At 38.8% G+C, this 66,681-nt stretch overlaps 2 protein-coding genes across 2 annotated transcripts; one reads left to right on the top strand and one right to left on the bottom strand.

Moving 5' to 3' along the window:
- The first annotated feature begins 3,446 nt into the window (after window positions 1-3,446).
- On the top strand, window positions 3,447-6,130 carry LOC124131445. The gene is made up of 2 exons (XM_046494729.1): window positions 3,447-3,530; window positions 5,055-6,130. Exons 1-2 carry the CDS (start codon window positions 3,465-3,467, stop codon window positions 5,622-5,624), a joined length of 636 nt encoding a protein of 211 aa, XP_046350685.1. The 5' UTR covers window positions 3,447-3,464; the 3' UTR covers window positions 5,625-6,130.
- Window positions 6,131-32,350: 26,220 nt separating this feature from the next.
- LOC124131375 (putative ammonium transporter 2) lies at window positions 32,351-66,005 on the bottom strand. Its single transcript, XM_046494614.2, has 9 exons — window positions 65,507-66,005; window positions 47,620-47,886; window positions 45,883-46,165; window positions 45,514-45,585; window positions 43,371-43,430; window positions 40,312-40,388; window positions 36,056-36,169; window positions 35,411-35,532; window positions 32,351-34,655 (listed from the first exon to the last, which is right to left on the bottom strand). The coding sequence occupies exons 1-9, from the start codon at window positions 65,667-65,669 to the stop codon at window positions 33,966-33,968; spliced, it is 1,848 nt and encodes a 615-aa protein (XP_046350570.2). The 5' UTR covers window positions 65,670-66,005; the 3' UTR covers window positions 32,351-33,965.
- Window positions 66,006-66,681: the final 676 nt, after the last annotated feature.

Below are 66,681 nucleotides of genomic sequence, written 5' to 3'. Positions count from 1 at the left end.
CAACTGGATTCGAACAACACACCTACGAAATCGATTCCAGCCAGCAACAGTGACTGCAAGACGCATCCCTGGCCTTCGTCGAATATCTTCACAAACCGTACGTCATCGCCTCAGATGTGCAGGGATTGTCGCCAGAAGACCCGCCAGACATCCCATTTTGACAGGAAACCACCGTCAAGCACGTCTACAGTGGTGCAGACAGCGCCTCTATTCACTGGCGGGTCTCGTTTTCACCTCAGCCACAGCGATGGACGGATTCGACTGTACCGACGTCGAGATGAACGTTACGTCAATAATAGTGTCATGGAAGAAGATCGGTTCAGGGGCGGCAGCGTTATCGGTGGGATTACAGCAAGACAGAGGACCCGTTTGATAGTGGTAGAGGGAAATCTCAATGGACAACGCTACCGCGACGAGATCATCGGCCCTGTTGTTCTACCGTTTTTGCGTCGTCATGGCCCAGGCATTACCTTTCAACATGACAACGTCCGGACTCATATTGCTCGACTTGTTCAGGATTCTCTTCAACAAAACAACGTGAATGTCATCCCCTGGCCGGTTCGCTCCCCTGATCTCTCACCAATCGAGCACATGTGGGATGAGATTGATCGGCGCCTTCGACGTCAACCACGTGTTCCACAGACACTCCAGGAACTTCGAAACATGCTCCAGCAGATATGGACAGGTATCGAACAGGACTTTGTGCGATGCCTGGTCCATTCCATGAGACGAAGATGTGTTGCTTGCATCGCAACCAGATTGAGTGAGTGAGTGAGTTGGGTTTAACGCCGCTTTTAACAGTATTCCAGTTATATCACGGCGTGTCAGCTTAATGTGGGAGGAAAGCCCGAAGTGGTGCAGGTCTCAGACGTTTACCACTTCAGTGAAACCCAAGAGCACGGGCATGGTGCTGACAAACCTAGAAACATAATCGGGGCGAACCGGAATTCGACCCCACAATCATAGGTTTCTGGCGTGCCCAAGGGACGCAACTCTGCACAGCGAATCGCGGCGCCTTAAACGACTGGGCCGTGCCCCCGCATCGCAACCAGAGGTGGACACACACGCTATTGATTTGTAAATTGACATTTTGGCATGTTCATGTTTTTTATGAAATCAAGCATTTTCTGAAGTCAGTATGGCAAATAAACCATTTGAACACTTACAGGAGTCTTTTATCTGTTGCAAACTGAAATTGTTTCAGATTTGGTAAAAAACATTACTTTGCAATAAATCTTATTCAATGTAAACAGGAACTTTTGTTGTTCGGTATATTACGTTGCTACTGTAAAGCGACATTCGAGAGGGGGGAAGATACACTATGTCAATATGAATGATCGACACCTCACCATACGTCGCTTTTACAGTAGGTACAAACACTGCGTTCTTGCCGAGTGGTGGTTATCTCCACTAAGTCCGCACCATCTAAATAATGATGGACGGTGACTCGGCTCATACTATGATATATACGACGTCATTTGTAATTTTGAGCCTATAACTCCTTTACGTGTGAGTCGTGTACTATCTTACCATATAAAGAAACAACAAGAAAGTCGTGTTTATTCTATGTCGACAAGCAGTGTTATTGTCCGCGTATTCACAAATATTGTGTTAGCGTCCTGTTTCGAAACATCGAAAACTAAGTAAAGGAATGTCTGCTCATTTTATGGTGTGTTGATAAACAAGCGACGATCGTTTGATTCGGACGAGTTTGTTTATGGAATGGGCATCCTCTAAATCTATAGCTAGCCTGAAGTAGACATGCTGATTATCAAATTAAAGAGGAACTTGGCTCGAGCTAATTGGCAGTCCTATCTAGCAACTTTGGCTTTTTTTATCAGTCAACCTAGGATGTAGATTAATCAATTAATTAATAATAACAACATCTGAGTCTAGGATGGAAATTGGCACTAAGGCAAGGAGAATAGTCTTCCGTCTTCCCTAAAGGTGAATCTTTCAAATGCATCCGTGAACACATTATTGGTAGTTGTGCTAACAGTTACCACAATCACCACATGGAACAAGACAACCTGCCTTATTTAGTGAACAACGCGTATGTTGGGAGACAGAAGCCCGGTAGTTCTATTCCCTTGCCGCGTCATACCAAAAGACGTTAATAGATGGTACTTGTTGCTACTCTGCCTGGCGTTCGGCATTATATTAAGAGGCAAAAACAAGGACTCGCCGGTTCGGAGTGGGTATCCATGTTAACCCTCGGCATGGTATCTCAGTGGGCTAGCACTATAAGTTCGGCATAGATCGGGACTAGTACAAGCAGCCACTGACACACACACACACACACACACACACACACATACACACATGAACGACGCTATATGAGTGAAATATTATGGACGTGACGTTAAACCCCATTTTACTCACCTTACCATATGGAACAAGCGGTTTATACATCTCATGATAGATAAACACGTCAGAAAGGTATCTGACATATGCTTTATGAAGACCAATGCAAGACCATGTTTCTATAGATCTGCATGACGCTATTCGCGATACAGAATGTGATGTTTACCTTGATGTGAGTAGTGAAGTATTAGTGTACCGATGATAGTGAGCTGTCAGCTGTGTTGGCGTGATGTATCGTTGACATAGGTGCTAATGCTTGAAAATGCAATTTAAAACACTTTTTGTATTGGTTTATTTTGCGAAGATATTTTTTGTGTACCTTTAACAATTTCCCCTATATATTTAGCTCTCTGTATCAAATTGTCAGTGAGTTTACCTAGCTTTAAGATCTTTAATATCTTCAAAATAAATATCAAATATATGGTGAGATTTGAAATGTCTGTACAGAGACATATATCAAACAATATGACGGTAATGTTATGATGATGCTAGGATTATCGTATAGATAACAACATCATATCGACTTCATTGTGCGAATCCATTTTATTTGCATAACATATCTCATAATGTGCATATTCCATTGAATGTACAGTTACTACAATCTTGTTTTATCGGTTTATAAATCGGAGTGCTGGTGCGACGTCATTTCAAATGCAGATGTTATAGTATTTGTAAGAATAGTTTCAAATGCGAATGAGACAATAGCTGTGGGATACTGAAACAAATCCATTCCTGATCATGAACCGTGGAAAGCCATCGCGTGTTTGGCAAATTAACACAACAGTGTATCTCTGTCATTGTTACACGATATTTTATTTAAATATTCATTGAAATGCGAACATGCATATATATCTATTTGAAAGCTATGATATCTAGTCAGTTAAATCAATGTACTATTTTGCATTTTGTATGAACGTAATTTGACTCTTCGCTGAATCCTTTTACAGGTCCGATACGGTTATTAAAAGACAGAGCTTGAACTCCAGTGCTACAAACAATAAGAATGGTATTACTTTTGTTTGTAACAGCATAAACTATTCGACTGTCTGCAATGTATTTTCACGATGCCACTGAACAAGTTGTTTCATTGTATATGGTGCATGAGGTTGACAGGGAAAAGGTCTATTTCGAAGTGCTGTGCTGTGAACGTTATGACCGAGGTTTTGGTATGTACACATATGCTTTATTTTCTAAATCTATTGAGTGTAATAAGTGTAATACCATTTTCCTCCTCATCAATATTCTTGCATAAACTTTAAAACTAGGGGCATATTCAACGTTACTGATCTGGATTATGGTAAATATGAAGCGATTCCCAAATTAAAAGCAATTAGTTAACCAAGTAATATGTACGTAAAATAATTTAGTGTGAAACCAACAAATGATACACAATCAACACTTGTATCACAAAATTAACTAGGTTCACAAATCAATTCAAACCGCTACACAGCAATTCCATTGGCAGTACACAATAGAGTGGTAGTACAATATTCAATGGCAGTATAAAACTTGTTAGCAGTGAAAATGGCAATGACAAGAATAATAATCACCTCGCCGCAACGGTGGTCAAGCTCCCGAAATAGGCCTAGGCTACAAATCAAGGGTGTAATGTGATCCGGCACAGCTTCCGTCACTCTCTACACAGTGCCAGACCAGTCCAGTGTAGCTTGAACAGCACAGAATATTCCACATGTTTTTATAACGCTTGACATCAATCAATGCTATTCCGGAAGCATCTAACTTCCTCACCACTGCTTACATTAAATAGTACTACATTCCAGACAACTTATCATTGTACAAATACAATGCAATGAACTTCTACTGAATCTTAACAGAAACAATGTGATACAGTTACAATCATTGTTTAACCATAAATTACACTGCCATATAACTCGATGTTAACATGGCTATCGCGTTGCAACTGTGGCATGCTATCTGATCATGAGTGGGATAGCACTATAAATCCGGCGTAAGTCCAGGCTAGTAGCCGCCACACACTCGAGGTCGCGAGGTTAAACCCATGTTCACCAGTTCATTGGTGTGTAAACTGTTGTAGAGTTAGAGATCGTACGTTCATGTTATTTTGCCATGATGACTCTAAATTGGTTCATAACTAACATAAAGTGAAAATAAATTCTTAAAGTGAGTTATATCCCTGTTGTACCTCGAAAGTTATGTAAACAATTTCATGTAGTACGTTTGATGAGTTTAACCTACAGCCATACAACAAGCAGTAGATAGACCTATTTCCTCACTAATAATGACATGAACGTTGTTTTCTCAAATTGTTCTTCATTAAAATTTTGTGTCTAACTTTTTGCAACAAATGGATTAAAATAATATCATCAATAGATGAGAAATGTCTGTTAAGAACTACCACAATGATAGTGCATCGCAATTCATTTAGGACAGGACATAAAAAAGCCCGACGTTACCGTGAGATTTATTGAAAATGTATGATTTGTACAAAACATGTTTTGTGCCATCGTTAATATTCATAATACCCGATTGAAATCGTGTTTATTTCTGTAAAGGGACAAGCGGCCCATTATACAGTAAACTGTTAGCAGCATAATTCACAAAGAAAGATACTTCTAAAAGAACTTGACACGTTTTTCTTCAAAGCAAGGAGAGCCTATTTCGCAGAAATGGATGTTAAGTACTTCTATTGTTTTCTAATATATTTGCAGGTGAAAGATGAAAGTCAACTTAGTTTCAAAGTGCGTTGTGTTGGAGACACAGATGCAATGGATGTATGGGTTAAGAAGGATGAAGTCTTGACGAAAGTTGTCAAATCAACAGGGGAAGACAGGATTTCGTCGTTCGTATCAAAGTGTGCTGTACAGATAAAGAAAACACTCTGTCTTCAAAACAGAAACAAGAGTGTAGTCCGCATCACCGTTGATGTTGATCAGGACATATATAAATCAGTATTTGGGCATATCGGAAGTGACGTTACGGCAAGCGGGAATAAGTATACCATAGTCCCAGATAATTCTGAATTGGAACCCTACTTTGGTTCAGGATGGAACTTACGAATATTAAACAGAAGGGGAGACTTTATGTATGTCGTTCCTGGTACGTTTAAAGCCTGCTTGAAGAGTCATGCTCCAGTGAAAGAGTTCGTTCCAAGTTCACTAGGTCTCATTGAAAAATGGCTGTGGCAGGGCTTGTTTTGTGAGCTTGACTTCGTGCCAGGATTTGGCACAGGGCCCGACTATTTTCACCTCATGTGGTACTCTTTTGGCACGTTGGTGTGATGCACACAGACCCATAAATTGTACTGATAATTCATGTTATGTCTTTGTGGTCCTCTGGCACCGGATTGCTACGTATCATGAAATGAATGACGTTGTGCTACATATACCGATGTGTCATCAAATCCACACACTATAAGTTCCTGGTTTACATAACTATATCCCATTACTCTGGACACCGAAACCAGAAAACTGTGAGGGAACCGTCGGATAAAGATCTAATTCCTCAATTCGATTTTTTGCTGTTGCGCGACAACTGTTGTTAATCCGAAAATACGATAATCCGCAACATTTCAATAGAACGGCGCTGCCTATGGACACACTCACCGAGCCTCATGAGATATCTTACAATGACTTAGTATATAGGGAATCAAAGACCATTCACAGCCCACTCTGCGACAGTGACACATTCGCCTTGAATAATTGTTCAGTTTTAGGAAACATATAACATTGGATTTAAAGATGGGTTGGATTGTGGGGTTCCTTTTGAGTGATATGTGTATTCTTGTAAGCTGATGATTCATTCAAGTACATAAATTGAATTTTTAAAATCGGCATCCTTTATATTGTATTTTTGTTTTCCGCTTTTTAAAGTGGATGGATGATCTACAGAAATAGAAAACTCATCTCCCTTTAATACTGTTTTTCACTTCTTTCATTTCAATTAATCTTGAATTACCATAATAATAACGAATAAGAACATGCAAGATTCATTTCTTTCCAGTGGTCTCAAATATGTGTAGGTACTTAGCTTCGTACAAGATTTGTTTAGTTTGTTTGTTGTTTAACGCCGCACTCAGCAATATTCTAGGTACGTATGTACGTAGGTAGAAAGGCATATATAGGTAGGTACATGTAGGTAGGTAGGTACACGTAGATAGTCGGCACGTGTTAGCTGTTAGATAGGTGGTACATGTAGGGTTGTAGATAGGTGACGCATGTAGCTTGTTAGAAAGGTGGTGCGTGTAGGCTGGTAGATAGGTGGCACCTGTGGTCTGGTAGATAGGCGGCACATGTAGGCTGATAGATAGGTGGTACATGTAGCTTAAAAGATAGGTGGTGTATGTAGGTTAGTAGATAGGTGGTGTATGTAGGTTGGTAGATAGCCGGCACGTGTATCCTGGTAGATATGTGGTACATGTAGCCTGGTAGATAGGTTGGTAGTTTTCAACGCTACCTTGCCAGATCAACACAGAACTTTCCCAAAAGATCCCTCCCCAACTTTCGTAACTACTTAAACACTTGGTCTCTAGACAGTGGAACCAGTGATTGACAAGACTAAATTTGCTTATTTCGGTAGACTCTGTAGATGTAAAGCAGATTATTTTGTTAAAACACTATTTTACATCAGACTAGGATAGTATCTCAACAACTGTGTCTCAGATACATCTGTTGTACATGATTTGCTAGGCATTACTGAGAAGGACACGATCCCCCATTTCATAGAAACGTATCTCACTGTAGGGCATTTTCCACCAAATACAACATAGAAAGGAAACGGTAATAACACGGGAGCTCGTCTTGGAAGACAGAAATGGATAGAAATGGTGTCTACTCGCCTAGATCTGAAACGTTTTCATATGATACCAGCTCCACACAGATTGTGGAATATGTTTACAACATGTATAGCAGGCCAATATATGATCTAGTTAAACTAGGTATTTTACCCATAACAACTGGTATATGTATGATGTGTAGCAGGCCAATATATGCTCTAGTTAAACTAGGTATTTTACCTATAACAACTGATATCTGTATGACGTGTGAAGAAGAATGTAACGATGTTGTACTGCTCCAGTTAGTAAACTGTTACAGTCTGGTGCAAGAAAGAAATAACCTCTATCAGAAACTGTTTGATTTACTCGGCCTTCACCAATATCTTAAAATAGAAGATTGCACAGACAACGAAGTGAGAGTTTTGACACTACTTGGTGGCATTACGCATCTTGTAGAGGAGATGACACTCGATACATGGGCTCAATTGATAAGCATAGTCAGCAAAGAAATATGCTCATAGCAGCTGACGTCTATTCTCTATCTGTAACCTGACTATTTATATATCTGTTATCATGCATGTACATACTGATTAATTAACTTCCATGTTTGTACTCTCCGATATATACAAATGAAGGAAATAAAGATTATTCATTCATTCATTGTAGGTTTGTAGACAGGTGGTGCATGCAGGTTGGTAGATGGGTGGTATATGTAGGTAGGTGAGTAGATGTATGTAGGAAGGACGTAAAATACATGTAGTTAAGTAGGTAGGTACATGTTGGTGTGTACATGTAGGAAGGTACATACAGGTAGATAGGTAGGTACACACACACACACACACATACACACACACACACACACACACACACACACACACACACACACACACACACACACACACACGTCATGGTTCCAATGGTATTGACCTCGATAACGGTTTTCTATACCCAAATGTCGCTACAAACACCTTCGCAATCTATACTTTCTTGCCATCAGCTTTAAACTTCTCTGTTATACTTCGTCTGAAGGATCATGCATGCGATACATTGATCTTAGTGTAGGATATGCGTCATCTGAACCAGTCAACCCAAACGTCCTGTCAGACGCTGACAACTATTGTTATATTCAGTGTGTTGTGGAACAAAACAAACAAACATCTAATATGACAGTGGGTTGTCAAGTTCAGTATTTAGTATCTAATATATAACATAGGGTTGCGGGGACGATTGCGGTGTTATTGCCGTGTACTAACAGTTAACTGTTATCGTTTAGTAAGACAAATCTACAACTAATGATTCTAAGCAATGCTGACGTATAGACAGTATCCTCAATGACGTAAGGTATTTATAGCGACATTATAATTCGAAGGGAATGTGTTTATATGTAGGTAGTTAAACTGAACAGTTAAATGAAGAGCACAGAAAAGTAAGTCAAAACAATTTCCCTTGCCAATTACGTACGTACCCTGCTGATAAATGACGTCAATAATCCGATCACTGTTAATTCAGATAACTTAATTGCTGCATCGTGAGCCAATTTGGTGGAGCTGATATACATTAGTGGCATTATGACCCACATAAAAACCCAGAAACCCACGTGCTGTTGTGATAACTTAAGTGCAAATATATGAATAGATAACTGTGCATGTCAAACTATGTCAATTAAAGCTTCATCTACCATGACAAGCCAATGTCACAAGACCTAACAGTCGTCATTATAGTAATCAGTGTTGGGGAGTTGATGTCAATTATATTATCATGTTATCTGAACTAATCCTTATATCGATTCAGAAGTACAGAAACCACATGTGCAATCAACTAACATATGTCAATAAGAGATATACATATGTTTCCTTGTGAATTAGTGCGTAATTATTTTGCCGCTTTGATTTGTAACTTATTCGTCACTGCGAGCCACCTTGATGTGGGAGGAAAGTCCTGGTGATGCAGCCTGTTCCCATTTATTACTTCAGTGTAACACATAGGTATGGTGCTGGCAGACCGAAGTTCATAATCGGACCGACTCTGAGATTCAACATTAGCGGAGTTTGGCTCAACCCTTCACGACTAGGCTCGGTGTATTAGGCACTGTCCTGGGCCACCTGAGTTACGAGTTATTTCAATATATACGCTTGTTCGTAATTCATCGGAATGCCCAATGATTTTTATGTTGTCGACTATGGTTCATGAGATATCAGTAGGTATTGTCTTTCACTTGTTCCTGTCATTGTATAACGAATGCCTAAACCGAGTATATAACAAGTGTCACATCGCTAGCCCAATAGAGCCCAACAGCGATCAATTATAAATGAAGCACTTGATATCCGCCTTTCTCTGCGGAGACTCCAGCATCGCATTGCACGGAGACACTGCAGTATCTCTGTAGAAACTGAACAATTATATGAACAAGTGATTGTGAGTCGTTGTTACACGATTCATGGTAACAGACACTATTGACACTGAAGTGACTACTGGTTTATTGAACCATGCCCTTTTTCCAAAACCATTGAAACCCGCTGATGTGTGTATCTAAGTTCATTATTTGTTCTTGCAAATCGCAGAGGATTGTAGTCTTACATGGCTGAAGTTTTACAAAGGAAATTGAACGCTCACCGTTACTGTCTACTGGAGACGCTCTTATATCCCGAGTACAAGTGTGAAATGGTGGAATCACACTGCCACACGTGTAGGGGAATATACGTTAACGTTTTGTCTTGATCATGATCATTTCTTGTCAAATGTAATTATAAGATCGTCATTTTATTTTGTGGTGGACACTAAAATTCCAATAATATATTGCAAACAGGATATCTCATAGGACTATGTGATACCTGTATTGTTTGTCTTATATTTCACTAAGGTTTAAGTAACAAAATACGTAACGGGATATTTCTAATTTTTGTAGTAAATAACCCTTACCTCCCCGGAAATAGGTTTCTTCGTTGGTAAGCCCTTTAAAACCTAACAACTTCTGCCACTCACACTCCAGTAACCTGTCATACCTGAATTAAAATCGTTCCCTTTCCTGCGATTCTAGCCGCATAATCTCTCTCATGAATATAAACTCTCAACCAAGACTGTTAGAAAGTTGCTTTGGAAAGATTAAATATTATTATCATGTATGATTTCTTTCTTCTGTGTCAAGAAACAGCTGCGAGCTTATTGTGAAGGGACATTATTCCAATTATTCCAGAATCGGGATAACTTCTATGCAATGTTTTTGGCCGATATTTGACATCTTTCTCATCAATTATCTTGACCTTTATAGCGCTGTTCCGTTTTCGATTTTTAAGCTAGATAACAAGGTAGACACCATTTTATGGATAACAACCACAGCAAAAAAAATGCAGTTTCCGGTATCCGGATACCTGCCGGATACCTCCGGACACTTACCCAAAACGCGTCCGGGTATCCGGTGGCAGATACCTTGCCGGATACCAGATCCGTGGTATCCGGCATGGAAACCTCACCTGAAAGTATGCCACCTGGAATCCGGGTATCCGGCACGGATACCTCACCGGATACCTCAATCTGGGTGTCCAAGGATCCGGCACAGATACCAAGAATCCGGCACCGGATTCCTCATTCTGAGTTTCCAAAAACATGTTACAATTTGGGGGGTGCATTTTGTTCAATTAAGTGTGAAACGCCTAAATATATATTGGAAACTAACCATGAAAATTGAACATTGCTGAAGGTATCCGGCAGGTATCCGGCAGGTATCCGGATGCAATTTTTCGAGATGTCTTATTTCTGGTAAATAATGTTAGCCTTGGCATATCAGATAGCTGTAGTAATATTCTGTGTCATTTTAGTTGTAAATATCCCCTTAAAGTTGAGATCTATGGGCATGTACTTTTGGAGAAGACATTTTTATCAATTTCATCTATAATTCTTTTTTGATGTTAAGCTGTTTAATGAACAAACATCAGTTCTAATATATGTATGATGATATCCTTAAATTTCATGTTCAGACTTCCAGATTGTTCTGAGTGAACGTATAAACTCATCGACTGTGTGCTCACTTGGGCCTTTGGTCCTAGTGAGATGATAATATGATTATTTGTAAAGGTACAAGTACTTGTTATGAGCATACCAGCTTCATTTAAGTTTGAAACACAATATGCCTCACTCTGAGGGTGACATGTACCAGATTTCATCACACTACCGAGAGCTGTTCCTCAGTTACTGTGAACATTTTTACTGAAAGACATTGAAAACTAATTTGACCTTCAATATCAGTTGCGACTATTTCAAAAACAATTGTTAAGTGCATATTCAGTGTAATATTGACAAACATATGACAATGATATACAACTATATGTATAAGAGTTATTTAGACTTCTGCAGGAAAAGGCACATTAGAGAACAAGAGTCATCAGAAAGATGACATATCCCCCCGGCAGCTGTCTGTAAATTAACCACTAGTAAATGTGCAGTTCTGTATGTAATGAGTCAACAGTTTCAAGTTCTTTAAGAATCATACATTGTTTACCCACAAAAGATCCACCATGGCCGCATCCATATGAATGCCAAGTTTCAATCAAATACATTGAATGTTTTTTTAATTCTGTCCCAGAAACGAACCTCATCCCCAATTGAGTCTATGTCCAACTTCATTCCATAAAAAAATAAAAAATAAAAAATTAGAAAAATCCCAAAATATCAAAAGGCACCACTTCAGTATGTGCCGGATAGATTTGCCAAGTTTCGATCAAATACACTGAATGGTTTGGGAATCCTGCCCTGGAAAAGGAAATGATTTCGGACGGACAGACAGGCTGATGATCGCTATATTCCCCCCGTATTATATGCCGGGGGGGGGGGGGGGGGGGGGGGGAGATAAAATGTAAGTGTATGACCTGTTGCCAACTTCTATCCCTGCCCTAAGGAAGAGTTTGGCCATTAACAATTTGTTTGTCTGGCTATGACATTGACCTTTGACATAGCGGATCAATGTGTTATTCCAAAGATGTCCAAGCAATGCATGGTTTCATACGATAACTGTGGCTATCAAACTGAGGCAAAATATTGGAAAATCCCCATTTACACAGCTGGCTAAAGAAACATAAACAACAAACAAATTATCAATTTCTTTTATTTATATGCCTATATCACACATTGAACAGTGTTCACATAATGGTTCCTGATGCTCCTATTCTTCAATACTCATAACAGAGCGGGATAACTGTTCGCTTGAAAGCATCAGCAGACCATGCTCACCAGTTCAGAGTTACTTGCCCTCAAACATCCTTTTCCTTCTATATTGCCATGGAAAAACTGGAACCAGGATGAGGGGAGGCCAGATGGGCTCTATCCCTGTTGCATTGGGTTAGTAGAATTGTGAACATTCTATTTGGTGTTTGGGTCCACATTTATAGACAAGTAGTCGCAAACATCATTCCTTTCAAGTGATTACCACATGGCCAAAGACAATAATTTCTTCAACGTCCTTGAAGGGTCCCACTCCGACTTGGCATTGGTTGGTCTTCTCACATTAGCCAGACCAGCCTTTGTGAGTGTGTCCCAGTGTCAATTGGCATATAACTTCTCGGTAGGCTCCCATTGAAATAACAGGACTCTCCTCATCGCTGTCTGCCAATCCCTTCGGATATCTGGAAGGGTCCTTCCAGACTGTCAACCTGTCATCCGGGTATCTCAAGCTGGACTTCAGTTTCTGCAAAATTATGTATAAAGATTGTAGCAATAGAAAAGAATTGTTGCAACATGTACTTACAGATAAAAGGCAGCAAATTCACTTAATTTATCATCTTTGAGTTTTGTTATATACCAAACATTTGAGATATATATTGTTCCATGCTGATGAGTTGAAACAATCATTAACTGACATCTCTTAAAAATGTTCCTAGCAACCTATACTTGCCATACAAGCCAAAGTAATAGATGAGGTAGCAAGTGGGCTCATTGATTGCTCGTAATCGTACCCAATAACGTGGGATGTTGTCCATAACAGTCATCATCGGTGCGTCTGGATCGAGCTCATAACACTAATCACTGGTTTGTCTAGTTGAGATTTGATTATTTATAATCTTTGTCATTTAGCCGAACTATTGCTGGATGTGGTGTTAAATGAGTGAATTGGGTTAAACACCTCTTTGAACAGTATTCCAGTTATATCACGGCATGTAAGCTTGATGTGGGAAGAAAGCCTGAAGTGATGCAGGTCTTACATGTTTACCACTTTGATGAAACCCACAAGCAAGTGTATGATGCTACCCTCGATTCAAACCCACGACCATCGGTTTCTGTCAAGCCCAAGAGATGCAACTATGCACTGCAAGTTGTGGTGCCTTTGATAATTACGCCATCCATGCCAACAGGTGATAAAGAACAAGCAAACTGAAGAAATATTTGCAGAATAGCTACATGAACATGATGAACCAAACAGAATAATTTCAAATATTTACCACTCACTGCTACTCTTCTCTTGTTCCTCATTGCTTCCCTTTTTCCATTGATGCTGTGCAGATGACTGACTCATTCATTCATCCAGACATTCTGCAAACATAAGTAGCATTCACATTACAGAAATGTCCAAACTGTACATTGAATTCAATTGAAAAGGCCCCAGTTGAGTTTCCAACATAGAACTGTCCTTATTAAAATATTTCACCCCAAGCATTCAAAGATAAAACATAACCCCATATGTAACAACTGTCAAACAAATATTTGGCAACAAAGCCAGGGTCATTCAACATACACTTTACATAGGGAATCACTTGTTGCAAAAAAGATCCTCGCCAAGGTCAGAGTCATTCCATGAAATATTGAATTATTAAGTTATGAAGCTTATACAAAACAAGGGCACAACAGTGTATATTATAAAAATATCTTAAGTGTAAAAAAAATAAAGTCTTTGGTGGCCATTATTGTAAATTATAGTCTGTATTAGCATCCCACGAAAGTTTAGAGTTAATAATCGTTCCTAGATCTTTGTACTTTTCTTCATTATCTATAAAAAGCGGATCTAATTTGGATCATCCTATTTTGACCACAAATCCATTACGCCCCTTGTGCTAACAAATAGTTGACCATAATACCATAATACTAAAAAAGGACCCTTGGCGTGTACGGTAAAGTATGTAGAGCAGGAAAATATCTAAATCAATCCGTTCCATAAGGTCTCTGCACAGAAATCATAAGGTCTCGAAGCCCTGCTACGTACCTGGCAATGACAATCGCCCTTCCAAATACTGTTGACTTCCGCGTTGTGGATGGCTGAGAGGAACTTCGGCCGGCATTTCCGTGGTGGAGGTGAATGAGAACACTGTATCGATACACGAGGTAAGCTTATCGTAATCAAGCATGACAGTGTATATCGATACACGAGGTTTGTTTACATCCATGTTCTAAAATGGCGCCCTGGACCGTAGGGGAATATGGGTAAAATGGCTTGTTCCGGGTTAACACTAAGCTGGGCCCCCGTCTCTAATATCACAATATTGTTATGCGCATAGGGAGCCGGGAACCAGGTTAACACGACATAAGCTGGTTCCCGGCTCTCTATGCGCGTCGTCAACTTGCGCCAAGTTATAGTAGAGACGAGGCCCAGCTTATACACTGAACACGATCGGTCATTTCGTCACAATTGGCCAAATATTGAGATTGCAGCTGAGGTCATGCTGGCAGCTGAAGTGACACATTAAGGTAAGGAATATATGAATATTACAATGATCACGTATTAAAGTAATTTACCACATGTAAGTTGTCACATGTGACACATTAACTTTTATAGCCAACATGTAAGTAAATGTATAATTATATTTTAATATGACAAGTATAGCCTGTCTATCATATGTTAGTATTTGCTTATGTATATAATGTAGAAATATGTTTACTTTAACTGGATAATTTGTATGCTAATGTGACTCACTGTCTTATTTCATATACTCCCTTTACTCTGTGAGAATGATTAATAGCCTCAACATATTTTTCCAGATGTGAAGAATCAAGAACAGCTTTAATAACAGGGAAGTTTTGCATCAGAGATCATCGTGAAGTGGAAGATAAGACATTTTAAGGGTATGAACATTTTCACTTGAACTAGTTGAACAATAACCATGATGACAACTTTATCATGGGGGAATGTTTGGTGGTGGGGTAGCCTAGTGGTTGAAGCGTTCACTCTTCGTGCTGAAGACCCAGGTTTGATTCCTGCCACATCAAACAAAGCTAACAGCCGCATACTTAGTCACGTGGGGATTCCAGGTTGAAGTTGGTCCCCATCAACATGATCAACCTATGCTAGTTGTAAGAGATAACTTAATGGATCGGGTGATCAGGCTCGCTGACTTCGTGATGTCAATCACTGGATAGACTGGTCCAGACTTGATTATTTACAGACCGCCGTCATATAGCTGGAATATGGCTGAGTGCAGAGTTAAACAACAAACACCAACATGATTCTGCAACCTGCTCTTGTGGATACCATTTTGAGGATCCTACACATAACTTCTTTTCGGGTCTTAACTATTGCAATATGTTCTACTACATGTGTTTTAAACATATATTTTTTTCATAGTGAACTGGATTTGCAAACAAGCCGATGGCTTATCTAAATGATGCTCAAATACAAAATAAGTATTAATAAAATACTAATTCTATACTATTGCAAACTATCAGTTGAGCAATAATGTGATCATCTGATTATAAGTAGATAATGAAGGAGAAGTCCATATTGATTAAATCTACCAGATTCTGAGATAAATGCACGTATTGATTGATTTATTTCAATGTTTTCCTGTACATAATTTTCAACAATTCCATATAAAGCTTTCTTATATCATATCCATGCTGTATTATGATACCTATCATTTCTAATAATAGCATAATGTGGACACACAAATAAGTAATGAATGGTATTTTTATAACAGGTCCCACACATGCGGGATAGGTCATTTGACATTAATCAGTTTTGAGTGAATCTAAATCACTACAAGCTGATCTGAGTCATGAAAGGATATGCCTTCGATTCTGTGAAAATGGAAATGCTAAAACATCTCCCAATATTAACCATGCTATTACAGAATATGTCCACTTGTTTTTGTATGTAAAATATTTTTGAACGATTACATCCATCTAATGATTGTTTGTATGTGTGATATGCCAGTAGAGGTATATGTGTACAAGCATTTGAATACGAGGAACAAAATTATGTATGTTTGGCTAGGTACCAGTATATGAATGAGTTGTTTTGTGCGACTTGTATATTAGCATCATCATAGTTTCAACAGACAGTTTATGTATATCAAATGTTAAATGTCTTTGTAGGGAGAATTGCATATCAAAACTGTCATTATTTTATTACTTATGAGTAGAACTTTTTAAGTATCTGGCATGATACATTTCCTTGGTCCACAGAAACATGTTACCAGTAAACTGACTTGATAAGTAGCATAGCAGTCAGTGTGGTTGGAAACTAACTAAGCCGTCACTACTCAATTAAGTAATTAACAGACAATTGATAATACCCACCTGACACTAAATGCCCTGTTAATCCCTAATCCACCATGAGTTGACATTGAGTTCATCTTGCTAATGAGCTGTTGTGAGCGTAACGAGATGATAAACATCAAAGGTGGGGCAGGCTTTGATCAAGTGTTCTGTAGAAGAGATTATGTCACTTGTTTAATGTTTATTTAGGATTAGCTACATCCCCGTTGATGCTACCCAGACCATACTCGAGATTATCAGACAGTTTGTCTGGATACAACCTGAAACTAGCAAACTATGTGAGTGACAAGGACTTTGACCACTCTGTGCAGATGCATAACAATGCATAATGAACTTGGGGTATGATTCAATTATGTCACACAAGTCAAAGATGGGTTCCACTGTATTTAGAAACAGACGATAGATGCAATACTGTGTAACTTTATAACAATCAAATGAGTATTCAAATAGGAATACACATATATTTACAATTACCCATGAAAAGTTCCAAAACCAAATAGAACTACTTAAATTATGATTACACTTGACCAATATATTTGGCAGTTTTTCCCGTTATTGTTAATCTTAATTAAATATAGGATAAATGATAAAAATATGATAATGCATATCACACACGAGTGTGTATTATACGCAAATAAATAAGTCTTGTATACATTGATCAATTGGAAAGGGTGCTAATTGGGATTGTTCACTAGCCAATATATTAGCAAATATTCCCATGGGCGCTTATTAGAGTGAGGCGCTTATTACGTCAAATATGGTAGTTCTGTTTTTATGTATAAGAACCTATTTTATGCAATTTGCATGCCTTGTTTACCCTTTCTTATGTTTTGATGTAATTCAGGTGAGCCTGCCTTATGGCACGTACTACAGGAATTGTTTTCAGAAGATCAATTACAATTTTGAATTTTCTGTAAAATTTACTGTTTGCTATGGCTTTTTTACATTGGTTAACATGGTTTGGTTAACAGTTGCTTGATAAATTGTCATTACCTTACTCATTGAGAAACCAACTTTTTACCCTTTGTCAATAAATGTGTGTTTCTTATATTTTTAATAACAAGCTTTTAAAGATGTTATAAATTGTTTTAGGCACCTGGATTTCACAGTGACACCAGATCAGACAAGTCATACAAAGGACTCTCCGGATGCAGAATAATCCTCCCCAGAACAACTAACAGGTTCACCTCAGAAAGTGATGATTCTGAATGAATAATGCCACATCAGTGTGATTCAGTGTGATTCCGTAGGTTGTTTAATTACGACATTAATCAAGTCTAAAGGAATTAATACCACAGCAGTGAGACTATGTTTATGTGGTGTACACTGACGCTGACTATACAAATCTGAATGACTTTTGTGGTTTACTGCACCAACATAATTGACTTTAGATATTCTTCTACCTTGAAATTCTTCTGAGATTTGACTAATTTGTTTATTTAGAAAATGGCATTGAAGCATCTGTTTCTGTTTTTGAATGTTCTTGCAAACACCTCTGGTTACTGAACCAATGAAATGTCATAAAATCAATAAATACGATTTTTTATCTTAACAATTTTTTTGTTTTTCTTCTTTAAAGAAATATGATATTGATCATTCATAACATAGGTGCTAACATAAATCAAATATACTAATGCCCTGAATGTTTTCCTACAATTAATACAGCTCACTGAACAAAGTTTTTAGTTCCATGTCAGTAGAAAAATTACATTGATATTTTTATGTATCAGTGCTTTATTAGGTGTTTTCTGTGGGTGCCATTAGTCTTATGCACCCATTTGGGTTAATGATATGCTGTTTCAACCATCAATGAAACTCGTCTGTCAAGATGTAACAAGTATTGAAACAGTTCCAAAATAATCTTTTAATCTCACCAGGAACAAAGGCCCAAGTGAGCACATAGCCAATGACTTTCATTTTTTTTTTGTCAGAGTGAGTATGGTGTTATGCCACTTTATGAGCAAAATTCCAACAATATCATGATGGGTGACACCAAGCAATGTACCGATGTGGTGAATCGAACGCTTCAACCACTAGGCGGGGCGGTCGGGTAGCCTAGTGGTTAAAGTGTTCGCTCATCACGCCGAAGACCCGGGTTCGATTCCCGACATGGGTACATTGTGTGAAGCCCATTTCTGGTGTCCCCCGCCGTGATATTGCTGGAATATTGCTAAAAGCGGCGTAAAACCATACTCACTCACTCACTCACTCACTCACTCAACCACTAGGCTAGAACAAACTGGGAATATGAAGATGAAATGTAAGGATACCATCATACCAGGACTGAATGCTTTTCATTTAATACGCTGAACATCTAAAATGAAATATATATGAACTTGAAAAATGTTTTCACCAAAAGTACATGCCCATAGATCTCAACTTCAAGAGGATATTTACAACTAAAATAACACAGAATATTACTACAGCTATCTGCTATGCCCAGGCTAACATTATTTACTAGGAGAAAGACATCTTGACAAATTGCATCCGGATACCTTCAGCAATGTTCAATTTTCATGGTTAGTTTCCAATATATTTTTAGGTGTTTCACACTTAATTGAACAAAATGCACCCCCCCCAAATTGTGACATGTTTTTGGAAACTCAGAATGAGGTATCCGGTGCCGGATCCCTGGACACCCAGATTGAGGTATCCGGTGAGGTATCCGGTGCCGGATTCCAGGTGACATACTTTCAGGTGAGGTGTCCATGCCGGATACCACGGATCTGGTATCCGGCAAGGTATCTGCCACCGGATACCCGTACGCGTTTTGGGTAAGTGTCCGGAGGTATCCGGCAGGTATCCGGATACCGGAAACTGCATTTTTTTTGCTGTGAACTTCTTTAATACTTCTTAAAGAAGTTGTTATCCATAAAATGGTGTCTACCTTGTCATCTGTCAACTTCTAAGTAATGCCTATCAAACAATTTAAGCCAGATAAACACTCTATCACGGTTATTCGTGTATTCGTAGGAGTGTAATCTCTTCAGTTCAGGACCTTCTGTCCAAGAACTCGGGGATGGACTTATCTACCTTCGCCTCTCGTTGTTCGTGTTCTATCACCCTGTGCTTTATCCATTACATAAGGGTATTGCCATACATACGTAGTGACAGTGAGTTAGTGCGTGAGTGTGGTTTCACGTCGCTTATAGCAATATTACAGCAATATCACGGCGGGGGACACCAGCAATGGGCCCATGTGGGAAAACGAACCGGGCGTGACGAGCGAACGTTTTACCCGGAAGGCTACCCCACTGCCCCACGTAGTGACAGTATCTTAATACAGTGTCGTTAATAAACTGTTATCCTTCCTCTGTATATCAATTGAGTACAATGTGCAAATGTGTTTATGATCGATATCAAATCGCGATCCCCCACCGTATCTTTAAAAGGAATCTTACAAGTTGTAGTACCAATTAGGAAATATTTGCCATGGATTTTAAAATTCTGTATTAGTTCAATGCAAAGGTTCGATACAGATGCTAGCACTGCTTGATAGAGCTATCAGCATCTGTAGCGAAACGTGGAATTGCACAGCAAAGAATTCAATGAAACTCATGTCAACTGTCTTATTCTCTCACCGGACAGCAGTCGCCAACAGCGCATTAACAATACATTACAAACCATATAAACGCCCCAAATGTCATTTAACTTTTAGCATAACATATGTAATTCCCTCCCATTAGTTACAGGTGTCACACACTCAGATTTACCATTTGTCGCACAGAGGACACACTGATCAATTAAGACAAAACCCATTGTTGTAATGGAATAATCCAATATTTCAATTCAGTTCGATTTATTAATGGAAAATCAACCAACAGTTGTACATGAGCATACATATTCATATATACATTCCATAAATAATACAAGCATGATTACAGGACTGGAAATTATGTTTATTATCACAGTACATTAATAAATAAAGAAAGATTCTACGAAGGTTTCTCTTTCTGTAATGAGAACATTTTTTCAAATTCGAACATATTTGGCCATTTATAGATTGCTTTCAATCTGAACATGTAGTGAAATTCATACCCGACAGAAGGTGGTTACTAAACTCGTTCCACTCTCAGAATGGTGTTCCAGCGTCCGGTTTCAATGGGCACATTATGGTTATTAGTTCTAAATTTGAGAATATGGTAAATGTAGGACAAAGCCTTTGAACTGTCTATAATAGAGCTGAGTCAGTTTTGCAGATATTGATCTTTAAAGATTTCTTCTACATTTGAAGCCATTGGGTAAAACATATAATGGGTTTGCAAACTATTCAGAGGTCAACATTCACTGAGTGTTTGTTTCACAAAACAAATCCATAGGAATTTATCAGCAATATGGGTTTGATAACTGGTATTAAGTGTTTGTTAATTTAAGGATATCCTTATCTGTCGCGCAATTATATGCCAAAATATGTTTATTATAACGTGTTTATACATTTTACTATACAGTGGTTATCTGTACAATTTCACCATAGACCATGACATTTGGTGTTGAGTAACGAAACCCAGCTGCAGATTTCAGAAATTTTACACGTCGAATTAGGCCGGTCTGCAGGAGATAAGATGCTGAGCGAGTTTGAGTCACAGTTTACACTGTAATTTAATGAAAAAAAGTAAAGATATAAGTAAATTAATCAATTAAATTCACAAAAAAGTTAATATTTTTTTATCGATATGCGCGGCAAGCCATATTTAAAGATTTACTGTAGACTAAACAGAGTGATCAGTGTTTTTTATAAGAAATCAACTAAAACTCACTATAAAATATCACTCCGGCTTTTAGCTTAGTACATGTGCTGTCTATGTGCTGTCATTTTAACAAGGTTAAGACAAGTGCAGATGGTGAGCCCTATTCTCTCTTCACTGCCCTGGTGTTCACTGTGACGAGGTGGTTATATTGTAATGAATTGAGTCGGTCTAAAGTCAGGCAAAAGCCTTGAAGGATTCCACAACAGACGGAACCAACTTTTACCGTCATGCCAACACCTACATGTCTACCGAGGCCATCAAGAAGATCGAGCCTGTAGACAAGGCGAAACTGACAACTCGACTTGGGTGTACCACCTTGCCAGAAGATTTCTACAGAGAGCTGGAAAATCGCATCAAATGACCAAAAGACCATCTCCAACAGGGAACAAAGACACCAATGCAGTGCCTGGATGTCATTGATCATGTGCTTAAACTTGGTTGTCAGAAGAACGATCAGCCTTGAAAATCGACTGCCAGTGATAGAAACGGTTTGGGTACCAAAACCTAACTAACGCCCCAACACACCCGAAACATGGAACGTTGACCATGCAGTTCCCCCTTAAGTAGGGGTGTTATTCTTGATTTTGATACTTCAGTGAAAGGTCGTCAAGTCGCTCTAAGCCAGTAATATTGTTGATTTGTATTATCTGCAGTAACACGTAATATATCTACTCTTCCTTTAATACTGTATTTGTGATCAGATTGGGAATGCGTCGTCTTCAGCGTGATGAACGCCTAAGTGCAAAGGGCATGCTTCAAACTGGTAGAACTGAGCGAGAGGTAGCCAATATGTTCAGAGTATCTCAGTCTGTGATTTGCAGACTTTGTGACAGTTTTCTGCAGACACAACATGTTAATGATGGGCCCCGTAAAATGCAAGATCACATGTCCAGGATCGATGAATCAGAAACCGGGCTTTAGAAACCGAGCCCAAAGAACCAATCAAATCGTTGTTCACTTGCGCCAGGGTACTGTAGTTCAAGTTACGGACCAGACGCTTAGAAGTTGTCGGCGATCGCGTGTTTACCTCCGTTAATAAAACATCACATTCTGCACAGACGCCAATAGTGTTTAGAGCGTAGCAACTGGGGGAATTACTGATGGTGAAATGTTTTCAGATGAGTCCAGATTCACTCTGGACATTCTTGATAGACGTGGACAGATTTGTGGATGGGTCTGTAATAGGCGGGATCACCGACGTGAAAGGTCACCATTCCGTCAGCCGAATTAGGGCAGATCCTATAAGAAGAGTGGACAAGACTCTTTCTAGGTGTCATGATTTGGACCATACCATGCCGTATAAACGAATGTTTCACCAATTGTGGGGGCATGACTCATTATAGATCAAGTTATCTCAAACGTTAATTTCTTTCACTACACACTCCTGTCGTCTTTCTTGGTTGTTTGCACCCTTACAATACACCGTCAACATGTTCTGTCGATTGTCTTGTTACGTTTGCGTAGTTACTATTAACTGCCACAGCTATATAGCATTGTGCAACAATATTCGGAATTTTTAAAACATATGAGCTTGTAGGACTCCATTCTTTGGGACATTATTAAGGGTCAGTAAGAGCAACCTTTCTGACGCCAGACTGGTCCATACGTCTTTAAACTACCTATGGTAATATTCAACCGTGTTTCGCTGATCGTGTCCTTCCATCGCACAATATTTCCAGGCTGCAATTTCTCAACAATGTCCTCTATGAGACACCAAATGTTTTAGGTGGGATGAAGCGGTAGAAATAACCCCCACGGCAACATTGTTATCTGTATACCAGCGTTGTGGCATAATCAAACGAAAACCATTCAACCGGTGGCACCCGTCACAAACACATGTAAAGGCAAGTCAATTGTTCACCTGAACCAAAAACAGGGGAACACATAGTAATAGTCATCTTGTTGTCACTGCTGCGTCAAAAATTGAAAATGTCCTACATATGTCTTCCATTAAACATTTTAAAAGCTTAACTGAGGTCTTAACCTTTGTCACCATTATTAAACAACTTATGAGCTAAACTCGTGTGACGCTCTTTGGAATCTCCCAAGAAAGCGCATGCTAGAGTGTACCTTAAAATGTACGCGCCAAAGGTTGGAGCTGATCGAATATTGCTCGAGGTAAAGGGAAAGTGTCAAGGGAAACCAAAGCGGCCCATATTAGATGTGCGAGGACAGGACTGGCAACCCGTCGTCTGCTGTTAACGTCAAAACTGGGCCGACTTCCTGAACCAAGCTGACGCGATGCAACGTTGCCTGAACCAAACGTCTTCAGAAGACACAGTGGGGAGCAGGACGCCGATAATGTTATGCAACTCACGTGCAGTTTTGTATCTGTTTGTGCAGAGATGATAGAGGCGGTATGTTCGTGGATCTGAGAAACTGTCGACTGCTCGTGGGTCATCATCCGAAGCCATAAACATGGAGGACGACAGAGTTATCAATAGTATACAATGCATTAATTCTTTGTTTACAGATGATATATTTTTAAACTTGTGGAAAAAAACCTGACAGAAGCGTAAATAAAATATCAACGCCTCTCTCCATTAAGAATATATACCAGCAACTTGAAGCTGAATTGTCAGTTGAGCCTAAAAGGTTTTCAAGTGAAGGCCACAGATAAAGGTGAACAGGTTCACATGGTGGTAATATGTCGAAACCGGAAGGAACATATTTACATTGACAGTGTATGGCACGACCTTTATCAATTTAGTTGTTAAATGGCTGAGACCAAGCATGTAGCTGTTGTTTTTTGTATGTGTTTTAGATATCGATGAAAAATGTTTCACTTGACGTGACGATGGCATGATACGTAAAGTGTAGTGTCACACAACATTAAGGATCGATTATTGTCTGTAGCGCTCGGTTCAGTCAGTGTAATAGAGCTGAGAGCCAGTGTTATCTGTAATTATCAGCCATTCAAAACAATTTTACAGTACAAGTGGTCTTTACTGGACTCACATTTATACATGTTGCTAAAACAGGAAACAGGCATATCTGTTTATGGCCATTTTATCAATCTTTACTAAATAAATAATGTATGGGCAGATACACTGTATGCACATGCATGGATGTTGCCGTTGTTAAGCGGAGGGAAAATACGCATTTACCTCAAAGTGAATGTAATAGTGTTAGATAATTACTTTTTAATTTAAATGCTAATGCGCGTTTTACATTTATTCTTCTGGGGAGGTAGAACTGTCATCCGCGTTATTTGAGTTTCAATGATGGCACATTTGGATAATTGTTAAGGACGTTTTAATACCACGAATGTTTTACATATCATGATTAAATCTGTTCTCAATTGAGATACAAATGAGTGTTTATTTTGTTTTTAATTCAGTTAGGTGTGAAAGGGAAAGACTTTCCTGCTGACGAGTATCCATTTGAAATATAGCCGTGAACGTGTTTAAATATCTAGAGATCGTTACGGTCGAGTCGAAAAACAACTGGGAACTGACGTATCGATGAAGTTTCGTCACAACCATTGAGGTAGGAACGTCATTGATATACGTCTATCAATCCTCCCATGCGGCAGCTGCTGATCATAACAATGTCACTGCGATCCCTGACTCACCAAGGGGAGGAGGCAGAACACGTCAGAGCGTTCCACGGGCGTTATTTTAGTTGGTTGAGAGCGTCCATATACGACCGCGCAATGGTAAGCTGAGTGAACACCTTATCATCAGCAAACATCAAGGGACAGCATGTAACAGGACAACAATACTGAAGATTAATTTATTTATATTGCACTGGGGTCTCACATCATTGGTAATACGTAAAGGAGAGCTACATTCGGTCCAGTTGTCAGTCCTAGAAAGTTTAAACCAACACTTTCAAAACCTGAAAACGCAAATTTTATTATGTACATTATTGAAAGGCCCAATTATATGGATACAATGTTTCATATTTATATATAGCTCTCCATTAGTCCAGACCTCGACTGAAACGGGCAACATGCAGTGGAGCATAGTCATACTTCAGTTCATTTATTGCAGGACAATGCTGTGTGGGACAGGAGCTAGCGATCCGCTTGACGGAGTTCCCTTGGAGATTTGCTATTTTACTAGTGTATCTTTTCTGTTTCCGTTCACGGTGCGATGCTGACGGCTATTTAAACAATGCGACTACTTTACACGTGAGTGTCTTGCCTAATGGTTTGTAACTGAAGTGATAATGTCATAGTTGGGCCGTGACAAAGTTGTCGTCAAGGTCCTTATGTATTCTAACACAATACTTTACCCGCAGTTCCAATTTACTTGCATACCTAAGGAACTGTGGCATTATTGTTTTTGATAAACTTTAGTGCACGAATGGAACTTACAAGTTTAAGAAGGTTTCTGTGGAAGACGTGCAATAATGTTCAAATCAGCGTTAAACAAAACTCGCTCACTTACTTCATAGACAATTGATATATAGTATGCTTGAAGGGTGATAGAAGTACGCGAGAGTGACCATCCTCAAATCCCACACGTTTAACAACGGACTGATTGTTGCATACAACCGGTCAATCAGTCATGCAATGTATTGTTCTGTGTTTCACAGCGGACGTTGAATGGGGTAGGCACAAGTACGTTCATTGAACGTTTGAAACTATGTCCCCACCTGCAGGAATAAAACAAAAAATGTGTAGCAAGGTAAATTGACTCTTCGACTGATGCGTGCAAATTAGCAAACAATGTAAAACTTTGTTAAATTTCGTCATGCAACAGTTAAAGATTAACTGTAACTTGAATGATTCATTCACGGGCGACGGATGGGCACTTGGTTATTTATGCAGGTTGTGCGAATAGAGGGTGCTGCCGATTCGGCGGGACCCGTGAAGATCCGGGGCAGATGGGTCTTAAGCAACCAATGCGTGCCATAAAAGGCGACTTTTCTTGTCGTAGGAGGCGACTAACGGGATCGGGCGGTCAGGCTCACTGACTTGATTGATGCATGTAATCGAATCCCATTTGTGTGGATCGATGCTCATGATGTCAATCACTGGACTGTCTGGTGCAGACTCGATTATATACTGACCGCCGTCATATAGCTGGAATATTGCTGAGTGTGGCGTTAAACAACAAACCAACCAACAACCGATGCAGCAGGGTGTGTTTACCCTTTTCGGGGCGCCTGGTGTCGTCACTTTTTTCGGTGGTCAACCTATAGCTGTCCATTATGCTGTAACTCGCACAGTGTACCCCCGGTGCCTTTGATCTTTTAGCGAAGCATCTTAGGTCAGTAACGTGATTTGGCCAGTCTATATTTTACATGTTGGAGCGGTGTGTAGCTCGTCACGTCGAAAGCCCGGATTCGATTCCCCACAAGGCTAGAATGTTTCCTCGTCATATTTCATGTGTATTTAGGAACTGCTCATTATGCAGATAGCATGTATTTTTGTCCTTTAACAGAGTATCTTATGTCTACTTTCTCGTTGGTGTTATCCATTTTAAAGGAGGTTTCACATCATTCAAACGTTCTTCTCATGAAGAGTGAGGGTGTAATGTGCAAAAGGTTTTAGTGTGGTTGTCAGTGAATGATTGAAATGCTAGTGTAAAATATGTCATGACCAGATTTGAACCGATGTGAACAAAGGCGTCGAGTGGAGCATTCAATGATGTTTTGTACTGTAATTTGGGTTATCAGCTTGGCGGGACCTACATACAAGAGCGACAAGAGGGCGTTTACTAACCCTTGTGTGGTTTGATACCCCTCTGAAAACATAAAATTCCTGCGAGCTTCCAACACTATTTGGGACTAAACAGTGACTCAACTTGCATCAATTCTATTGCATGTTACTTATTGCTGCTGTCACGTATTTGACCTATTAGGTACTGATTTCACAATTTAGATCTTTGCAAACCGATTTCTGGATGAACCTCTGCATTTCAATTTGGAAATTACGTCGTTCCAAAACTTACGAGGACAGTGTATTCCCTACCCAATACTTGGCATGTATCTTATTGAATGGAACCTGCGCACAATATATTATCACAATTCATTTAATCTTTTAGAAGATGCCGTGATATTCTGGAAACAAAGAGGTTAAATGATAATTTGACGCAATAAGAGAAATAAAATTATAAAGCATATTGTTTTTGAAGAATATTTAATTTGTTGTCCAAAACTACTCATAGAATAAAAATAATTCTTCGAAAATTAAAGCCGAGGTACCTGCAGGTGTTTTATTGTGCATGTGAAGTAAGGTGTTTAGTGACATCCGTAGTTATGTCATGTTCTTCAGTCTAGATAGGTTCACAAACACTGATGGGCGGAAGGGAAGCCTAGTGGGTGAGCGTGCGTCGTCACGCCGAAGACCCGGGTTCGATTCCCGGCATGGTACAATGTGTGAAGCCCATTTCTGGTGTCCCCCGCCGTGATATTGCTGGACTATTGTTAAAAGCAGCGGCGTAAATCCATACTCACTCTATCACTCACTCACTCACAAACACTGAAAGTGATTTTTTAATCCATGAAGGATGAGCGTGTGATTTCGAAAATGTATTCAAATTTACACTGTTATCCTAAGGTATATCATAATATACGTCATTTTATTATGTATAATGCTTACTTACACTTATTCACACACATGATAGATAACAGCATATTGTGTACTCAGTGTAAGATCTGGCAGGAAATAGCGGCAAGCAATTACCACTTGCAGCGACCCACTACGCGCAATGTACTTCAATCAATATGACAATATGTTATCGTAAAATAGCTGCACTGGATAGCATAACTGCTATAACGTATTTATTTGAGATATATTATATATGTAAAGATTCCTTGACTGAAAAAGAGCATAGACACTAACCTCAAGTTGACCTACATGTGTATAGGTCTTTAGTTTGGAAGACCACATGTGTATATATTACTTTGCAAAATAATCCGGAAATTTCAAACATATATATACCAGTGAGTGGGTTTGGTTTTACGCCACGTTCAGCAATATTCCAGTAATGTCACGGCGGGGGACACCAGAAATGTGTCTTAACACATTGTACTCCTGTGGGGAATCGAACTGGGTCTTCGGTATGAAGTGTGAACGCTTTAACCACTGGTCTACCCCTCCGCCCGGTTTCTGTATGATGTGTCAGAATTCTATTGTGAGATATGAGCTGGAATTGACCTGTTGGTGTTGTTTCAAGAATCGGTAATGGCGACAATTCTCGTGCGTTGTTTTAATTTTACGCCGAATGTTGTTTTAAGAATGAGAATGAGCCGAAGCCACTGGGACTCATATTTATATTTAGCTGCCAATCACGAACGTGAAGTGATTCAAGGACTGTCGTTGCCGGCTGAATTGATCTCTTTTAACTAGAACACTTAGATTTGACGAACTTTTAAAAAGATAATTTACTTCTTAATAACTTGCAAACATTGTAAGGAGCACAAGGGTGTGACTTTGCCACGCTGTCACACATTGCCAACTGAGGTCTAACAGCTATCCTGAGTCATTTACCTGGTGTACGCAACTCAGTAAGACGACATAGTCAGTAATCGTCTGAAAAAACAACGTTCGACACTTCCAAAGTTGTACAATGTTCAGTTCATATGCAAAAAAAAGAAATGACGCTTTTTGCTTATTATGCAAAAACCCTTGTTATACATTGTTATGCACTAGACAAAGAATATACACAAAACAAACACCTCTGACATGTATATTCCGATATGTCTATTTGAATAGCAATCTCATTTGGCATTTCTCTTGAGTGGGGGAATTATTTATTCAAGGTTTGATGTGATGAATGTATTACAAGTGATCTAGGTTTGATGTGATGAATGTATACCATATGGTCTAGGTTTGATGTAGTGAATGAGTTACATGAGATCTAGGTTTGATGTGGTGAATGTATTTCATGTGATCTAGGTTTGATGTGGTGAATGTATTTCATGTGATCTAGGTTTGATGTGATGAATGTATACCATATGGCCTCGGTTTGATGTGGTGAATGTATTACATGTGATCTAGGTTTAATGTGATGAATGTATACCATATGGTCTAGATTTGATGTGGTGAATGTATTACATGTGATCTAGGTTTGATGTGGTGAATGTATTTCATGTGATCTAGGTTTGATGCGGTGAATGTATTTCATGTGATCTAGATTTGATGTGATGAATGTATACCATATGGTCTCAGTTTGATGTTGTGAATATATTACATGTGATCTAGATTTGATGTGGTGAATGTATTACATGTGATCTAGGTTTGATGTGGTGAATGGAATTTCATGTGATCTAGGTTTGATGTGGTGAATGTATTTCATGTGATCTAGGTTTGATGTGATGAATGTATACCATATGGTCTAGGTTTGATGTGGTGAATGTTTTACATGTGATCTAGGTTTGATGTGGTGAATGTTTTACATGTGATCTAGGTTTGATGTGGTGAATGTATTTCATGTGATCTAGGTTTGATGTGATGAATGTATACCATACGGTCTAGTTTTCATGTGGTGAATGTTTTACATGTGATCTAGGTTTGATGTGGTGAATGTATTTCATGTGATCTAGGTTTGATGTGGTGAATGTATTTCATGTGATCTAGGTTTGATGTGGTGAATGTATTTCATGTGATCTAGGTTTGATGTGGTGAATGTTTTCAATATGGTCTAGGTTTGTTGTGGTGAATGTATTACATGTGATCTAGGTTTGATGTGGTGAATGTATTCCATATGGTCTAGGTTTGATGTGTAATGTGATGATATATAAAATGTTATGTAAATTATGTACGTAGACAGTGCACCAAGAGGGACGTGACAATTTAAAACACATGCCGATATGATACATTTACAACCTTGAATCTATTACTCACATTTGCATACGTACACTGATGACGCCGACGAACGGGCTGATATCAGACAAAAGGAATATATCAATAGTATAATTTATATTCTGCATCTATGTTAACTTGTACATTTATTCAACATTTCATCTTCTACGTGTATGTAGGAGTACTTCTCTGGCTGTGACGATGTCGTCACAACAGGAATTAAAGTAAAGTGATTATTGAAGAAAAACTTTAGGGGTTTTTGTGAAAGGACTTCTATCACGTCACGTGGTAAATCATTTGTTTAGCAAAAATTCGAAACAGCCCTTTCATATTTTACCCTTGCAGTTATCAGTAAACATTATGCGACCACCAAATTTAAATGTAAAGACGGGAATGTGGATGGCAAGGTTCGAGTCCCCAATCCGTATAAAGGGAAAATCTGCATCTTTTGATTCGAAATCAAATAATCATGATAATCAGATTTATTTTTTCAGAGAGCTAACACCGTTTTATACAACAATAAGCTTCTTCGTATCGTCAGTGTACACATTGTTATACCAGAGCAGATGTGATACAGCCTTTGTTCAAAGTTCCTAATACTTTTAGTGTAGTATCTGTATCTGTGAGTGAGTTGGGTTTAACGCCGTTGTAAATAGTATTCCAGTTATGTCATGGAATGTCAGCTTAATCTGGGAGGAAATCCCCAAGTGATGTAGGTCTCACACATTTACTACCTTTGTGAAACCCACGGTCACATATGTGGTGCTGACAAACCTTGAACAATCATCGGGACGAAACATGATTCGAAACCACAATCATAGGATTTGGGCGTTTCCAAGGGATGCAACCCTGCACAGCAAGTTGCGGTTCCTTAGACAATTTGACGACCCGTGCTCCCTGGATCTTTGTACAGAAATTCAAAATGATGGCAGCCTCTGTACCAAGCTGTATGACAAGAGTGATGCTTTCGATTTTCAAATCGTGAATTATCCAATCATGTCGTTCAATGTGCTATCGGCCCCATCTTGCGAAGTCTACATTTCTCAATTTCCTACTGATAGGTACTTAAGAGCAAATCGGAGATATGATATAGCTGAGCTATCTTCGATTATGGTGGGTTGTAAACTTCCAATACCCAATACCCAATCACCTGGCTCACCAACGGGTCTGTGAGGTACTGCTTAGGATTCATAGTGTGTTCGTGTGCATGTGTGTTTCTGTCTCTGCGTGTGTGTGCCAGTTTCCTGTATGTCAGTTTTGCGGACGAAATTTACATGTTTGATCATATTTTACAATATGAAATCCATATCATCTACACATATTATACGGATTGTTGAGCTCAACCAGATACCTGTCTGTTCTCACGCCCGTAATTGTTTGCCTAACGAATAGAGTGACAGCTGCACAGGCGAATAAGTGATTTATAACAGATGCCAGGATATTTGTAACTGTCGGGACACGTTTGATTTGACAGATAACGTAGGGTTTCAGTATATCACACAGATGAGAATTGTTTTATCATTGTGCAGGCGCCTGGCAGGAGTGTATAAATGTATAAAATATCATATGCTATATATTCCATTTATCTGATATAATTTTAACACATGTTACACAATCAATAATACCATGGAGTGGTTGTACATGCATATGGGTGAGGAATTTGGAAACACTCATAATATTTATTTCAAGATGCTTGCAGGTAACAAACTTACAAAGCAAACGTATTCTCATTGGACAGTGTATCAAACTAAAGTGAGATTGCATGACAGTGACAGGTGTTCCTCACTTAGTCCCTGTGTAAACGCAGTATCTACAGATAACACACGTTCTTGTACGTTGTCGGTTAGGATGAGATTGTTGGTATATAAACACTCTTCATCTTCGGTCAGCCATTAATTAAGACCCCATTGGTGCCGAGCTAGCAAGCATTTGCAATTAAAGAACTGTGGCTCTATTCACAGCTGCATTAGTATAAACGTTATCCACAGTAGCATTCTAAATATCAATACTTAAAAAAGAAACAGCCAATATATGATTTAATTCAAGAATGCCAAACTACCAGATACAATTCACAAAGTTTTACACAATCTGTGTACAGTAGAGCATAGTTATAAACGTTGAACAGTTTATGAACCCATCATTTCTGCGACAACTAATATTTGCTGGTGCTTTTAACGAACATTCTATTATCGATTGCCTTAATTAATTAATTATATATAATATAATATAATATATATATATATATATATATATATATATATATATATATATATATATGCTGTCGATAGTGCTGCAAAACCGCTGTGTGAGGCATAATATTGTAGACACGACTTCATGTATCTTCAAACTGTTGATTATATTATTCATCTATGATTATTATCTAACGATAATTATACATGTTACCACTATAGCTGAGTACGAAAAAAAATTAACAATATAAGTTTAGATGTAATTAAAGCTGTTCAACATTTGACTCAGCGTATATGTTTAAAACTGTAAAGCCATTACAATGAGACGACTATGACCATTAATCATAACGTTTATATACTGTACAACATTTGATAGGGTTATTGCTATTAAAGTACTACCATTTAGCATTCTGTGTTTCGGTCACTGTTTTAAAACACGCAAGTTTTCTGTGAAATGAGGAGCCATTTACAACACATCATTTTCCTGACCTTTTCCGAATCTATTACTCATAATAGGGCAGTTCGCTATGTGTCGGAGTTGCGTCCCTTAGTATTGCCTGTGACCCACCAGGAAAAAATGGACCTTATGGTGTTACGAAAGAATTCTGCTGTGACGTCATAAAGACGTTTGACGTCAACGTACTGCAGTAAAAATCGCCATGTGTGCAGACTACAGAGAAATATCCGAATTTTACTCTCGTTAGTTCGTAATGTAATAAAACCATTATTTCAAAACCTTTCAGCATTAAAGCATAAAAATCAAACATAATATCTAAATACTGCAATTATTACTTAAACAATGCGATGCCATGTGAGTTGTATTTTCGTGTTCCTAATATAAGATCGTGAAGTTTTAAAAAATAATGAGAAGGCAAAATGTGATATATTTTTTTATACCCATAATGTCCCTTATCTCGTGGTTGGTCACATATTATGTTCGTGGAGATGTGTTGGTCACATATTATGTTCGTGGAGATGCCAGGTTCACTCTGATGATGTTTCTAGGTTTGTCAGCACCAAACGTCTGAGACCTGCACCAATTCGAGCTTTCCTTCCACAACAAGCTGACACGCCGTGACAGAACTGACATTTTCTGTTCAAAGCGGTGTTATACCAAACTCACTCACTCACTATTTATAAAGGTACTTCATATGTACTATTATGTACATGGTATAAAATATCATATTATACGTATCAAATATCTAAAAGTACAGAATCCGGCTGGGGTACAATGCAGGAAGCTGATGTACCGTAAGTTCCCATGGTGCAAAGTGTGGTGGCCTTTAGTTACAAAAGCCTATTGTTATAAAGTCTTGTTATGAATAGTCCAATTTCTGTGGTTGCATACTAGTTTCATATCTATATATGTGATAATCTCATTACTGTCCTTTGTCAACGAGATTTATAGCCTTTAAATAAATGAATTATTAATGTAATAAAACGTCGCGATATAACTAAAATATTGCTGATGTGACTATAATTCTCAACTGAATAATATATATTTGGTCTGAAAAAGTTATGATCACTGTTTGGATTAGCCTACATACGCAAAGACAACATGCGTATTAACAGTAAGTATAAATTATGCTGCAGTCGTATAAGGACGGGCCCTCATTTGTCACAAATGTCAATCAGGGCCAAGCACAAGGCAATACCAAAGCTACCACAAAGAAAGGCAGTCAAATGTACGTCATTTCAGGCATCTTGGAACGAACAGCATGATCTGAATGAAGTGCCTGTGGTGTACCTTCCGTCCTCTTGTCCCTCTGTGTTTCCCTGGGCCCGTCGATCCACATGCTGTAACAGTTCATATCTGACTCCTGCCTCGGCGTGTTATAGTGAAATCTGCCGTTCATTTTACTGTCTGAATGTCCAAAGTCTTCATACAAGAAACCATCGTACTGGTCCCCTATGGCCCTAGGAACGCCATCACTGTCGTTAGAATATGCCTGCCCTTGATCGCAGGGTTTGTCATCTGGATCTAGTTTATGAGTCTTCCATAGACGACCTTTCATGTAGAAGTGGAATCTTTTGAGAAGGCGCCTCTTGTGCATCTGGTAATGTGCTTGGTATCTCTTGTAGCATTGGTCTGTATGTTTACCGAGGCTATGCGTACGTTGACCACTGGCCCGGCCTACAAGGAAATCCTCCTCGTCATCATACACAACCTTCTTTGTTTTCTTGTCGTAGGTAGCCTCACCAATCCCGTGTTCGATCATATCAGCCCCTAGTATCTCTTCACATAAAGGGACCCGAAGACCAATAACCATGTCAATTATTTTCAGAAATATAAATGAGGTCACAAAAGACCATCCGATCAAAACGACTACAGCAAGAGTTTGAATGCCAAGCTGGTGAAAACCTCCGCCCTGTAAACAAAGGAGAAACTTAAATCAATTGACGCAACACATTGCATATTTGAATTACACTAAACGTATAAGCATTTAAATGGTTAATCTGTGTACGTTTAATTTGGCATACATTGCTTTCGACATGCATAATAACATGAACATGTTTCTTTATCAAATTGCCACTTATCCGTTCTGGCACTGTGTAGACTATTCATTTCATTGCCGAGGAAGATTTCGAGCATGAGTTCAAATCAGTGCCACTCTTTTCTGCTTCGCCTCGTGAATGGCAGATGTTGATAACAACTGTCGATAAAGGTAATCATCTGGATTTAGTATCACCTAACATGCCCCTTGGTTCATCTAAATAACATAGGCTGATAATGCAATAAGGGTCAGTTAATATGCCTACATGTGTTTCAGATAAGCTCATGTGAGGGCATTGACATAGTGTCAGATTTCTATTGACAATGAATATAATAAAAGCGATAGAACCATTTCCATTACGACTACTCGTTCAGCACACCTTTCAGTATAAACAAGCAACCGTTTGTTTGGTTATATGTATCTTTCTTAATAAAGTGAAAAACAGATTGCATTCATTTTTTGAAAACTGAAGTCTTTACAATTAACATTTATTTCCATTCTTAAATATAATAGAACCAAACGTCGGATCTGTAAAGGGTATTTTAAAATTTTAATCGGAAGCGTATCACTGTTGGTAAACATAAACTGATAGAAACATACTAAAATCAACATTAGTGTTTAACTCTTACAGCGAGGACACCATCGTGCACGTTGTGAAGTTGAAGTTCGCTTGCAAATGAGTCCTTTCTCGACAAAAACCCTGCCGCGAGCAGGCTCCATACACCGCCCACAGCGTGGACTCCAACACAGCCTGCAAGACAGGTAATGCGCAATTTCTCAGATGGCGGTTGCTTGTCGCCCACTCAGAATTCACCATTTTCATAAAGATATAAGTCGTGCGTGGTGACATTTGTTTTTCTTTTGTTCCTGTTTAGGAAGACACTTCTATGGGTACAAAGGAGTCTAAGATTGTATAACAAAGAGGAATTAAGTTTGACAGAGGAATTACGTTACTTCATGCATATAACTCGAGGTCATATAAACGGAATATCCCAATGACAATTAAAACATGTCATACGTCAATGAACGTATTCGCACTGCCAAGAGACGATTAAATTAATTGAGCAATACAACATGATTCATTTCAATGCCTACAGACACATAATGAGATGGGGATATAAAATGAATTTTAAAAATATAATCCCTGTTACCCGGGGTCATGAGTTTCTTCAGGAAGTGTGATGGAAGCTTTTTCACAGCGATAGAAAACTAACTAAATCATGGCGCATAGCAGGGTGAGATATATGATAGATATTAAGTTCTTAGACTCTTACCAACAGGGTCATCAATCTTGAGCTTCTCGAGGACGATGATACCAAGTATTGTGAGACATGCCCCAACTACTCCGATCAACAACCCTTCCCAAGGATGGGCTATTGCACACGTGGCTGGAATGTACAATTGAGTTCTTGTTTAAAGGATTACAACGTATGTATCCTTTGATAATATCATCATCATGTGCAGGTATGATAACTAATTAATCCCCTTGTTTCACGATTTTTCTTCATTTCGGCATAAAATAATTAATGATTAATTGCCTGATTTTTTGTGATAAATGATCAGTTTGGATCGCATAATTGTTTTAATTGATCGCATTATTTCGTTCATTTGTCGCGTGAACCTTAATGAGTGAGGGTGTATGGTTTTATGCCGCTTTGAGCAATATTCCAGCAATATCACGGCGGTGGACACCAGAAATGGGCTTCACACACTGTACCCATGTCGGGAAACGAACCCGAGAGAACGGTTTAACCACTAAGCTACCCGACCGCCCGTGAAGTTTATGAATTGCACCTATGATACAGTTTAGATTATATGTTTACGTACATGTATTGATTATAAATTAGTCAATGAAGAATAGGTGCATGGAGGTTGCTCTCAGCCAGCGGTACTCCTGCGAGCTTCGATTCTGCCTCCCACTGAAACAATGGTACCCGGTAGGATGAGATTTATTGTGGAAGCAAACCCTCGAGCGGTTTATGGCAGTTTGGGGTGTATGATCTCTAGAGAGTTGAGATCGCAATATTAATAGGATTGCACAGTGATCCGTTAGGGGTAATGATAATCATCCGTGGTGTAATAGTGTCGCAGTGGTTTAAAATGCTGGCAAGTTGCCTCGCTTGACGTGTTCGTGACACTCTTCAAAATTCTTGGTTTAATTAGAAGTATAGAGCAGCTAGTGTGAGGTCCCACGTGGCTGGAATAACCCTAACATCATTATTGAACTACAGAAATTAAGATTGTTGAGAAATAATGTGGAATTGAATGCATAGGCGAAAGGTTTGTGTGAAAGACGAAAGGAGACATACACCGAGAGAGTACATTTTTTGCGTGAATTGTTCCTACCATTCATAAGCAATAGATAGAGAAGGAGAGAAATAAGATACACAATTTAGTCTTTAAGGAGGAATATATACTCTTCAAAAAAAGAAACTTGACAATGACTTTCAAAATGTAATATAATGCGATTGTTTCAAAATAGAACACTGAAACCATAATTGAAACACTGTTTGAAGATCAATCTACATAATGTTCAAAACATTAATCGTGTCACCTGGACAGACACACGTACACGATACAGTTAATGTCACAGGGGTACAGATAATGTCAGTACCGGTTGTGCCAACCACGTGCATCAATCACCGCTTGACACTGACGACAGATAGATGCAATCAAATTGTCAATAACACGCTGTTGGATGTGCTGCCATTCATGCTGAAGTGCACCAAGGAGCGCCGGAAGTGTTTGGGGCGGTGGATTCCTTCTGCGAACGCATCGATCCAACTCGTCCCACAGATGCTCAATCGGGGACAAATCTGGTGACCGGGCTGGCCAAGGTAATGTCTGGATGTTGTTGTGCTGTAAGAAGTCCTGACAAACACGTGCAATATGCGGTGGAGCGTTGTCCTGCTGGAACTGTCCGCCATGAACGTTGACGTGAGGAAGAACGTAAGGCTGTAGGATCAAGTCTCTGTAACGCACACCTGTCAATGCACCTGCCACATGCACGAGAGGCGTCCTACCACCGTGATGAATTCCGGCCCATACACTGACACTCCCCCGGCCAAATGGGACAACCTGCTGCACACAGTTGGGGGCGTAACGTTCACCCCGACGTCTGTAGACACGTGCGCGCCCATCAGCACGTGTGAGTAGGAAACGGGACTCGTCAGTAAACAGTACACTTCTCCACCTTGCACATGCCCATCTAACCCTCTGTTGGCACCAAAGCAGACGGTCCGCCAGATTACGTGGGGTCAATACATGACGTCGAACAGGTCTTCGTGCAAAAAGTCCAGCCTCCCTCAGTCTGTTGCGTACCGTTTGATCTGATATTCTGCGTACCCCAGGGATCTGTGTAATTGTAGACGTGGCTGTGGTAGTGCGGTCTCGGAGGTGTCGCAGCCGGATGTATCGATCTTGTACTTGGGTTGTCAGCCTTGGTCTTCCTGACCTTGGTCTGTTGTCAACTCTGTTGGTGTTGTTGTATCGGGTCAACAGTGCGGAGATTGTCTGTCTCGATACGCCAAAGTGCCTGGCCACTTCTTGCTGAGTTGCTCCAGCTTGTAATCTCCCAATGGCGTTGTTCCGTTGAGCTGCATTCAGTCTTGGCATTCTGTCACCGCCTCTACTGCCGTTATAAGGACTGTATGAACAGCCGTTGATGTGGATTTTTATACCCATTCAGCAGGGGGGCCTGCATGCCTAAATGCAGGATCCTGTGCTGCACGTTTTTTTACAGGCGGTTGCGTTTGGATGAAGCTGTAAAATTGATCCCCAAACGCTACGTTTATGTGCTTTGCATGTGTTTTCGCGAATTATAGACACATCATCTTTCTGTTTGACTTATTTGGTTCTCATTTAATGTAATTATTTTAGATATTTGGCAAAAAGTGGTTTTACATCTATGTCAAGTTTCTTTTTTTGAAGATTATATTTGACCGTTTGCTACAGAATTTAGGATCCCTGACACTATACTTTTCAATATTAAAATTGTGGTTTTAGAGTGAATCAGTTGGTGAACAGTCACATCAATACCGCTATATTTTATAGCAATACATTCTTTGATAAATAATAAAAATGCGATTCGCAAGAATGCTTGCCATGGGATCTTCAAGCAGGAAAAAAAAATCATATCAGTATCTAAACGAGTATTGATAATACTTTGCAGTTTGTTGAATGAAATAATTTGAGTTGCTATTTCACTATTACAAAAGGTGCAAAGGTTATCCTTACGCATGCATATTTTATATAAAAACGATTTTGTTGTAAGGATTCTGTGATGTTATTTATCATTGCAAAACAGGCACCAAGAAAATCAGATAAAGACAGTTTTAGTTTTGTTACCCACTTAAACTGATGGGTATCTAATGACATTCTTCGATTTTTACTAAATTATTTATATATCAACAAACGATCAGATTCGTTAACTATTTTAGTAAGCAAGTTGTAATTCAAACCTTCATTCACTTATTTGGATGTAATTTTGTCAAGACTTGAGCCATTGTTTCAGTTTATAATGTCAAATCCGGAAATAAAGGAGATAACTTTCGTCGCCAGTGTTTGAATTGGTCTTCTGGATGTAGTTTGATCCATTACTATTCCATGTATCAAATTTTAGAAATCACTAAATGGCATACTAAAGACTTACGTATGTCATATTTGTGAACGTGAAATAACAAAATATTCATAGAAGAGAATTATCTCCATGTAAACTAAGATCCTAGTATATAGTTTTTCCTCACACGTGTGATTCAGCGGAGACCTAAAGTCTTTCTAAAATCATTTTCGGAGTCTCTTTAACTATTTCTTAAGGTTAAAATGAAACCATCCTAATTCTACTCTGACGTAGCCACACGACATTCAAAGCGAAGCATGTATATTTCGTAAAATACATCCATTGCCGGGTTATATTCAATAATTTTTGTAAGAGAATCTCCTTATATCAATTAACCATTAACACTGGACCAGTGGGTAGCCCCTTGGGAATTCCGTGTTAAAATAGGTCCCCAGCAACTTATGCTTATCGAATGGTTGGTTGTGTGCCGGGCTTGTGTGTCATCCGCAACATAGCCACAAAATTGAAAAAAATAGAGAAATTGGTTCTGCCCGATATCTTAGTTTCAGATAAACAATGCTTAACGAGTCAAAATGCTCAAGAAATTAATATCTACTTATGCGTCAAACCGGCTTTAGACGGATGATTCATTTTACAAATATCCAGCAATAAATGGGCCCTGAGTATTTCTTTGGCTGAGCTGTTGAAGTCTACTATAAAACGCCAACGTCACAGATAACCAGTCTCGATTATCCGCCGAAACAGATTCCATTGGGCGGAAAAGGCAAATTAGCGGTGAAGTCAGTCGATATGATGGACAGGTGTTCATCTTGTTGTCCCTATTTGACAACATGTTAGCGCGATTCTTATATTACTAATGTAGTTAATGGAATAAAAGTGTCCATGCGCATCGGTAATATTGTATCATTTTGACCTGTAGATCAGTTGCTGCGCAAATGGCATTAGACTCACCAGTTATAGCAACAAGAGATCCAAGGATGCTGTTAATCAGATAACCCACATCAAACTGACGCTTCTTCACAATGTAGCTGAAACACAAACAGTGATGTGCTAAACAATCGTAGGTGACATATAAGTATGTGATCGATGTCTATTTTCGCATTTGAAAATAAATATTTTGCATCTGTACTTAATCATAAATCATCAATCAATCAATCCACCATCCACACACACGAACACAAACACGCACGCACGCACGATTCACACAGTTAACATTTGAGGCGATGTATCTGTGAATAATCACTCGCGTAAAACTTAGCATTGAATAAGTTTGGGAAGTACGTCAGGATTGTTCTTATGTTTCGTTTGTTTGTTTCTTTGTTTGTTGCTTATACGTCGCACTCAGTAATATTCCAGCTGTATTACGGTGGTGTGTAAATAATCAAGTCTGCATCAGACAATTCAGTGATTGATATCATGAGCATCGATCCTTGCAATTGGGCTACGATGACTTGTATCAACCAGGTCAGTGGCCTGACCACCCGATTCCGCCACTTACGACAAGCATAGTCGCCTTTTACGGCATGGGTTGCTGAAGACCTATTCTACCCCGGATCTTCCGGGTGTCTTATGTTTGTTAATAATAGGATTTGCACTGTAGACGTGTTCAATGAGAATGACTTCTGTAGACATCATTGTGTCTCTTAAAACATGCCCCCTTTTGTCTTTGACCAGGCTGGATTGACATTTAAACAACATTTGCCAATAACGGAACTATGTGCTGATGATAGAACAATTTCACGAAATACGTGTGTTGCCAGCGGGATTTGAACCCGCGAAGTACGCATCGAGGGCTAAGGAATCTAGTCTTCTGCAACGGCGACATGGACGAAATCTCATGAAATTATCAACTGAAATAAATATATATTAAGTTATAAAGCATGACAGTTGACCAAAGCTTATTGAAGTAACCTCTTTTACAATAAATGAAGCATGCTTTGATAACTTATAACATTCAGTGAAATGAAATTATCAAATTAATCGTTGAAATGGTTACTTAGAGTCCTCCGCGTCCGCGTCAGACTCCATCTGATCATTTTAACTATTAGAAACTTGAAGTTACCCATGCCAGGTGAACAAGACGAACATCTTCAGCCGCATTTCATTAGTGGAGTTAAAGCATTATTGTCACCTGATCTTCTGGCTTCACACGGACCCGTTAGAACACAAGTAATTATTTTCTAAAACTGACTTAATTTGATATTGACCATGGGATTACTTACACTTGATCCCAGATTACAATCCGTTCCAAAATACCTCACGAGGGTCAGATGACAACCAATTATTGGGACCTGATCAACCAGCCAGCAATACGAAAGGCGATTTCCAGTGGCGCTTGTAAAATTGCCATTCCGTAAAAGACGATGTGGAATGAAAAGGGACTTTGGTTGATGCATGTCATCGATCCCAATTGCGTGGATCGATGCTCATGATGTTAATCACTGGATTGTCTGGTCCAGACTCCATTATTTACAGACCGCCGTCATATAGCTGGAATATTTCTGAGTGCGGCGCTAAACAACAAACCAACTAACCAACCAACATGCGTGAAACCGGTTGAGTAAATTATACAGCTCATCTTTGGACTTTTGTATTTTATATATATGAAAAAGATGTCGTTCATATTTCAATAGATAATCACACAAGTTAATGTGAAATTATATAAGATATAAGAACGGTTGAAATCACTCACCTGTCGCTGGTATACGTACACGCATTATGTTCATCTGATTTTGTCACGTGCAGCGGCACGAAACTTCTAGATATGCTGTACTTTTGAGCATATTTCGAAATACGAAGGTCAACGACCACAAAGTGTAGTGATGCATACTCTTCAGAATTTAACATTATTACATTTTGCAGTGGTAATTAGTATTATAGTGAGTGAGTGAGTGAGTGCAATATTCCAGCAATATCACGGCGGGGGACACCAAAAGTGGGCTTCACACATTGTACCCATGTCGGGATTCAAACCCGGGTCTTCGGCGTGACGAGCGAACGCTTTAATCACTAGGCTACCCGACCGCCCCAATTGGTATAATTATACGTACCTCTCATCATAATGGTCATAGTCGAAAAGGTGAAAAAAATTCTCATGACTAATATACACTCATCTATATGTTTCGAAATTTGTCAGTACACTACAACTTACCTGTAATGAATTACTTCATTTATAACTTGCAGTGGTTCAGTTTACGATTGTGGATTCATATCATCCACCCCATGCCCATATTTATTTCACATGACATATCACAATATTTGAATGGATGTGTATCAGCAATTACCTTTGAACAAAGCAGAGCCGCGCCTTAAAGATCATAATCCTATTCGTCACACTAATCTCAAAGAGTTTTGATATGATCTAAACCTAATACAAAGTACCATACGTACTCAAGCCTACGTTTACGAGTTGTGTGCATTACACTTTTTGTATGGGGACATACGAGTAGTCTTTCAGAAGGTATCAAATGTAACAACGTGCAACAGTTCCATGCATTATTCTGTACAGAAATAATAGCTAGGGCACATGCAAGTGAAACATGCGCATCGTGGGAGTCCACGTCACAGGTTTGCTATTCGATTACACTCGATGACTAAGCAATCAAATGGGACAGATGTCATGATGCATACAACAATATGAAGATCGTTTCTGTGATCTTGAAGTTGTCTGGTTATCTTGAGAGCATCATGCCGACCTGAACGCATGCAACCCTTGATTTGTTTGAAGATTATTGGCTTTAACAAATAAGCCATCTGGAGTAAATCAATTATACTAAAGGACCTCTTAATTGAATACCAAGACCATATATTTTGTCCTTAATCAATCAATATGATTAGGGAAAGCATAATTAATCGACTTGATTGCAGACTTTGATTATGATCTCAACGACGAACCTCAAACAACCACATTAAGGTCCTATCAGTGTTAAAAGCTTCAGCACCACTCCTTATTCATGATTAGAAGTGTGATAGTGATAAGACTGTTTCAAGCATGATAATATTACAAATACCTCAGGAGGAGTCCAACAATCCCTCCAGATGTCGATGCACATATAGTCGAAACAGCCGATCTGTAATATGAAACATCAATAAATTTGACATCGGCATAGAAAACACAATACTCACATTAGCCATACCGTACGCACTGAGCATCCGCATGCAGTACATGTATTGTTTTTATTGCAGAGAAATATTAATCGCAAAAAGGTTTCCTTTACGATTTAATTTTCTTCATGAAAACTTTTATTTGTTAAATTCAGGATATCTTTAAGTGAATTAACACATTGTATTTATACACATAACAAAACGTTAAAGTGAAATGTATCGATGGTTGTGTATCACAATTATCACTGTTCTTGTGACTTTAGAATATAGGTAATAAAATATGCCGTGTACCCATTTATATGTTTATTTATAGGATGGTTTTCGAAGACAATTATCCTACTTACAACTCTAGAGCAGGTAATATTGAACTATCATATTAAGGCCTTAATTGATTCTATTTTCTTTCGATTTACTTTTTACGCTCTATCTGTTGATCCTTAGCAGAGTGCTCACTTTGGCCAAGTTCCAAGCAAGGAACCGATATCAAAAGACGCGGAGATTCCTAGGAACCAATAACAAGGCTGTTGTGCTACAACTACATGTATATTCTGGACTTCTCATTTGAATCAGGAGATAAACGTGGTGTTTTCATATTTGCGGGATGTATTGAGTATTTGATTCTAAAGCTTTCGATCATACATGATTGTGTAAACTACTAAAGATATCAGCCATTTTCAAAAACAACTCTGTCGATTTAAATTCTCACAGTTGTGAGACAGACATGACGTCGCCCTGGGATGTTATGACGTCACTATACAATGAAGGATATCACATATGCGTTATGACTTAACGCGCCTGGTCAGCAAAATATGCACAGACAAAATAAAAGTGTCGAAGTTCTTCTGATATACATTGATTTAAATTAATATTTAATTGACGTGGTATCCACGAAGCCGAATAGCACGTTATTTTTAAATTAGTGAATCCAGGCTTCGAATCCCATTGAATTACGTTTTTCAACCAATAAGACTGCAGCACACATTCCCATTAGTTTTACAATAAGTGTTTACCAGTACGTAATGAATTGGACGTTGTGGAAGCTGTTACTATTCCATGCTTGGTTCTGAACCTACTTCTGATCCTGACTATATATCAGATGGAAGGCCAAAGCCTTGCAATTGAGAGACATTTCTTCTATCACCAAGTAGGGTTGGGACAACAACTTGGATTTATCAATAATAATTACAACACTCTTAAGGAAAGTGTATGGCTTTGTATCCTGCACATCGTGCCATTGTCGTTTCTGAAGTCTAATCTGCTAATAGAGGTTTTGCTGGGAAGGTGAGACTGTCAAAATCTGTGGTTGCATCAGATTCCAATAATGTAATGTCATGATGACATTTTCGAACTCGCTAAACTCTGTGTACAAAGATTTATCCGACAATAATTAGCGTTCTCATAACAAGTGTTTCCAAACAGCGACCGATCTTCTATAGATCTACCTCGAACGCCACGGGCTAGATGTCTATTCTATGATGACACAAGCTAGACAGAACGTCAATGGCAGCGACAATCTAAATATGCTCTGGGGACCGCCACTCTCTAATTATTTATTTTTAGTTCAATGCGTTAGATTTGAGCACTCAACTCAAACACATCATTGGATCCTGTTATACTTTAGAGTTGCTCCACAAGTGAACTGAATTGTCATCATTTAGGAAATGTATATATTAACGATGTTTAAGCAATTATATACATGTGGTACAGTACCTGGCTGTCAAACTCCACTTCAACAAAAGGTATTTCCTTTCAACAATTTTAGAGCAGATGGTATGGAACTACAAACACTATTATGGTAAGGCCACAATAAATTGATTCTACTTTGGGGAAAATGCTTTATACTTTCTGCGTTCTACGTTCTAGGTATAATGTACAGTACCTGGCTGCCAACTTCCACTTCAACTAATGGTATTTCCATTCAACAATTTTAGAGCAGATAGTATGGAACTACAAACAATATTATGGTAAGGCCACAATAAATTGATTCTATTTTGCGGGGAATTGCTTAATACTTTCTGCGTTCTACGTTCTAGGTATAATGTACAGTACCTGGCTGCCAACTTCCACTTCAACCCGGATATTCCAAAAGTGCTTCCACAATTAAATCCAAGCCAACCCCACCTTAAACACCAAAGTTCGCACACTGTTAGCATGTAGTTCTGATCTCATGCAAATACACACACACACACACACACACACAAATATACATACATACATACATACATACATACATACATACATACATACATACATACATACATACATACATGCATACATACATATATTCTACATGTAAGTTGTTGTTTCTAACATCTACTGGTTTGTTTAATTTCCACTGTGAGTTCTTCAACCCTTTAAATATATTCAGTTACATATTTTGAAATATATTTAAATCGATCGTATTTATAGAGAGCTTACCACAGCATAAACATGCCAAGCATTGCATTTGTAGGCGATCCCATTTGAGGTGCTTTCTTACTCTTGAAGCGATTGTGACGAGGCTTCAAAAGAAGAGTGGACACCAAGCCAGTGACCCCTCCAACTAAATGCACTGGTCCTGCTCCAGCGATGTCAATCACACCCATAGTCTGTAACCATCCTTGTTTACCCCAGAACCAGTGGGCAGGGAAACAGTATACGAATGTATTCAGTAAGGAAAATATGATGTACGCCTCAAGCTTTGTCCTCTCCGCCATAGCGCCTGGGATGATAATCAAGCGTTAGATATTCACTACCAAGTAATATATAGGTTATATTTGGGATTACACTGTCTTTGTAAAGTACAGATTCTCGTATATTTTGGGTTGATTAGGTGCCTCACTCTGAGAGTATATTAATTTCAAGTCCCGGATAGGGCTCAACACAAAATGTACTAAAATATGTACTTTACAGAGAAAGTGTACTCCCACATATAGCATATGTTACGTTTGACCACTTTCTCAATGGCATCGTGTATTCATACCTAAAACCAATATAGTTTATAAACCGCCGTCATACAGCTTGGATATTGCTGAGAGCGGCGTTAAACAACAAACAAACAAACAATATAGTTTATCAAATACCAACTTCAATAACTGAATAGCACACCTGCTTTTATAACATGCGTCTTTATACTTTGTGCAAACCATGGTTTGCCGAATGAATAATGTGTCGGAGTATGTGTTGCGGGTTTACAAATTATGAGAATTGTATGACGTTAGAGAGGCCAGTACTTTATTTTTGTCGGACAATCATATACAAGCATATTTAAATACAGTACACATATTGTACATACAACGAAAGTACAACTAGGTGTCCGGGATAACCAAATCGTCTCCTTCGTGAGTCGACTGTATACTGAATGGGTTTGGCAGATATTTTCCAGCCAGTACCATCAAAAAGTGTATCTTACAGTTATATATATGTAAAAGTAATTACTTTTATGGCTCACGTCTGTGGTATCTTTTTTATGGAAGATCTTACTGTGGCATGACCACAAACATAATGAACAATAAAAAGATTTTACTTTTACATCTTGTGTAACCCCAATATTCCAACTGACACCAGGAACAGTAAAGGGTCAAACTCAGAGATTCAGTTACCACGGGATAAGCACGAGAAGACAACGAACATGGAAGGAATGGCGTATACAAATAGACATCGGGTATGGCTATGGGATTGTACGTTTCCGTCACATATGGGGGCGGTCGGGTAGCCTTGTGGTTAATGTGTTCGCTCGTCACACCGAATACCCGGGGTCGATTTCCGACATGGGTACAATGTGAGAAGCCCATTTCTGGTGTACCCCACCGTGATATTGCTGGAATATTGCTAAAAGCGGCGTAAAACCATACTCACTCACTCACTCACTCACTCACTCACTCCATCACATATGAGATAATCGTTTTGAATGAGTGAATGGGTTGAGTTATAAGCCGATTTTAGCAATATTCCAACACAATCAGGACGGACTTCACACATTGTACCCATATTGGGAATAGAACCCGGGCCTTCAGATGACGAGCGACCGCTTTCAGCAACATGGTTTTTCACCGCTCCAATCTATGTGTACATTTATCTTCATACACATACATGTACATTATAGTGAACATTATAGTGTTACATTGTTGTATACACGGCGAGTTAATAGCACATGCATGTGTAGAAATGCGTTACCTGAAACGATCGTTGTAGCTGTCGTTGCAAATGACGCCTGAAAAAAGAACTTTGAATACACGTATCCCAAACTTTCCTCGTCCGCCGTCACAAAAAAGTCCCCCCAGCCGTTGAAAGGGTTAGTGTAGCGTTCATCTTCACCAAAACTCAGTCCATATCCGAACATCCAATATGTCAGTCCTCCACAGATAACATCCACGGCGTTCTTCACCATGATGTTCACTTCATTCTTACTGGAGACGGAGCCACTTTCCAACAGACCAAACCCTGTAATAAACAGACGTTTTTGTACATACATTGTCGTGTATATATCAGTACAAAGAATTAAAGGTGGCAAACGGATGTATGTTTAAATGTTGTGACGCAGGACAGTGTACACATAGGAAATTCTGTTAATTTGAAGAAGTCTTTCAGACATTGATATCACAGACACACAGCTTAAAAAAAAGCTTCGGCGTGTGTGCGTGCGCGTGTGTTTGTGTGTGTGTGCGTGTGCATGTGCTTGTACTTGTCCGGACTGATGTCGGTTTTATAGTCCTTGCCCACTGAGATACGTACCATGCCGCATGAATGGCTAATGTAAACTGAACTACTGCAAGTTAGGAATGTAATGATTCAAGTAAGCTGTGGTGGAGTGACTAATTTAATGTCGTACCATATAGATGACTGTATATTAGTCATGAGAAATATTTCTCTTCCTTTCGGCTATGACCAAATAAACAGTGTGTGTGTGTGTGTGTGTGTGTGTGTGTGTGTGTGTGTGTGTGTGTGTGTGTGTGTGTGTGTGTGTGTGTGTGTGTGTGTGTGTGTGTGTGTGTGTGTGTGCGCGTGCGTGTATGTGTGTGCGTGCGTGCGCGCGCGCTTGTATGAGTCCGTTACAACTACTAGACTTATGCCGGGCTACAGTGCCCACTGGGATACCATGCCGCAGTTTCACATTGATACCCTACTCTGACAAAGACTCTCCGAGCCGACCAGTGGTTATTTTATTCCCTTAATGCCAAGCCCCAGGTATGGTAACAACAAGAACCATCTATATATCCTGCGGTATGACGTGGCCGAGAGAGAGAGAGCATCTGATCGATCTTCTACTCTCCGGGAAGACGCCCTATCTACTAGACTAAGGAGGCGCTGTTCTACAATAAAGCACATTGAGAAGTGTACCGGCCGCAACAAATAAAAGCATAACACTGGATACGTACACCACAGAAATGGCCAATGATTTGAACTTTTCTCCTATTTCACGTTGACTAGAGCTATTATATTCGAAAATATGACTTAGAATACAACAATCGGATCCCTACAAAAACTGATTAAATAAAACATGTGACAATGAACGCACATTTTTATCCCTTTTCATTATACATCATCATTGATGTAATGGCATTTTTTCGAACGATCTGGAAATCGCCTCTCATATTTCTGGCTGGTTGATTACGTCTCAATATTCAATAATTGGTCGTCACAAGACCCTCATGGGATATCATTGAAATATAATCATACATCTTATTAGTGTGTAGATGAGTTTTTCAGGCATTGACATCAGCAGACATATAGTTATGTAAGGACAGTGGTTCCACTTCGTATGGATATTAGCTGCAGTGCTATCCATATTGTTTATGTTTATTTGGGTGAATATAATTATACGTCCCAAAGAGCAATATTCACGTAAAATGACGATGGTACAGACGATATAACATGTCGACAAATGTTCGAATTTCTAGAGATATGACACAGGTTTTGCAGACCGTTATTTCTACCATAGAGACGAGCGACAAACGTCATCTGATATCCCCTGGACTGGTAATGGTTTTTTTACTAAGTTGCTACTCTAATACTCTGTAGATATCCGCAGCACGAAGTGGATACAGGAAATAGGTTACTTTAGTACCGCATCTTAGCCGGAATTGTTTATGTCATGCATGACCGTGTGCCAGGAGAACGTCAACGAGTTCCACCGGTAATGTTATCGAATGAGATATCACCAACAACTGCTGGTGCGAACCTATGGTAACAGCTGTATACAAATACAGCAATGGTATATATATATCTATTTAATTATTATGGAAAAGGTCGTGCTGCTTCCACATATTTTATCATATCAGCTGCTATTTTAGCTGGAGATTTTGTAAATTATACACGAATGTCTTTTGTTATCTTTCAGAGTGTCAAAGATATCAGTCCCATTTGAAGATGTTCTTCAACTGTATATGCAAAAAATATCACATCCTCCATTATTTTCAAATTACGTGAGAGCACAGATGGCATATTTGTCTTATGCGCCGCATTTAGCTTTGAAGAGTTGCGTTTCTTAGGGGAACCAGAAACACACGTTGGTGGATTCGAATTTCAAATACGCTGTGATGATGTTTCTTGGTTTGTCAGCACCATACCCGTACTTGTTGGTTTTACCAAAGTGGTAGACGTCGAACACCATGGCCAGCATCAATGTTGGCTTACCTCCCACATCAAGCTGACGTGCCGTGGTGGTGCTGGCGTACTGCTGAAAGCACCGTTAATCCCAACTCACTCACTTATCAATGAACCATGTTAGTCTAACTCGTTCAAGCGGCAGTGGTGATGATTTACAAAGTGCGTTACAAAGTACAACGCATTACATATAGCATATCGATCACAGCTAGTGACTCAAATGCGTAAAATACATTATTTCCTGTTATTAGAAATACTGAGCAATATCAACAATACTTCCAAAATATAGAGTATCCATGTTGTGAATTGTGTTAGTATTATCAGGCTACTGAATATAAATACATGTGAGAATATAAGATGCACTGATACATTTAACCACCCCCGCTCCCATCTCCACCCACTATCGAGTGCTTATTGAGGTGAACTTGAATGTTGATTTGAATTAATTGTGCTCAGCTATGTAAGCCGAACTTGACATTTCTAACTTAACGAAAACTCAGTACGGTAAATCACTTAACTCTATGACATGCTAACAGCTACTCCTCTACCTTCTTGAGGTATACTGAAAGCTTAGACCAGGAACTGGAGCAGCCATTGTGATTTATAGTCAAGGCTTTCTGGTGATAGAACTTCTTAAAGCAGGAAATGCATAGATCAATTGTTAGTTTATTTGGATTAAACTTAAAATTTTATGATGAAATTAGACCGGTTCTTTTACTTGAACATTGCATTTAATATGTTATATCAAGGTCTGTCTATTGAACACAAAGGAACTTCAAACCATTACGTTTGAGCTTTGCATTAATAAAAAGAACTGTTTGAGATATTTTTAGAAGCAAATATTTTCAGTTGTCCATGATAACACCAAACTAATTAAATACGTTGGTATATCCTACTTATTCATTATGTGAATCGTGATTAAATATTAAAAGTACATGTAATATTACAGAGTTTACTTTCTTGTCTGTGGAAAAATACACATAACCTGATGTTTATTAACGACTAATTGGAGTGTGTGTTGTATATCCCATCGCTTTTCTTTGTCCCGTGAATATCAATACTTGGAACAGATAATTAGCTCTTAGAAGCCTTTCAGGACTAGATAAAGACCTTATCTGTATACTTGCAATTGGGCATTTCCTGTAGTCAAAGGCAAAATCATAGACCAACAATGCCAAAAATAGTGAAATCAATTTCTTCTCAGTAAGATAAGAACAAAATTACTTGGTACAATCAACCACTCTTGAACCGGTAAATTCGAAGTAAGTGAATCATGCCAATGCATATATGTGATACGTTTGGCTAGTAGAAAAAAAAATATAAAGGGTTTCAAAGGAAATGTATTTTACGGGATCAATTATACTGGCTATCAATTCTACACTTTATTCGTATTTCGCATGAATGTGTTTCGGTTGCGTATTTCATTGTTGAACTTTTTTCTCTCAAAACTGGGTTTTACATCTGTCGCTAATCACTAATCACTAATCACTAATTTCAGTTCGTTATAACCGTAGTTCGTAATAAACATATATACAACAAATAGCTGGGACCAAAAAATAAATTCGTTATATCCGCCTGTTTGTTATAAGCGTGTTCGTTATAAACGTAGTTTACTGTATAGCCAAGGATAAGCATTATAAGAGAATTGAAGACCATGATCAAAACTCAAATCAAAGGCAAAATATGAACGTTATTTGAGCCCCACTACAATTTACATCGATATTCAAAAACATACTTTTGGGCCAAATTTGGATTCATCACACGTTAAAACTACATGTAGCATTCCTAGGTTTAGCTTAACTGGCCCACTGATTTCTTGAGAAGATGTAGTTTAAAGACGACACACACGACATCGGTATGTTTTGACAAAAGCCCCGAAGGTCCCAAAGAAAGACACGTCATGTTACATTGTGAAACAGTTCATACCCCCCACGGATGTTTGACCGTATAAATCACGAACCTTGAAAGAAAACATATGTTCGATAACGGGTTTCAATTTTGGAGGAAAAGGACGTGACCGACAAGGTTATTTTCTTCTACAACTTGTCTCAGCTTGAATTGATCCGAGGAACTGCATTTCTAATTATCTTCACATCAATCCATATTCATTTATTAACAGTATTCATGGTTCAGTGTATACAAAGTCAGACGAAATAAATAATAATCCATCCTAGTTATATCCGACGATGTGGAGTCAAATACGTTATCTTCCGGAAGGCAGTTCCCACTGGATCCAATATGTACGGTGAGATAGACAGGGCTTTACCATAACTGACAATAACAATCAGTGCGTATATGGGCTTGGTTGATACTGGATTTCTCGAAAGTCGGAATAAGAGTCATAGTTCGTACTAATGGCAGTGCCACAAAATACTTTCAAAGCATGATACTTCTTGTTTATGCATAAGCATACTGTTTAAAATCATGTCTTATCTGTTTGCAACAGACGCATTCGTTTGACAAATTGCCTTTGAGAAACAGTCAATTCAATGCAAGACGATTCAGATTACCCATTACGATTAATAACCACTTACAGATCAATACACATTACGTGCAATAGGGTGCTTTGACCACTGCACTTTACCTGAGTGTCGAACATATTTCTTAAACGTTTTTTTACTTATAAGCAGCAACATCTCTGCACTTGTAGACATCAGGTATAATTCGAAATTAAGATATCGTTTTTATAATTACTTTAATCAAAATCACTAAATACGCTTTCGCGTAACTGGATTTTTTGCTACATCACTTGATTGTCTGGTCAAGATTCGATTGTTTACAGGCCGCTGTCGTATGGTAGGAGTACTGCCGTGCGGCGACAGGCAACAAACAAACACTTACTTGTTTATACACTTTGTGTGAGTGGTAGGACAGGACATTGCATACCCTGTTCGCGAACACCTGGCGTCATCACTGGTTTTCAGTGATTCATTCAAATGATTGTCACCGCTATTTTGCCTAAAGCCGAAAGGGATCTGTTTCGGCGCTTTAATTTTACTTCACTCTTGTTTCCTTGATTCAAACGTTTAATCGATCATATTCAAGGCTTAACGAATTTACATTACACGTAAATGTTTCAGTTGCAGAAATGGTTCGAGAGATTCGGAGAAAGAGTATAGCTAGGAACTCATAATCAAAAGGAATTAAATATAACTCACGCAAAACTGATTTTGACTTTTCTGTGCCTGTATCTTAGCATTATGTTATATCGTTTTAAACATATAACACCTCTTACGGATTACAAATCTCCTCAAAGAGATACTGAAACAGATTTATTTTTCCCTCTGGTAAAATAGGTTTTCTGCCAATTGTCAACCATATTGACGTATTTAGGTAGACACGGTTCGGAAATATCTATGAGAAAGGCCTTGATGATTTCCTTCTGCTACCCGAAGAGATTTACAGCGATGGGGCACGCAAGTGACCGAGGATGGTATTACTGAGAATCAGATCGACGCCATCGATTGAAGGAAAAGATATTTTGTTTAGAAAACATACACATGCCTCTTTCTTCAGGTCATGATGACATGGCAATAACTGAACACGGATCACTTCACGCAATGTTTCAATGAGTAGTTTGTTATCCAGAGTATCATTTCAAATTGTGGAAATGTGTCCTTCATTATTGGTGTCAATACGGACCTTTGTTTGGAGCGAATTCTGTTTATCACACCTACCAAGAATGAATACCACAAGGATTAATTTGATACATCTTGCCGTTATTGTATCTTTTCTAAAATGTATTAATTGATTATTTGCTAGGAGAAGTACTCAGATGTAATTGCAACCCAACAGTGTTTTGTTTGTTTGTTATTTAACGGCGCACAATCCAGTGATTGACATCATGAGCATCGATTCACGCAATTGGGATCGATGACATGCATCAACCAAGTCAGCGAGCCTGACCACTCGATCCCGTTAGTCGCCTATTACGACAAGCATAGTTGCTTTTTACGGTAAGCATGGGTTGCTGAAGACCTATTCTACCCCGGATCTTCACGATCGTTGACGTCTCAAAACTACAGATAAATAGTATTGATTATGTTTTTTTGTTGTTTAACGTCGCACTCAGCAATATTCAAGCTATATGACGGTGATCTGTAAATTATCGAGTCTGGACCAGACAATCCAGTGATTGACATCCCACGCAATTGGGATACGATGACATGCATCAACCAAGTCAGCGAGCCTGACCACCCGATCCCGATAGTCGCCTCTTACGACAAGCATAGTTACAAGATTTTGCCACAGTTCACAGTGTGGCAACAAAGGAATCTACAATTTCAAAATGCTCTTGATCTCGACGTTTAAAGGTATAATGTTCGCAGGTTTCATTAGTTTCACCAACGCAGTGTTTCCAGAATTGTGTTGACTTTCTGTTTATCCCGTTCATTATCAAAATGAAGTCCATCCATAATATCTAGTGCTTCTGAGCCTATAAATGTCAGTAATGAAGCAGATCTACAAGTATAATTGTCATTTGTACAACGTGATGCCAGCTCATAGTTTCCCCATATGCGCTTAAATATTCTGTAATTTCTGTTCAACACGCCTTTCAAGTCCAGTTTTGGTGGTAGGGGAAATTTACTAGGAATATGGATTTGTTGAGGAACTTCTTGAGGACTCACAAGCATGTTTAATTGCGAGTAGTTCACACATCAGTAGTATAAGCTTTCCTTGGCAAGAGCGTTAACTTACCTTAAAGGTCCAGTTTCCACCCTTGCCGAACTCGACTGGAATTCCTGGGCTCGATCGCAGCGCCACCAGTGGTTATTTCGAGTTACGTCCCTGCGAAGCCTCTCCTATGGACCAATCCGGTCCCCTTTTTTTTGTTTCAAACAAAATGGCGGCGCCCAGTCAAGACGCTCTGAACGAGTGAGTGAGTGAGTGAATATGGTTTTACGCCGCTTTTAGCAATATTCCAGCAATATCACGGCGGGGGACACCAGAAATGGGCTTCACACACGCTCTGAACGATAATCAAGATCTATATTGTGATAAAACGGGTCTTACATCGTGACGTGCATCAAATCACGCGAACACCTTGATTGAAAAACACGAAAAGATAAGGAAAATATCTGTTGACAACATCTTGGCGGTGCACATGCTTTGCAAATCCAGCAATCAACCGAAATCTGCACGACAACGTACGAACCGGATTTCGATTTCGTTGCGCGATTTTGATTGGACTATGCATAGACTCGTTAGTCCAGCCAAAATGTAACTCCATAATACCAGCCTAGTTCGGCAATGGTGGAAACTGGACTTTTATGGTCAGTTATCGCTCTTGCCTCGGGAATATGCAGTAGCATATGTTTTCAGAATGCTCCATTAATTAACTTCAACGACATACAGATTGCCCGTATAGTTCAGTGTAGGTTAGCGTTCCCGAAAATAGGTGACCCACGCTCTGACAACACTCACGTGGTAGCATGTTAACACTCCCAAACAGACTTTGAAGATAATATACTGTCACTTCAGATTTAAGAAAGAACAGAGTTCCTTCCACATCTGACACCATATTTCGTTGTTAGTTTCATTTCTCGGCGCCCTGGGAAGAAGCAACAGGAGACAGTGTTTGGAGTGACGAATATTTACGTTTGTATTTGCCGCGCAATGGTACATGCGAGGGAGCAATCATTGCTTCCCTGTAGGGACCATTAGTTACATAGATGACGTTACACTGGTCTTGACACAACACGTTACGAGGTATTGAAAAACCAACCTGATGAAACCAAAGGCTTACTCATTGAGTTGTACAACATGAAATGGTCCACAGGAGAAGTACAAAAAGCATGGGAACATGCTGCAGTTATCCCGCTTCTAAAGCAAGGGAAAGATGTATCCCTACCAAACTCTTATCGACCTATCTCGCTCACTTCAAACATGAAAAGCTATGGAAGCCATGGTTAAACAAAGGCTCATGCATCACCTTGAAACTGGCAACCACATGAAACCTGGTCAAAGCGGCTTCAAGAAGGGACACTCTAGATCACATAATAAGACTGGAAAATGAAATAAAAAAGCTCAATGAAAGAGAAAATACCTAGCAGCAGTATTTCTGGACTTCAGTCTTCGACATGGTATAGCATGACAGACTCATGACAAAGTTGAGTAGATCTATTACGTCATAGACAGCATCATAAAAGAAAGGATGCTTTCAGATAACAAATGGAACAATCAATCTGATCCTATGTCACTGAACAACAGCACGCCACAAGGCAGCATTATAACCCAAACCCTGTTTAAAATCATGATCAATGATCTATTTGATCATGTCAACTGTCCAAATCAAACTTCTATATTCGCTGATGATGGAGCAATAAGGGTAAAACACAGAGATATACACAAATCCGAAAGAAAACTCCAGTGTAGATGAGTGGTGCGACAAAAGGAGGTTCACCCTTTCAAGCGAAAACACTGTGGGAGTTCTATTCATCAAATGCAGGGTGAGACACGCTATGATACCCACTGAACTCATCTGAAGTTACAATTGTGCTGACATTCAGCCACCAGAAAGTCATAGCAAAGGATTATACCCCACCCTACTTTGGCTTTATAATACCCACAAAGTTAGTTAGTTAGTTATGCCCGACCGCCAGAGTCCTCGGTCCTGGGCTGCCCTCTCTAGTTGTTTCCAGGTGTGTCCCATCTTCTTGCTGTCTGCCTCGAGGTCCCGTCGCCAGGTGTTTCTTTGCCGTCCTCTTTTTCGTTTTCCCTGGGGTTCCATGACAGCGCCTGTCTGGTGATGTTACTGACTATCTTTCTCAGGGTTTGCCAAATCCACCCCCAAAGTTAACAGTGCTTAAACATCTGAGGTCACTAAAAAGGAAAACCCGACTATACTACGATTAGTAGCCATCACTATAATTGAAACTACATAGGTCAGTTCGGTCAAAAGGGACGCAAGTAAGATCGGTAGATGGCCATGCAAAATTCAACTTCGAATCCACAAAAAGCCATACGCATACTCGCACGAAAGGAAAGATGAAGTAGCCATCTCACACAATGCCAATTTCTGGCTTGTTTAAGTTGCGTCATTGAAGCTTTACAAAAATCACAGTAGGATACAAACTTAACCATCGTGACTCGTGTCTAGCCTGTTTGGTGATTGGGATTAAACATTTGTATGTTGTCCATTCTCATGATGTTTGTTGGCCCCCAGTTAAATTACGTGTACCTCTCTTGTGGGTGAAAATTAGGTGAAGTTGGTGGACACCCACTGAATAGAGATAGCTGAAATATTGCTGACAAAAATGATGTTCAATATAATTCAATCATTAATTATTCAAAGTTCAATACTATAAACTTAATGACTTTTCCTTGCATTATCCAATACTGGTTTCCCCGGGAGATATGTGCAGAAGGATACTTTTCCAGCTGGAGTCATATTTTTTTTTATTGATTCCCTGCTTAGTAATTGCGTATTGACATGAACGTAAACATCAGGTAGAAATGTTCAAATCAATCCCCTGGGATTCTGTTTATACTCCGTTTTACTTAAAAAGAAATATTCTTTACGTTTAACACAGCAATGTAAAATATACTGAACATATACTTGCATATATCTATCCATGGTGACGTTTCTTTTGCGGTTCAGAGTATAATGATTAAGATATCGAACTCTTTGGCTCTGGGTGTAAGTCAAAACGTTACATCTATTCAAAAGGTAAGCGCCAGAGAAGTATCAGTCTCGATTATCTGCCGAAACAGATTTCATGAGGCACAAAAGGCACAGCTAAAAATAAGTGATGACACCAGGTATTTACGAAAAGGGTAAGCATGTCCTTCTCTTCCCGTAGCACCCGCCACACACAATTTTCAATTGTGGCCTCTATATGATCATGAGGGTGGCCTGTTAAAGAACGAGTCTGGCCAAGACAATCCCATTAATGATGCATGATAATTATTATATAACGACAGGGCAGAACAACGCTCCAGAGTGACGTCACCTTAAATTGGGAACGTCGCTTCTCATTCTCACTGACGTGATTTCTTACCTGCAACGGTTTTACCTTTTTGTGCCGGATAGAGCGATATTTCGTTCCAATTGATATTTTTAATTTCATACCACACGCAAATGTAATATACACGACATGTAGTGAGCTCATAAAAATTCGTACAAATCTACAAAATGATTAGGTCCCAAAACATTAAGTCATTTTTTGTAAAAAGTGCATATCCATATTTTTGGCGCCGTGATGCACCCTCTTAATTTTCATATTAATAACATCCAATTCGTAACATTGCTTATTTATGATATATTTATGGTTAAGAATCGCCCACTTGTCTTTTGATATCCAATGTATATATCAAAGTAGCTTTTGAAGTGTTCATCGCCTCGTTACTATTTCGAAAGACACTCTGACGAGATGTGTTATTTATACCCCATGATCAATGGGGTTTTAACTACAGACAGTTTTCACATCTCACAGTGTGGTTTCAAAACACTGGTTATTGGAAACATGGTCTGAGAAAATAACATGTGATGCACACGAGGACAAGTTGTTAGCATGATGCTGCACCCGAGAGACGCACACAGTTGAAAGTAAGAATTGTAAGTAACCTTATCTATTTTGAAATAAAACTGTTCATTTTCGCCGTTCATAATAACCCCTACGCGATTTCGAACTCCACACGACACAACTTTTATGCCATTTTTATCTTTCCTATTTTATTTCCCTCTCATTTGGCCCACTGAAAGTGAATCCGTTGGTAAGTAGTCTTGTCGTTAATGCAAATGTTAGTTAGTCTATGGTGGTTCTTTGGTTCATTTACTTAATAAGCAATTGTCGTACATTGAAGTAGATTTCAATCATGTGAAATAGGGCACACTAATTCTGTGAAAATGCTAAAACTGGCACTTACCCAGTATCAACCGTACTAGTATGAGTATCGATTATGACACATATTCACATGTACTCACCTGTTACAAACAGTACCCTGGATGCAAAAACATTGGTTTGAGATATCTGCGATTTGTGTTTATTAAGGAGACATTTTGTCTGGTTGTGTTGGAATATGTTATTACTATTCTGTTGGAAGACTGTACACACATGGTATGAGAAGGTTTATGAGGTTCCATACAAAACCTTATTAGTGATATTTTGAAATCATACTTTACTCTTTCAAAGGCGTGTCCTTCCATTTTGTCAAAATATTCATGTTAGTGCCAATTTATTCATGTGGCGTATATTAATGATGATAACTACTGGAGACACGAAGGCAAGCTGCAGTTTCGCTTTATGCTCGTTTCTCCGGTACCTGGCTATCTTTTACCATAAGTGCAACATGCCATGCATATACGTGTTCAAAGCAAAGAAAACACTTAGACAGAAAGAACACTCTTTTATTCAGAACTTATATATTTCATTTAATTTCAATCTCTGCAGCAATAAAGTTCAACGAAACAGGTTTAAGTCATATCAAATTCATTAAATATACCGGTAGTTATGCCCTTTACACAATTTCATTGGCAACTGCAAACTTGTAACTAGCTGTAGAAGGTACACTCTCGGTTAGTACGATGCCACTGAAAAATCTGTCCTTGATTGAAGCATGATGGCTGTGTTTCAGTATTTCAGTGTGCTGGGGGACGCTCTCGGGTTGCCTTACAGCTGCTGAATTCACCTCTGTTATCATTCCTCACCTTTGCTATTGATTGTTATCCTCTGATTGCTCGCTATTTGGCAGCTTCAACACCTCGTGTGCCTTAGGGGTATTCGTGTTGGCCCTGTAGTGCCACTCTTCAAGACTGCGATGTGTCATGTGGCCATAGTTGCCAAAGTGATAAATATATTTACATGGTTGCCCCATGCCACCAACATGTCAATCGCCTCATCCTTTAAAGAGCAACACTGATGCACCGGGAATAATAACCGTTAAACGAATGGTCTGTTCAGCTGAGCCACAATGCATCGTCAGCGCGACTTTTCTGCACACCAAGATGGGCATTGGCATTCGCAACACTTGCCAGTGCTGATCTCCTCACCACACATGTATGGTATGTAGCGGAAAGGGCCAATGATACACATCGGATTTCAAAGTATGTTGTTGTTGGTTTTTTTGCGAAAGCGACTATTACCATTGTGTCGTATTTATTGTAACTGTCCTGTATACAGCACCCTTTAAGGTAGGGGGCTCCCTGTAGGATCCTCTATCTTGTACACACAGTTGATTGACAATGTCAAAGCTGTCACATTCGAATAAACAGGAACTCCTAACAAAATCGAAAATCGACTGCACCCACGAATCTTTGTACCGTTACAATGGTAACACCATGCAGACACAACCGGTGCACATGACTGGTATGCGCTATCGGTAGCACACGTGTTATTGTCGTGGTCCCGTATCAGTTCTATATAAGGTAATGCTATTATATGGTACGTTCCCCTCTTTGAAAGAGATATTAGAAAAAAATTGAATTTTTTTTTCAATGTTAAAAAAAATGTGGACCACTGACACATGATGGTCTTCAGCATATCAATGACTCGGGGTGTAACTATAACTATATATGTAACTATAAAATGTAACCATGTTACCATAACATTGTTTCGGGTTTCCTTAACAGTGCTTGAGAAAACAAGATTTAGCCTAAACGCTGGAATGATTTAACAGGTATGGTTCAAAGAATGGCCCATGTCGGGTTCAGAAATGCTATTTACTCTGTACGTTTTGATACAATGTTTGTACTTTTTGAGCGAACCGAATACACCTTCCTTAAAACATATTCGTAAAACAAAATGTGTGCCCTGAATACCGTTGGAATTAATAACATTCATACAAGAGATGTCCAGTCAACACTACTATTAGCGCTATGTCTTTCGCCTTGAGTTCATGTGTATTAATCTACACTGATATCATTTTCAACGCAAGTTTTGCTTATTTGTTTTTTCAAGCCGCACTCAGAAAAATTCCAACTCTCTAAATAATTGAATCTGTACCAGACAACCCAGTGATTGACACTATGTTCATCGATCGACGCAATTGGGACACGATGACATGAATCGACCAAGTCCGCGAGCCTGACCGCCCGATCAAGTTCGTCTCCTCTTACTACAGACCCATGAAGATCCGGGGTAGAATAGATCTTCAGCAACCCATCCTTGACGTAAAAGGCGACTATGCTTGTCGTAATAGGCGACTAACGGGATCGGGTGGTCAGACTCGCTGACTTGGTTGAAGCATGTGATCCAAGTTGCGTGGATCGATGCTCATAATATCAATCACTGGATTATCTGGTCCAGACTCCATTATTTACATATCGCCGTCATATAGATGGAATATTGTTGAGATCGGCGTGCAACAACACACAAACAAAACAAAAACCTCTTACTACAAGCAGGGGTTGCTGCAGGTAAACCGCAGCCGAATTCACCGAGCACTGCGTTTGTGGAAGAAATATAACTGATAAAAATGTGCCCTTGGAAATAAAACTCCTTACTCCATGTCCCCCAATGTCGCTGCCAAAAAATGTAATAAAAAACATCTTTTTATCAATTATAGAAACAATTACCTCAGTAATCACTATAAGAGGGTAGCCCATTACAAGTTGTAGTCCGGTCGATATAGTGTCAAATCCTACCAAACCCACCAAGAATTGCAACAGAAATTAATTCTCCTGTTTCATGAACAGAAAGCATCCCCTTACAACATAGTAAAAATCTAGGAAAATTTTAGTTGCGGAAAATTGTTTAGTTTGGGTATGATCTTTAGGGGGTAAATCAAAATAAAATACAAAAAAAATAAATTAATGTTTCATTTTTTGTTTAACCAAATCAGGTTACATATTAAATGAAAGCGTGTGTCACAAGCAGTCCTTGTGTATCCATAGTTTGTATCTAATCTGCATAAAAGTAATATAATATGCCTTTGGAAAACAATTAGCGAAAAACACATATATTCACATTTATTCATATATATAGTTTTTGTTTGTCTTAACTATATTTATTCAACAACATTAACAATTATTTATTTGTTTGAAAACCTTCATTTTTTAATATTTCCTTTTTAAAACTTATATGTCAAGTAAAGGTCATCAATAAATGTTTACAAATATAAGTTTCCCGACAAGTAGCACATCGGCGGCCATGTTTACCAAGGAGACAGGCTAACAAGGTCATCATCCAGCACATATTTGGCATGTTCAATAATCCTTGGACCACATATAGCTGAGGGCTATACAATACCTTCATCTTAGATTTATAAGGATTCATTTGAATTCTGTATCCCCCGGATAGGGACATTTTCTAACTTTGTATACATGCCATTTTTTTAAATAGCAATTTTAGTTTTATATCTTGTATTCCAATTTGCAACATTCCTCAGGTTAAACGTGAAGCTTAATTTATCTGCAGTGGATTCAACATCGATACTTGCCAACGTCGCCAGTAGTGAAAATGTCAGTGCACAGTTTGTTTTCATATTAACTAATAGTTTATTTATTTTACCATATTGATGATGCTATAAATGGACCATCTACTATACACAGTAAAACATGCTCCAATAAAACAGTTGAAGTTGGTACATAGTAAAATAGAATGAAATGTGATAAAGACTGAAACAGAACAGTCACGAGGATCACGGGCGCCGGAACAGCCTATCTTGCATGACATATCTGGAGATGTTTCTTCATATATGCAAGGGAATAACAGTATACCTACTGTTGTGTAAGAACTTGAAGTCAATCCTAACCGGGACTTATAACCAGCGCAGATATCACACCAAGGTGGTATATGCATACGTAGCCAACATGCGTGTTGTACATGCTTCCAATCTATGCCGGTGATGTGTTCAGTTGCCACGCTGTTGTAATAATCGTGTAGAAAGAAAGGATATTTTACCGATATTTGTAAGACAAAAATTAAATATGCGAGACTCCCCCAAATGTTAATAAAATGTCACCATTATTTTACATTTGTATTAAAACAATGAGAACTGTTTCCTCAACTACACCTAGAGACAGATGGTGCCCCGATTTAAGTGCCTCATTATTTCATTCATTGCGTCAATATGTCACTGGTAGACCTAGATATATTGTCACATAAAAACTTTCAATACTAGTTTTGCATCTTGTTGCGATATCGAATGGAAAACAGTAAAGTAAATAATGGCACAAAATTTTGTTGGAATATTGCTAAAAGCGGCGTAAAACCATACTCACTCACACAGTCGCCATGACGCGGCTTGAATATTGTTAAAAAGGATTAAAACCAATAACCAATTGCAAGCAAGAATCTTCACATCGAATCGTGCGTATTTATTTGTGCATTGTAGCGACAGGTGATTAACATGAACATCACATGTTGCTAAGTGACTCAACATGACCAAGTGGAAAATATTTCCGTCATCTCGGAGACAGTTTGATTCAGGATCATGTAAATGGGTCACTCTATTACTGGAATCTGTAACAACAAAATAGCTTTTCACTGGGACATGCCATCATAAACAAAAATTACGACGATAAAGCGGCTCAGGGATCTTGTATCCGGGTTATCATGTGCTCCACCATTAATTAGCCAAATTGCCCAGAGAAAATAAACAATCGTAACAAACTATGATATATTTCTGATTTGTTTTAAAAGCAGAAATGTTTTATACACTTTGTATTGCTTTTTTATAAATGAACAGAAAAATTCAGAAGAGCTTAAGACCATTCGTACCGACAAATCCCGCCTCGGAGATTTTTATCACACACACACACACACACACACACACACACACACACACACACACACACACACACACACACACAGCAATCCCATCGCCGTAAAGCTATCACAAACACTATAAATGTCGAAATGCACATCTGTCTCAATGTACCTTTAACTCATTTGATGTGTCAAAACAATGTAACCCGCATTAGGATTAACAGCACAAAATTACTTTAAAATAAAATCATTCAGTGCACTTTGTCCTTGGTATCAATGATCATCATCCAACGTAGACATTGTCATTTTGACAACCTGTATTTATCTTTACAGTACCACTGACCGTCCTGCTGGACCATAACTAGTGTCTGTGTATATTGATTACAGAAATAAACCATTTTAGGCTCATTTTGTTGCAATATATACTTCACGGCACGCAAAACACTCGTTAAGCAGATTCCTTAAGACATGGGAATAACATTTATGACAACGTTAAAGACTTAAGTTGCTACAGTTACTCGTTACCATCAACTCAACTTTCTTTGCAATCGTTCATAACTTTGTCGTCAATCGATGGCTATTTTCCGCATCGAAGAGGTTTCATTTCCTGTACTTACGATGCTAGCTCTTCAAGGTACCAACCCCAACAACAAATCATTTTATTCACTTAAGCCTTATAAATTAAAGTTAATTCATACAAATTTATACACCTGAGACCTGAGACGTAAACTGTTGTTGCATCATTGCATATAAAAATATGTGTAAATTCAAATTTACGGGTATCGTACATGTATACTCATTAAAACTAGCGAACGCTGAAAATACATAAATGTTTATCTCCTAATTCAATCATTACAATTCGGCCATATATACATCGCCAGAGAAGATGAACTTCCCCACGATCTTTATACGTATGAGGAAATTCCTTCCCAGATAAAAACCGACCTGACTGCATCGTGAAGATGACAAACGTGCTGGTAAGTATCCATATACTATCTGATGAAGGGTCTTCATCATGACAAGAACAGTTCCATGAGAGACCTATCTTCGTAGTAGAGCAGTTATCCATTGTTCAGGAATATGCACCAAGCAATAGCTCTTATATTTAAAGAGCTTTAATCTGAAAACGTAACGTTATAATTCACGATTATTGAATTTGGTTAGACACGCGATTGGCCTGTGTAATTGATTTTCGATTGTTATTAATAATGGCAGTCCTGTTCATTCGTCATACATAACAACTAAGGAAACCTCCTTGGTATCGTGTATTTTAAACATTTGATTGGATTTCCATTGGTTATATGTGTGACTAATGGTTTGTTAATCTGATTGCAGATGCAATACCACACAAATGAATGTATTTGGACATTGATGAGCGACAGATCTTGTATATTGTGTCTTGTCATTAACCAGCAATCTATATGAAGACAATGTCATTGATAAAATAAAAGAGGATAATAAAATTATTGACACATGCTACATTAATAAACGATTGTAATGCAACAATGTAACATTCCAAATCCAGGTATTAGATAGAGTGAAGTATATTTCATCCTTTTCTTAAATCTAATAAAAAGCATTTTTAGATATGGAGTATATATTTGAAGCTTCTTGGTAGCTATATTTTCCAGCAAAATTCAATACATACACTCAGTAAACTACATATGGAATATACGGCTATGTAAATGTTGTTACGCATATACAATGATGATACATTTTAACATACTGGAATCCCAAGCTTTGAGAATATTAGCGATAACCAAAAGTAGATTGCTTGAGAAATGAGAACTTCAAAATGATGTTTTTACCTGACTGCATGGTAAACACCACAAAAGCGCTGCTGAGTATCCAAGTGGCATCGTCGTGAGACTTAACCCGAAAATTCTTTCCTAGGAATAAAGCTGTTGTTACGTCACTCATAGTACCATTCTCCCATGTTGTAGCGGACATGGTGTTGGAAATATGTCGCATGTACAGTTATGACACACGTCGTTCAATCCGGGAAGCAAGGGTGGTCGCGAAACAGTTGAAGCCAAGTTGATCCAGAATGCTTTTAGCAACACAACTAAAACATTTGATGAAAATGATCGTCATGCATCATCAAATTACCACCAGCTGGGATGTGTTCGCCACATATTCACACTTGATGCATTTGTTGATGCATTTGTTCTGTTGCCTACCAGCTTCTATCAATATGCAATGGTCATTTATAAGCATTTCAGATCGGCCTCACTTATGACATCACTCACTAATGTCCTTAGCTCTTCGTAAAATGTCGAGCTTAAATGTGCCCACTGAACATGCCTGAATTTCTCCTGATGAAGAAACATATCCGCCCATCGATAGTGAATATCTTAATGTAAGGCAACATTTGTCGAATGACCCTCGCTGATATCACAGTTCTTAGGAGTAGTACCTCGATTAGACTCAGCGATAAACGTATGACCATTGCTGCGATTGATCACGTTCAGATTACCGTTTTCAGGAGTCAGCTGCTTCCAAGAATCACGCCTATTCCTGTGTAAACCCGCTCATTTGTACTTCCTACACCTTCTGACGTACTTCAGGGACGTATATAGGGAGGTGTAATGCATTTATCTTGAGGGGAGTCTTCTATGGTGAAGAGGCGATACAAATCTGAGAGGGTTTTTTAAATGAAACGTTTGTCCACAGAGAAAGTGATCGACCGTTTCCAGATGACTACATGGCAAGCAATACTGATGACTATTCCAACCAGAAACAACCTGTCAGTTCTCATTTACTGATTTGGATTATATTTGGACTTCAGTTATATCAATATTTATCGGGTATGCATATTTGATTATGGTGGTAGGTTTAATGATTCCCTGAAAGTTAACACAACTTGAAATCATAGATATGCAATTGAATATCGGGGGAAAGTGTTTGCGATTCTGATACCGATCGAACGTACGGCATACAACATCTTTTGTCGCACATGATACTCTTTGAAATATGAAACGCC

This window comes from Haliotis rufescens, unplaced genomic scaffold, assembly GCF_023055435.1.
Source record: "Haliotis rufescens isolate VD_foot unplaced genomic scaffold, xgHalRufe1.0.p SCAF_1, whole genome shotgun sequence".
NCBI classification, from domain to species: Eukaryota; Metazoa; Mollusca; class Gastropoda; order Lepetellida; family Haliotidae; genus Haliotis; species Haliotis rufescens.
Note: the sequence above shows the minus strand (reverse complement) of the source record. Positions and strands in the feature narration are given on the sequence as shown.

Excerpts from the sequence above, each read along its gene's own strand:
- LOC124131375 (XM_046494614.2), bottom strand. The coding sequence starts at position 65,669 with ATGCGACATATTTCCAACACCATGTCCGCTACAACATGGGAGAATGGT. Across the intron at positions 46,166-47,619 it reads AGCTACAACGATCGTTTCAG|GCGCTATGGCGGAGAGGACA; the intron begins GTAACGCATTTC and ends TTATCATCCCAG. Across the intron at positions 43,431-45,513 it reads AAGTGGAAGTTGGCAGCCAG|ATCGGCTGTTTCGACTATAT; the intron begins GTACTGTACATT and ends TTCATATTACAG.
- LOC124131445 (XM_046494729.1), top strand. The coding sequence starts at position 3,465 with ATGAGGTTGACAGGGAAAAGGTCTATTTCGAAGTGCTGTGCTGTGAAC. Across the intron at positions 3,531-5,054 it reads ACGTTATGACCGAGGTTTTG|GTGAAAGATGAAAGTCAACT; the intron begins GTATGTACACAT and ends ATATATTTGCAG.